We start from the raw sequence: 72089 nt of genomic DNA, 5'->3' as shown, positions 1-72089 counted from the left end.
ACACTGCCACCTTAATGGCAATCAGGTTAGCAGCAATGACCAGGGGCGGACTGATTGAATGCTGCCCCTGGAGTGCAGCATCCATGACACTATACCACTGCCAGGTGGCAGCAGTCACACTACCGGCCTCCACCCCTCTGCCTGTTGGAGGGTCCCTAAGCTCATGTAAGTCTCAAGACTTCTGCGTGGTTACTGATGTGTATGATATTTATATGAACTGTCAGAAACTACAGCATCTGAATGCGTCCATATAATGATAAACACACTCTTACAGCTGTTGAATTATTATTTGTATACAAAATGCAGAATGCAAATGCGTTATTGTCGATAAATTATGTATATTTGATTCACATGCGCATAACACGTTATTTGTGTTTTTTTGGCTGATACACACATTGAAGACCTTTCCAGTTCTTCACTTCTTTTTTAAAAGGCCTCATATGCTGATTCTTACCAATACTGTTCATAACAACTGTTTACACAATGTGTAAAGTTATTTGTCAATAAATACCTGCTACCCTCAGCAGCACGAATCGTTGTTGCATGGAGCCTACAGTCTCTTTATTGATGCACAGCGGGTCATTTTGTGCACGGCTCACATGGTGACCGTCTAACTCTCCGGACACACCGGATCTAACAGGTAACTGATTGTACTTCATGACTGCTCGACATCAATACTAAATACAGTGTGATCGTTTACATTGAGTCTTTTTTGACTGTCAGCAGGATTATTACAGAGAGTTCTCAGCTCATGGCCAGACTGCCTTTCTCATCGTGTTTACATAAGAGCCGTTATTATGCACGCGCTCCCTATATGACTGTCTGGCTGAATGTCACCGTTTAAAACAACCTTTAAAAAATAAAAATAGGCCTATAGAACGACACGTCATCATACTCAAAGTTATTAATTTTGTTATGTGTTGTCTTAAACGTGAGGATACTTTTAGTCTACATGTTAGTTATTAATATTCACTAAACAGGACTATCGGATCTACATGTTTTTATATTGAGATACAATTTACTAACACAACATGATCTTAGTAGACTTGTTTAGGTCAGCATTTCCACTGCAGGTGAACAACACACTAAATACAATAAGTATTTTGTTACATATATGTTTTTTTGGAACAGAAATATGAGAAAACATGGTAATTTTGTTTGTCCAAATAAGTTTAAAAAAAAAGAATAATGAACTGTAAATATATCAAACTGTCAATGAACGAATTGTCATTCTCAATAATAAGAAGCATCCTTAAAAAAACAAAACAAGCTCGGCCTATGATAGATTATTAAAATGTTAGAAAGCACATCATAACCGAACCGTTGGATCTGCATTATTGCACAAAAAAAATATAATATTTAACAGATTCATTGATATTAAACGAGTGAATTGTCAGTTTCTACTGAAGCAGTGTTGATTGTTATGAGAGCAGCAGAAGGAAGGAGCTCCGGTTTCTTTCCTTCACACCACGAGTGAAGCAGCCTCTCACAGAAGAAGCTCTTTATAAAGCCTGCATGAAATACAGTAATAGATTTCTATGGGTCATGTTTTAGTGGTGCTTTTTGAAGTCCTTCTTCGTTGTAGTTTCACCATAGCAGACCTCTGTCAGTGACATCCATGAATTCTTCATCACTTCTTTCCTTGACCCCATGACTCTTTCCATAGAGCTCAAGGAAAAGTGGTTAGGAATAGACATTAGGAGGTCATTTGCGGACTTTTTGACCTGAGCCAGACTCGGTGTACAATCCTCTTAATCCTTTGACTTAAAGTCCACAAAATGACTTCATCTGTAAGTCCTCTATTATTTACCGTTATATTAACATGTTTATGTTAATATCTCTTTGGTTTGCGTACAGTATTGTTGATGATGCTAGTTTACTGCATAATTTACTGCATCTAGTTAACTCCATATGTATTAGTGTTTAGTGGTTAAAGCATTGGTGTTTGTGTAAATGTTATTTACTGTATTTCATCTTTTATTACTTGCACTTAAATGCTTTTAAGCATTTGTCCACTTTGGTTGAGGTTAGTAATCTTTCATCCACTGATGAGATATTATTTAGTACTTACAAAGGCACGTTAGGAGGTACATTTTGAGCTTTTGGACTGCAGTCCTCGTCTAAATTAGTCTGTGATCTCTAGCCATTCATGATCCAGAGCCATGCAACAGAATTAGAGGAGAACAAGCAGCACCGAGATGACGGCCTCTTCTAAACCACTGCTGACCTCTTGTGGCTCAAACCTGAAGCACACACTTTCTGTTGACTGCTTTTCCCTGTATTCCCCCCCACTGGTTCATGACCCATATTATATACGAACAGCAGAGTGAAATGAAACTTAGACCCTCCTGAAGACTTCTGTTGTTACTGAGTCATTAGAGCGAGTTCACAGTTTAGAGGATCAATAAAGTCTTCAGCAGAGCAGTACTGAAACGTTAGCAAGCCACCCAACATTGTGAAACTAAATAAAACAATATAGTCTGGACAGTATCTTCAAAGTGAATGCAGGACCAAGAGTTATAATTGGAGCACAGGACTGGCGTCAGCGCTATAAGTGACATTCCAGCTGTAGTTGTTGTCATAACAACAGAAGCTGTAGTAACATTTTAATAACTAATAAATGGACTAGTAGTAGCATTTCAAGCATTTAACAACCAGTGTTGATAGACATAAAGAAATCCTCAGTCTCAATGTTATATTTGAACCTTTTATTGGACGGCTAACGTGCACACTTGTGTACGTGTCTAACGTGTTGTGTAATGTGTTTTGATATTTTCCTTGCGCTTATTGTGATGAATTATATTATTTTACTTTGAATTCAAATGATGACTTCATTGTGTTTTTTGGGGCGACACACGGTGCTGGTGAGACAATACAAGTGTTGAATAAAGTGCATCGTGCTCCTCATGCTCATGCATCACATATCTGATGTCTTCGGGGGTTAATTGATGTTTTTTTGAATCTTTGAATTAAATTAACCTCTTTGTCGTCCCCCATATCACTCCCCTCTGACTTTCAATAACCGCTTTTCCTCTCCCTCCTCCTCACCTGTTCCCACTTTCCCTCATCAGACCTGCAGTCACATGACCTCCTCCTCCCAACTGCCTCAGATCCGATCAGCCCGGTTGTACAGCCCGGTTGTACTCTGTTTGATCAAACAAAACTCAGATTAAACCCCCTGAAAATATTGTGCAAAACACCTCTTAACATATGTCTCTAATCATTGATTCCATTGAGCATGAAACTGAGTCCAACAAACAAATGTTAGTGATCCAGTGGTGGGGGGGGTATGAGCACCCCCCAGTGGAGAGCTCTGGACCTCCTCCAGTTAGAATCTAAAAGCAGACAGAGAGCGACACAGCAGGACTGGACTTCTACTGGGCGAGCCTCTCCAAACCGGTGCTGCCAGTGCACCGGTCTGTCCTGACTCTGGACCCTCCAGGCTTTTCAGTTTCCAGCTGAGAGTCAGTCCTACTTTTACAGACGCCAGTGTTCAGACTGGTCTCATGAGCATTCCCTTCTTTATTCCTGAATTAATTTCATTACATTACATTCAGTTTTCCATCCACTGGATGTTATATTTCATATTTAAGGGTTTTTTCCATTAACATTATTAAAGGATAGTTTATGTCTGATTTGTTGTCAAGCAACATCATTATTGTTCTAAGGCTGACTTTTGATCTATGTTCTCTTAGTGATGATAGCTAGGGACGTGCAAAACAGAATCTTGATTTGTGTTTACGCTGATGAGTAGAGAGAATACAATCTGTGTTTTCATAGTTTTCAATGTTAAAAACATCAAAACCATGCTTTTAATAAGTCATTCATCACGTAGGTGCTTTTTTTAAATGACTCAAACAACCTGAGACGCAGCAATGACTCTCTGGTTAAATATAGAAATATGACCTAAATCCCAATCTCTCTTCATCACCAAGTGAAACAAAGATTATTAGCTGACATTGTACAATGTGACAGCATCTTTTCTTTTCTTTCCCTGTACGTTGTTTACCAGTTAATGCTCGGTCTCTCCCTGGCTCCCGTCTGGCTGTCAGGGATTTTCTTCCCCAAGAATAGACGGGCAACACCGGGGAGGAGGAGGAGGAGGAAGAGAGAAACCACCTCAGGGACTCACTCTGCTTTTGTTTTAAATTCTCTATTTGTGGAAAGTGCTGACAGAACGCTCATTTGTTTTGGATCTTTAAATAATCAGAGGTGGCCCCCTTCTCTTTCTCCTCTCCATCCCTCCTCGTCTTCCGGTTTGCCTTCCGAGTCCTTGCTCTTCATCTCCAGCCGCATCGCCTCCACTCTTCTCGTCTTCACCTCCCCTTGTGCCAGCGCTACTTTTCCTCCATCCTCTTCCCTCTGTGACAGCGAGGTTTGGGAGCGTTGCCGTGACCCCCCCCCCCCCCCCTTCTTACTCCCCATCCCTCGCTTTTCATCTCCTCACTTCTGCAAGATGCTGAGGGGCCGCCAACACATGGGAACATTTACTGACTGGTTTTATTTCCTCTTTTCCTCCCCCCCACCCCTCACCCCTCCAATCATCCTTCTTTACTAAAATCTTTCTCCCCCCCCTCACACACACACACACACACACACACACACACACACACACACACACACACACACTCATGTCCCCGTCGTCCCAGACACTTTAACTGACTCCTAATCAACAGGGTGTGTGTGTGTGTTTGCAGCAGACTCCTTTTTACTGCCGTCACAAAAGCCCATGAGTCAGCCGGGTGTGTGTGTGTGTGCTTGTGTGCAGCCTGCGTGGCTGTCTGCATCTGTTTATGTTAGAAGTGGTGTTGTACATGTGCAACGTGGTGCCTTATCGAATTCAATTTTGAAAAAGTGTGCAAGTAAAAAGGAGCGTTGTACACTTTAAAGATTATATGAACAATAAAACTTATTTCTCAGAGTGGCAGGCTTACATATACTATAATGTCTTTTGTGGTCTGTGAGGTATCTTTCTAAAGTCTGAGAAAATAGTCAATGATGAAGTGTTCTAAAACTTGCATTGTGTCCATCAGGGGGCGACTCCTCTGGTTGTATAGAAGTCTATGAGAAAATGACTCTACTTCTCTTTTGATTTATTACCTCAGTAAACATTGTAAACATGAGTTTATGGTCTCAATGTCTAGTTTCAAGTCTTCTTCAATACAGCATGATGTTCATTTAGTAAATTATGGTCCATTTAGAGTCAAGTAGACCATAAAGCAGGGTATGCTTTAGGGCGGAGCTACTGTGATTGACAGGTTGCTACCAGAGTCGTTTACAGCGTCTCTAAGTCACTCCTCCAGATTCCAAATATGGTAACTTCTGTTCATTGGTTGCGGAAAAAAACAACATGGCGACGGCCGTAATCCAAGATGAAACGTCAGTCCACAAACCAATGGAGGACGTCCCCATGACTACGTCCACTTCTTATATACAGTCTATGATTGGGACATAACTGCTTTTTATTTGTTTCTTGTTTTTACTCTCGTCTCTTGTGGTGCAATATCAATTTGCTGGAGCATGACTTTAATCTATACCAGAGAACAATTCTGACACAATAGTCATTACCAGGATGCAAGTGAATGAAAAACAAACCCGAACCAATAAACAAAGGGAAAACAAAGAAGATTTCATAGTGTGTCGGCCTGAGAAAAAATATTCTTATTCTGAGGCCATTCTACTTATGGGCTGCTACCATGCTGCATGCATCAGAGTTGGTGCATGAAGCAATCTTTACAATTTAACCATCAATCTCCGGCTGATCAGGTGCTGTCTGAATCCAAATGGCACCATGGATTTAATGTCACTGTTTTTCAAATGATAGAAATTTCATTTCAGATCCAGTTTCCTTAGGAATAATGTCCATGTTGACGAGTCCGCCCCTTAAGATTTATGTCTGATGCCAACGTTTAGTGCCAATGCCAGAAGTAATGTTGCAGACATGCCGTCCAGCCCGGGAAACGAACCCTGGCCCCTATGCTTGCTGTGAGGCGACGGTGCTACCACACCACCAGATATTTGTTTATGATTTAAATTATTTTTGTGCCTACACCTAACAAAACACTTTGATTCTCATGTTTGAATATAAGTAGAAAAAGTGAATACCACTACTGTATGCCTGTGCCTTAGCCACGCTGCACAAAGCTCCATTGTATCTCTTCTGATACCGCGCACATGAAAAGAAAAACTATGGAGCGGTATAATGAGTTTATTCAACATCTGTGCCCTTTTGGAGTAACATTACTGCAGGTACATGATATATTTCCCCCTGTTACTTATTGTGGGAACATGTTCTAAGCAGCGAAAAGGTCAAATATTTTTATAAATTGTGCTCACAAAGAGCGGCTTCTGTAGCGAATACGCACATGCACGTATTTCCTGTGTGACTTTAAGGGTCTCTGGTATTTGAACAGATGTGGTCAGACTGAGCGTGTCTAGATCCCCCCCACTCCCCCCACTGACCTAAACGTGCACTTCCTGCTCCGAAAGCTAACACCCAGAGAAAACAATTGTAGTTTGTACCCTCTGAACACACGCACACATACACACACACGCACGCACGCACGCACGCACGCACGCACGCACGCACACACACACACACACACACACACACACACACACACACACACACACACACACACACACACACACAGTGCGCTAAGGGTCAGCATGTAAACCGTAAACACACATAAAAACACATGCTCACAGATGCTTCTAGGGATGGACATGCAACACACACACACACACACGCTCACAAAGCAGTTGGTGTGTGCGCGTGTTTTCAAATGAGCTGGGAGCGAGAGTGAAACGTTGTTACATTTAGGAAAATAAAAGCTGAGATGGATGGAGGTCAAAGCGTGTGGAGAGAGACGGAGCAGACAAAGAGCGAAAAATATGAAAACAGCGGTGGAGAAATATGAGAACTACGTAGAAAAGCAGAGGAACAAAGTGAGAGACGTGTGCCAAGAAATCAAGATAAAACACACCAATAAAGAGATAAAGCACGGCAAAATAATTAGAATTAAATAAAGTCAAAATAAACCAGAGAGACAGCAAAACTCAGAGATGAGGAAAACAGTGAGCATGGGAAACAGACCAAGAGGTCGTGGACTGTGAGCTGAATTTGTGCCAGCGAGGCGGAACGGAAAACTAGATAGAGTCCGTTTGGGTAAGTACTACAGGGAAGGAGCAGATTAACAACACACACACACACACACACACACACACACACACACACACACACACATTGAAACAACTTTCATCCATCCATCGTTTTTTTAAATGTGATCTGAATAACTACCCATCAGGCATATATAAATTACTTTGGATTTAAAAACAGTATGACATCTCAAATGCGGTATCCCTGGTGAAGGAAAAACTACACAACAACACAAGCAATAAAATGTGGCGTTATTACGTTGAAGTTCAAGTGAAATTCAAACGTAAATCGGTTCAAATTTAAAATCAATCAGATTCAGGTTATCAATAAATATCCTGGCCACAAACAGCCATCCAGGGGCCATTTCTAGCCAAGAGTTGTCTTTAGCCTTGTAGCATTAGGGATCAACCTTGTGTGTAAAAGCTCTAACAAGGTCGTAAAAAGATTTATATTAGCTATTCTCACGAGCGAGTGTCTTGTCCAAGAAAAATCTTTTCAGACACAAGAGAGTGAAAATATTTCCAGCAGTAGCAGCATGTGGTTTCTTTGGAGTAAAATAAAAACTGGGCAGCAAAGGCCCTTCACAACGAAAGGGAGACCAGTAGCAGTTTTTAGCCACGCTAACGTCCTTGGCTCTTGTTGATGACGGTCAGTTGGTCGGTCCTCTTTGGTCCGGACTGAAATATCTCAACTGCTGGATGGATTGCCGTGAAATTTGGAACAGACAAGAGGTCCCAAGAGAATGAACTGTAATGAAACCATCAGGTTTTACTCAGGTTTTTAAGTGCTAACTAAGATGGTGAAAATGGTAATAACGTTGTACTCTACATGCTTAACATCAGCATGTTAGCATTGACACCATTAGCATGTTGACGTTAGCATGCCGACATTAGCATTTAGGCTGGTGAATTTCATCGTCTTTCATATTGACTAAAATAAATGAAATAATGAAATTATCCAAATTTGTTTCCCCCCAAAACTATTACACATAGTTACTATAGTTTTATTTCAAATCTGTTTACACCACACATATCATACGGCTACTGTAAATACTAACAAATGTGTACAACTCCGCCGCTGAATATGATAATGCATGATAAACTCCTGTTTGAGTAACATTTGCTGAAACATACAGCACCCTGTTGTTTTGAAAATGATACTGACCCAATGTTAAAGACTTGCATCTTCAGAAGTGAATGTGCTTGGGGCCGAGTGCCACAGGGTAAAGAAGCAAACTAACGTAAAGTTGATTTTGGTAGTTTCATATGGCTGTATTATATGGATGCAGGAAAGAAAGATTCTTCCAATTGAAAAATACACTAGTTTGAAAGTCGTGTTGAGTGACATCAGTCTTTCAGTCTTATACTTTAATATGCAGACCTAATGTAGCCCTCCAGATCTGACACTATGAACTCCCCTAGTTGGTTTTCACTAAATGAGCAGCTGTGGGGCTTTTATAGGAAAATGTCACCACTTTTCCAAACCTCCCTTAGAGGCAGGATACCTGGTTGAGTGAGACTGCCTTCCTGGCTGAGAATATGCACAGATCATCCAGACTCTGGCTCCAGTCCAGTTACCGGACGGGCCCCTATGGCCTTCACTGGTTGTTGTTGTGTGTCCCTCTGAGTCAGTATTGAGAGGTTGCTTAAAGAGTGTAGAGAGTAAGTTCTTTATTTCCCCACCAGCTCTCCTCTTGCAGAGACCAGGCCAACAAGCAAAGGACTTTCTTAAACCTAACTAAGTGGTTTTGTTGCCCAAACCTAGGATTTGTTTCGTTGCCTAAGCCTGACTATGCAGTTATTTTCAGCCCAACCATGATGGTTTTCCTAAACCAAAGTGGTATTGTTGCCTCAACCTGACTTGTTTTGAAGCGTAATGACAAAAAATAAGTCATGCCAACAATTTGTGTCCCTGTACATGAAACCAATAGGTTACATTTTGTGGCTATTTTACACACTTTCCCGAGACTGTGTTGGCACACACAAAATCTTAACTGATCTTAAAAACATAGGAGACTACGGACATGACAGATTTAACAGATTTTCAATATTTTAATCACAAGAACGCACGATTGAATCGAGACTCAGCGCCACACACTTTACTGAACGATTTCAGTGTGGTGATTCCAGGGACCTGGGATCACAGAAACTTGAGTGATCAAACATGACTCAAATAAAAAAATATACATAAAAAAAGAAAGAGGAAAACTAAAATGAAATGGTTGCACTTGTGTGTATTATGTTTTGCACAGAAAAAAAAGTTAAAGCAATTAATAAATGGCAGAATCAATATGTCCACTTTCTTGTGTGACCGGGCATTGGTTTTCAGAGCACATGCACATGCATGTAAAAAATTATCCATTAAATAAAAATGAAAATAAAAACGGATCACAAAGCAAAAGGAATAAGATAAAGAACAGTGAATTTGTTAAGAACAGTGAATTAGTTCGTTCATGTATTCACTCAAGTTAAAGTGAGATTGTTCTCTTTGCGTGGAAAGGAGCCAGTTGAGGTGGTTTGGGTAAGGATGCCACCTGGGCGCCTCCCTAGGGAGGTGTTCCAGGTACGACCAGCTGGGAGGAGACCCCGAGGGAGGCCCAGGACCAGGTGGAGGGACTATATCTCCAAACTGGCCTGGGAGCGCCTCGGGATCCCCCAGTCAGAGCTGGCTGATGTGGCTCGGGAAAGGGAAGTTTGGGGTCCCCTGCTGGAGCTGTTGCCCCCGCTACCCGATCTCGGATAAGCGGGTGAAGATGAGATGAGATAAGAGATGTTCTCTTCTGATTCTGAAATGAATTGTGCTGACAAATTGTGTTCCACATCCACTGTAGTAAAAAACACCATAAAACAATGCAGCACAGCACAGTTGACATAGACGGCCATGTTAATGACATTAACAGAGGGAAGAGAAAACCTGATTTACAGACACAATGTGTGTGTGTGTGTGTGTGTGTGTGTGTGTGTGTGTGTGTGTGTGTGTGTGTGTGTGTGTGTGTGTGTGTGTGTGTGTGTGTGTGTACACGAGAGACTGCAAAAGACAGACCATCATGACATCACTGTTTCCACAGGAAATCATGTTCCACAAAACCCTGGTTTTCCACTCTGTAGCCTCCCTCATTCACAACTCTCTCTCTCTCTCTCTGTCCCACACATGATACTGCGTGGTGGCAGCAGTGAACTGAATCAGTGTAATTGTGTCTTCCAGTGTTGTTGTTCCCACCAGCAGAACGGGTGAAGTCATATCGTTTTTACATACGCGGCTGATGATTCAACGGAAAATGGATATAACAGGCCGGGTCTCATTTTCATTGTTTTGGCCACCGTTACGGTGACGATGCTCACCAAAGTGAACGCAGAGATCTTAATTGGAAATTGGAGATAATTCATTGTGCCGTTAGTACAATGAGATCATCACCAGGGCTCTAGACTCACGCCATTGACACCTTTTCACACTCGCTCACTCCACTTGTGTATTTGAAACAGCAATGAAAACAAATGTGTATTTATTTGACTTCTACTCGAATTGTTGTCATTATTGCTCTTTTATTACAATACTCTTCTTCTCCCCCCTCCTCTTTTTGAGATGCATTTTTGCTTTTATATATATATATATATATATATATATATATATATATATTTGTGTACAGTTATTTGTGTATTTGTGTAGATTTGAATGTGTCTCATATTACTACCTAACCTCAATCGACAACCCTCACTCACCCATTAACCAGTTCACACATAAGATTGACACAAATTTGCACGCACACACACACACACACACACACACACACACACACACACACACACACACACACACACACACACACACACACACACACACACAGCTACACAAACAATCACAATCCAAACAAACAAGTGTGCATGCAGAAACTAAAACTGCGCAGTAAACAAGGATTTTCCTCTGTAAATAATTACATTCATAAATCTATGGTAGCCGCAAAGAATTGTTTGGGCTAAACAGACTTCCAGGCCAAACGCTCTTCCCAAATACCGAGCTTTGCTGACCTAAAACAACTTTAACAATCAAACTTGTCACGAAGGGAGCTCTTGAGGAGGACTCGGACGCAGAGTATAAGTACACATGAGGGAAGTGGGGGAACAGGTGGACACAATCAGGAATCATGGAAGACAATCAGACTGGTGACACATGAGGAAGGGTAAGGAACCTGAAACGAGAGGAGAGTTAATTTCCAAAATAAAGCAGGAAGTCACAAAACAAACGTGGAGACAGGACAAAAACCCAGTTTGACATACAGGTGTGACACAAACTAACTTTTTGTGTTGGTTAGGAATGAGATGTTTAGGGACAAATGTTCATAGTGGGCTTTTATGGTGCGCCAATGTTTCAATTGTGTAGCTGGGACTTTTCAAGTGTAAGCAAATATTCAATTCTTAGGTCGACTACAATAACCACTGCAAAAAGTTGCTTTTCTCCATTTTCACTAGACCCTATCTCCTATCATTAAAATATTTTTTTTTCTGTCTACTTAATTAGTAATTTCACTTCAATGTTTCAGTATTTGTGATACATTATCAGTTGTTGTTTCATATGATTGTGATGTGCTGAAAGCTATTGTGTGTATGTGATGTCGATCAGCTGCTCCATCAGGGAGAGTGGAAACAGGTGTGCCTCGTTATGTCCTCTCAGCAGGGAGAGGCTGGCCACTGATAACATGTAGGAAGATAGGTGAGATGGTTTCAGCGGTAAATGGGATTGTTTGGGTGGTCATAGGTAAGTAGGGACGTCAGCAGTAACTCAAACCCCTTATGTTGATGTTTTGTTAGTTATTTGGTGTGATATTCACCCCCTATACTTACCTGAGCGGGTGGTATCTTCCATTTAAGGTCAGGCTGAGGAAAATGGAGTAGAGGGGTGGAAGGACCCTGCAGCGGACATTAGTGTTGCTTTCTTTTTGGCTTCAGCTTAATGTTATTTTTGTTAAATTTCACGGGTTCTATTTTGCCTCTGTTTCAGTATACCTTTTGATATTAAAAGTTCGACCTTTCCCCCCCCCCGTTACTGCTGCTTATCAACCTGCTTTTTCAACATCCCCTTTAAAGTGTTTAACATTATCTGCATTATGTGAATGTTGTAAAATAAAAACAAAAATGGGAAATGAAACTAAATATTAAACACAAAAAATAGTACTTTATTAAGGCAACAAAACCACTTGTTAAATAAAAAACATGTCTGGCTTAAAAAGACTACGAAAGTGAAACCAAACAAATAAGCAACAAAAGTACTTAGTTATGTTTTAGGGAACAAAAGTATTTGTTCACACAAAGAGCAGACTCCTGAATGAAAGCTCAGATTTTTGGTCCATCCACCGCTCTGACCTCCTCCACTACCGGGGTTTCTGACGACTCATTTGAAACTTATTTGCGATGCGTGAAAAACACAAAATGCGTTTTCCTCAACACGTAATTCACACTAGGAGACAGGGCTGCCCTCCACAGGACTATATGGCAGTGCATCATTGGTAATCAGACACTGATAATGTTTGTTTGAGTTCTGCTAAATTCTGCATCTTGTTTCACTGAGAATCTTTTTTAAATTTTGATAAATCAGCAGTTACAAAATTGTGTAAACTGCGTAGTTAAGGCAGACAAGCATTATATGGCATTTCTATCCCAGAATTATGAAAACTGAATTATGTTAAATCATGTTCACAGAATGAGTTATGAAATCGTAAATTATGTTTTAGAAGGAGTAGTTATTGCCCAGCTCTGTTGAAATTGAACAATGTGTTAATTGAGGTTTGTTTTAGGAAACAGTTAATATAAATAATATAAAATGTAAAATAGCTCATCAAACAGACCTTTTACAAATAACTTAGTTCTTCTAATAAAGCAGAACTCTTGGTTTAATCCTCTCTCTCTCTCTCACACACACACACACACACACACACACACACACACACACACACACACACACACACACACACACACACACCTGTGTACAGAAGTAGCAGCCATTGCTCCACAAAAAGCCATAATTGAAAGTGTATCTCCTCATTATCATCTGCTCATGAATTCGCTGACATCAATTATTTTATAAGTGAAACCGTAAACGCTGACTTCAGTGGCCTCCATGTTTACTTCTGTACGACTGCGAGGTGCGTGTGACGTCTTTTCGTCAGTGTTCTTTCACACGCAGGTCTGTTTAGGACTGTGACCAGTTCATACTGGAATCTGATATCGGCCACATTAAATGTAATGTGAACAGCCAAACAAAATCAATATGAAATCTGGACAATGAATCCAAACGAGATGGGTAAGAGAGTGCTAAAATGAATCAGATGACATATAGATTAGATGATGTGAAATATGAAAAAAACTGATTTGTGATAATGATAAGAAACATGAGACGAGATATGAGAAATATAATTTATATGGGATGAGTTTGAGAGATAAAGTAGATGAGATTATAGAATTTCGATATTAGATTAGGTTATATACAAGAAATATGAGAACAATATGAGGTTAGAGACAAGCTCTATGAGATTATAAAATACATGCAATGTTAGATCAGATGATGTATTATGATAATATATCTATATATATATATATATCTATATATGTATCATTTGTGAAATGGCATTAAAATATGAGACAGAATTTACAGAGAAAATTCAAAAGTATTGAAACCTGCTATGACTCGTTTGTGTACATGAATGCTCATTATTAATCTGTAAGTAAAACTCTTCAATTCCACGTGTCTCGACTGTACCTTTTAATTTAAATGGCAGAAAAAATATGGTAGCGCTCCAGAGAGGAAACACTGTATCACTCTGTGTGTTGCTAATAATGCTCATGTTGAATGTAACACAGAGACAAATTGTGTGTGTATTAATGTGTGTGTGTTTTGTGACTTTTGGGGCGTTGCCTTAACATATGGCTGACACAGGAGGGGTCATGTCTGTAACTCTGTGTGACAATCTTTGTAGCATGTTAGGAATGTGTGATAGAGCGCGCGCGCACACACACACACACACACACACACACACACACACACACACACACACACACACACACACACACACACACACAGGAGCTGTTGTGCTTTTACATCAAAGTGGTGACATTTAGCACCCCACTTCAATAAGAGGTCAACCACAGCAGATCACCCACCGCCAAAGCAGTGATGAGAATATCACTCAGTCTTCTGTGTGTGTGTGTGTGTGTGTGTGTGTGAGTGAGAGAGAGAGAGAAAGGGGGGGTTTGAATGACAGAGAGAGAATGAAAGAGAGGAACAGAGAGAGCGTATGTCTCAGTGTTTGAGCATCACGAGGTCATGTGAGCCTGTTAGCCCCGTCTTTCAATGAGTTGTCCTGACACACTTTGAGGCCTCACCTGCTGCCCCGTTCACCCACACACAGACTCAGGCTACATCCACACGAATACATTTTAAGACATCAGTCACAACGCGTCCTTTTCTTGATTTGTAAGGCCCCTATCACGTTACCCATTTCCCGAAGAAAACCAACCAAATTGGCCTTGACTACCAGTGGGGACAATGGGTTCCAGGTGTTGCGGACCCTTTTTCTATGCTAGATGCTGTCGTGCAGTTAAATTCTGCATTTTAAAGGTAGTAGTAGCAGTAGTAGTCAGCGCTCAGCTTCAATCACTGATGTTAAAAACCACAAACAAAGCGAGAAACCTAGGTGTAGTTATGGATTCAGACCTCAACCTGAACAGCCACATCAAGACAATCACAAAATCCGCCTACTATCACCTGAAGAACATATCAAGGATTAGAGGACTTATGTCTCAACAGGATTTCGAAAAACTTGTCCATGCATTTATCTTCAGTAGACTGGACTACTGTAACGGTGTGTTCACAGGTCTCTTTAAAAAGTCAACCAGAAAGCTGCAGCTGATTCAGAACGCTGCAGCTCGAGTCCTCACTAAGACCAAGAAAGTAGATCACATCACTCCAGTTCTGAGGTCTTTGCACTGGCTTCCTGTCCAACAAAGAATTGACTTTAAAATCCTGCTGTTGGTTTCTTTTAAACCCTAGGCCTATTTTTAGGCCTCAGCTTGAAAAAAGAAAACCCATACGAAAGTGAGTGTAGCGTTGCAACTGTAAGGGCTATTTTAAAAAAATGTTTTTTCCTAAAAACATTATCTTTTTGAGATGTGTTGAGTTATGTAAATATCAGTATATATGTTACTGGTTAAGAGAATATTAAGATGGAACACAGCACAACATTGAAAATTCTAAATCTCGCAAGGAAAAAAACTGCAATTTCAGGATAATTTTTTTTAGAAATTATGGAAATCCAAGATTTCAATTAGTCCCAGATCTTATAACTGCATATTAAGGCTCTCTATACACATTTATACATAGATACAGTGAAGCATTCATAAAATGTAGAGCATAAAGTGAACAAAATTGATGCGAATATTCCAATATTTGCATAAAAAAAATTTTTTAAACTAAAAAACACTATATATCACTTGTGTTTATCATATGTCCGTAATCTCCGTCAAGTGGACACGCTTTTTTATGCTGCATGTTTGTAGGTAGCACGTTGCTAACGGACAGTAGCAGCTGTTTTCTCCGGTCTTTTCCAGTCATATTGAGTTATGATTTATGATATTTTGTTATTTGTTTGCTTGGCTGATGGGAGATGTGTTTGTCTCATGTAGAAGTGACCTAGTTCATGTTGTTCCCAGGACGCTGAGGTTTCTCCAGAACTATAACATCATTATATTTGTTCTTCGTGGGATCTCTGCCAGTTACTTTTAACACAAAACTCTCTAAGTTTTTATGTACAAGGTCCCCCAATTGGGAGACCCTCGGGCTTAAAAGCACTGAATGGTTTAGGGCCAAAATACATCTCTGATCTGCTGCTACCCTATGAACCATCCCGACCCCTTAGGTCGTCTGGGACTGGTCTACTTTCTGTTCCCAGAGTCAGAACTAAACATGGAGAAGCAGCGTTCAGTTTTTCTGCTTCACATATCTGGAACAAAGTCCCAGAAAGTTGCAGGTCTGCTGAGACCCTCAGCGCCTTTAAATCCAGACTGAAGACTTTTCTGTTTGCTGCTGCCTTTAATTGAACCACATTCAAGGATATTAATAAATTTCTGCATTTTACTACTATTGTATTTTATTTCTTAAACTGCAACTATTATTCTGTTTTTAGCTTTTTTGTGTTTTAATGACTGTTTTTAATGTTTCAATGAATGTTCTTAATTGTTTTTAAATCTCCTTTTTTTTGCATTATGTTTTGATGCTTTTAATGATTTTATGTGAATCACTTTGAATTGCCTTGTTGTTGAAATGTGCTATACAAATAAATTTGCCTTGCCTAGTAGCATTTTGCCATTGGGGTCCCATGGCTTTACAATGATCTGCCTAAGGAGATAAGTAGACAGTAGTCTTTTTACTGTTTTATTTTATTATTGGTGTTAATATTTTATTTTTAATTAACTGTATTTCTTAATTCTTATCGTATTGATTGGATTTATTGTTTCATCCATTATACTGTTTTATCAGGGTATTCAATTTTACCTTATTTTGTCTTGCTTTTTTTGGGCCTCAATGTGGAGCTTTCTTTTGTTTTAAATGTCACAAGGAAGAAGAGTACGAACAGAAACGGGCTGCAGGCGACAGTAGCACTCCTCCAGCGTGTCATCAAGGTAAACAACTTCCTCGACTGCTCGCGGCTGTTTGCGGCGTCGCTTCATTTCATTTGTATGAGGCCACACCTCGTATTCTCAATAAGTGAAGGTACAGCACAGCAAATGTCAGAGCAATGCAATGCAGCGAAAGAAATTCTGCAACACTAACAGATCGTTCATTGGAAATTAATAATCCAGGATTGGCAAGTCACCCATTATGTTCATCCGCTATGATGTCATGCCTTTTTGGAAATCCACGGTTTATAACTTCAGTTTAGATTGCTTGCACAGTTGTTGTATCAGGTATCTTGTTCTGCATGAGACGTTCTGTTTCAAATAAGTCTTCAGTGGGGAAGTTTTTTTAAACCCCATTTAAAAAGGGGCTACTCTAGCGATTATGGATTATACTTCCAGAAAGTTGGGGGATTTGTGAGGCCGATGAAAAAAACCTCAACAGCACAACATGCGTAATTTTTTTACGCATTTCAAACTTTTTGCGCGTTGCACTGTAAAACGTGACAAATGTTAACCTAATGTAACTTCAGAATACAAAACAAAAACACTATTATTTTATATATATATATATATATATATATATATATACACACACAAAGAAGTGAAAAGCGGGACTGAACTAAAGAGAGCGAACTAAAGAGAGCTGAAATGTGACTTTGTTGAAACAGACAAGGGGTTCTTTTAGCTCTATGGGCAGGGACCATTTCCTCTCCCCCCTCTCCCTCCCTCACTCTCTCCATTTTAGGGTTTTTATATCTTTCCTCTCCTTCCTCCCGTACTTCTCAATGCCATCTGTATCTCCCTCGCTCACTGTGTCTGTGACACATCTCTCCCTCGCCGACTCCCTCGTTTAGGATTCTGGCAAAGGAACTGACAGTGTGTGTGTTTAATCCACAGGTCCTCTCTCTCTCTTTCTCTCTCTCTCTCTTTCTTTCTCTCTTTCTCTCGTTGTGTGTGTGTGTGTGTGTGTGTGTGTGTGTGTGTGTGTGTGTGTGTGTTAGCCAGAGGTCCTGTGGTTGCTGTGACTTCAAAGCTGAAACCAGAGTCTCTCCACAGTCTGCAGCTTCCCTATAAATCAGACGAACCGTACTGCAGGGGAGATGCACATACACATATACACAGCCACAACAGAGAGAGGGGGAGAGACAAATGAGAGTGAAAACAATAAGAAAAGAAGTGAGTAATAAAAACACTGACAGGTAAACATGGAAGATGTGGAGAGGAAGGAGGATTAACTGAATGTGACATTTCAAGATAGGGGTCAAAGTGGACTAGAATAACATAAAGATGAGATTTTGGACGAGACGGTTTTGAAAGAGTTGAGTAACAGCAGAGGAGGGCCAGCCTTTCATTGAATTTGCCATAGAATAAACAGGGTGTTGCCAGCCAAGCCCTAAGTGAATTTATTTTTGTAACTAGATTCTTTCTCCTGTTATATATGTAACTATGCAGTTGAATCCAATTATTTCCTTTGTGTACAGTAACCAAAGACTGAATAGTGATGTCTGGAAAGGGTTTTGTTTCCTTAGATTTTATTTTTTTCTCGTGAAAGGTGATTCATGTCTTTTTCACAGCAGCGCCCTCCATCTCGCTGTAGTTCAGACCTGGAGATACCATCACATGATGTACACCTCATCAAGCATGAAACCCGCGCAGAACGTTCGGCAAACCCCCAAGTAGAAAAAAAAGAACCTCTCCGAAATTGTCTTTTGCCCTTTTGCCCAGCTAGTTCTGGACAGAGGCGCACCACCATCCTAATATAATGAAGGCGTATCATTCAAATGATGGTTAGGTAGTTGGTACAAAGTTGGAGTGAAGTTAGGAATCTGTCTATTAAAGTCTTGCATAGAAGAAAGATGACGCTACCATCATCGGACGGATCACAAACAAAGATGAGACTTCAGAGGAAATCAACAATCTTCCAGAGGGTTGCTCAGAGGGGAAAAAAAACCCTACTGCCTAATGCCAGTAAAACCAAGGAGCTGATGGTTGATTTTAGAAAAAAAAGGAGGGGAAGACACCGGTTTGTCTACATCAATGGAGCTGAGGTGGAACAAGTGAAAGGATCTTGGAATCAGCGTCACAAACAATCTGACATGGTCTTCTCACATCTCCATCCTGGTGAAGAAAGCTCATAAATGGCTGTATTTATTAAGGAAACTTAAGACGGCAAAATTCCAGTGCCACGTTCTTGATAAGGTTTACAGAGGAGCAATAGAAAGCATCCTGACTGGAGACATTACAAACTGGCATGGGTTGTGTACGGCCCAGGACAGGAGGGCTCTACAACGGCTGATTAAAACTGACCAGAACATCATCGGTACCCATTCATTGAGCATCAGTGGTGTTGGTGAGAAGAGGTGCCTGCAAAGAGCTCAACGAATATTTAGAGACAATATTCCACACTTCACATATGATATTCCTTTTTTGGGTTTTTTAGTTATGTTGCAAAATGGGACCACAATCTGCATTTCAATGTGCAACCCTGTTGTGCAATGACAATAAAATAACATCGTAACCGTCTTCATATTGACATTTTTCTACCTTTTTAGTTGGAGTTCACATCTCAGCATCGCATCTCAACTTTTATCTGTTTCTGCCAAACAACTTTTTTAAAACTCAAACACATTGGAAAAAAAATCTTAGTCGAAATTCTCCAGTTGTAAATCCGTTGACACTTAAATAATAAACTTGGTGACCTTTTTCCCCTGAGAGCCCCAAACTAACATGCAGTAGTTCAGTCTTTTTGAAGCAGATTAACGATGGTTGAACTAGACCAGGGGTTGGCAACCCGCGGCTCCGGATCCGCGGCTCCCTGAGGCTACATCCACACTAATTAACAAACAATAATGATCTCCGTCCACGCGGCGTTTCAGCATTGTTTTTGAGACGATCTCCGTCCAGACTACAATGCCTGAAAACAAATATCACGTGACTATTCACGTACACTGGGCACATAGGTGGGGCCGGTGTAAACAGGAAGTAGATTGGTTACTCAAAGCCGCTAACCAACGGCCGCTCAGTAGGTCTGATAACGACTGCTGGACAAGCCGCTCACTAATCACTACAATAACAGCTGTTTCCTCCGCAGACATGCATACTTTAACTGAACAAAAGCTGCTAGTAAAGACAACAAAGTCAGTAATGCCTATAATCAGTTGTCCATGTTAAATTAACCTGGTAGTCGATCTGTAATCAAAACTGTTGTTTGTGAATTTCCGGGTAAGGGTCACATGATAAGGGTGTGACGAATCAGGGAAGGATACGTCGTGACTGCTAAGAACCAATCAAGTAGTGAACGCGGGTGGCTACGTCTACTGTGTCACTGAAAATAAAAAATGTTTTAATATTTTGTCAACTAAAATGTGTGTCACATCCTATTACGTCGCTGTCAAGCGCCTTTCCCTGCAGGTGGCTAATCATGATTTGCAGACCCCCACCCTCGGTAAACTATCAATGGATGAATCCCAAAAAAGAAAAGTCATCAAGGAAAATAGATTGTTTAATTCTGCGTGGACGTATTCATTTGCTTTCACTGCAAACGATGCCGGCTTACTTGTATGCTTGATATGTGCAAAAAATGTAATGTAGAAAGACACTTCCAAAACAAACACACCGCATTTGCTGAAAAGTATCACGCTGGAGATGAGCGAAAAAGAATGATTTCTCAACTGCTGCAGCAAACTCTCCTCTTCATAAGAATTTGATATTGTTATAACAGGTAAAATAGCAATAAAATGTCAAGAATTGTCTTTTTTTCTATTTTCATAAATACAACTAACTATATTTTTTGTATATATAATATAACTATATTTAAAACTTTATAAGCTGTAATATCAAATAACTTTTGCGGCTCCAGACAAAACGTATTTGGTGGAAAATAGGGCAAAATGGCTCTTTGGATAGTAAAGGTTGCCGACCCCTGAACTAGACGTTAGTCAGGAATACGTTTTTCCCAAATAATCTAGTCATTCTGCCCTGCTATCCTGCTTGAGGGCACACAGCAACGGTGTAGCATTTGGTTTTTGAGTCCTATCCAAATTTAGTTCATGCTTGTTTTTGTACAGTTTGTAGATAAGACCTAGGCTTGTTTATTTGTAAGAAATGTATGGCCATGGGCACAGACGGTAGTCATTTGTGTAATTGGTGACCAGATCTTGAGAGTGGGGTAATCATTAAACAGAGGCACAGACTCTCCTTTCATAATAAAATATAAATAATAAAAGCTTCCCATTTATTTTTTTTTACAGAGTTGTCCCTTGGGATCTGGATCATTATTCTTACTCTGTAATAACACATTTGGGAACAGCCCAGCATGTGGCTCTGAAGGAGCCTGTAGCATTTAAGTTGGCTCCTGTAAAAGATATCAGCTTGTCCAACAACCACAAAAGGGATTTTGACAGAAAATGCAGATAAAATACTCTAATAAACATACACGTACACATTCCAGCCAGTTTGGTAAACTTCAGCTATTTAATTAAATTGGCCAAACATTCAGTGCATTTTGAAGAATTTATGTATGGAGTTTGTATTTCTGCCATCTAGGCAGCAAGCTGACAACAACTTGACTGTGGAGATTTGACTCAATAGTCCGTCCGTTATTTAAATTACCGAGCTGACCTGGGATTTGGTTTGGACAACCTTGTCTTGGACATGTGCAGACCAACGGACCTCCAGCTGCTGCCGTGGCTCGAACATGCAGCTTTTTAGAGTCGATTGTCTCTAACGTGGAGTTTTAAGGGCTCATTTTCTTCACACAATGCCTGAGAACCGCCGCAGTCAGCACAGCGTCACAATGGGTGGTAGATCCACATCCTCCCCTCAGCCATTAAAACAAATAGCTCTTTATCCAAGAATGTGTGTGTGTGTGTGTGAGAGCCTATGGAGGAGTGTGTGTCTAAGAGCAGACATGCATGTGTTAACTACTTACCTGATGATACGAGTGCACACATTGATATGTAACTGTAGTCGTGTCAACTGACAACATACTAATACTTAAAATGACTAAGAGCTAACTGACATTGTTACGCCATGTCAGTGGTTAATGTTGGGATGGATGTTGGTCTGTTTACCAGTTTGGTCCAGACTTAGCCCTCTCAGCAGGCGTCCATGGTCAACAATTACTTTTCAATGCTTCACTATTATTTGGGTTTCTGAGGAAGGATCACTACAACAATGGGTTAGATTAAAAACACAATACGCAGAAAGTAACACTCCGTATAGAAAACTAAATCTGGACAAATAGAGCCACATTGAATATCTTTCAGTCACTCACTGTGTTTACATTCCGTTGTCAAACAAATTGGAAGAAAACTTCTAAACTGGAGCTAAAAAAGAAATGCTAAGAGGGTGCATTTCCATCAACTGGTTTGGAGTGAATGTAAGTTTATGGTCTCAATCTCTAGTTTCAAGTCTTCTTCAATACAGCATGATGTTCATTTAGTAAATTATGGTCCATTTAGAGTCAAACCGACTATGAAGCAGAGTATGTTTTAGGGTGGGGCTACTTTGTGATTAATAGGTCGCTACCCAATGTCACTCCTCTGCCGACCAGATATGGGTTGCAAAAAACCCAGCGATGGATGTAATCCAAGATTGCCAACTCAAGGCTTCAAAACATCAGTCCACAAACCAGCAGATGACATCACAATGACTACGTCCACTTCTTATATACAGTCAAGGGTTTACACCCAATGAGACTACTTTTGATTAATATGGGCCAGGTAAAGAGATGGGCTGGTAGATGCAATTTGTGCTGCTTTTGTTGGCATTTGGCTGGGTCTGGAAGTACTGACAAAACAGTATTACCAAACAAGCAATCACTTTATGGTTAAAGTTGTTGTTACCTTGACGTCATCGTCCCTGAGATGGGAATTTGTATTTGGTTGTCTAACTGCACCCTTTTTGGGTTGCGGTAGCCTATTCATCTGACATTTTATCTTCAGTTATTGGATGCAGATATGAAGCTTTGTAGCTTATGATGTGTTTTCTATTGCTTTTGTGTTTTCACACAGGGTTCTGGCAAGGTTGTCACTGGCAGGTTTAAGGTTGTGGTTGGGCTGGACTGTTCTGGGACCTACTTGTTAAGGGTTGGAAAGAGATCATGGCTTGGCTTAAACTTAACCCTTTTTGGCAGAAAGCCCTGAAAGCGGCTAGATCTTCGTGTTAGATATTCGCCATGTCAGAATTTATTCCTTTAAAGTCGAAGCCATAATCCATTTAAAGCATCAACTCTTTTTCCACAAATGCAAAAAACACTTCAAGTGAATGTAAAAACTTTTTTTCTCACAATTTAAATTAATTTTGCTGGTTTATGTACAGCTTCTTTCATGTGAGGCTTCAAAAAGCAAATAAAAAGATGGGAATGGAAATCCAGCTAATGAGACTATATTCTCATGGTATATTACTTCTGTTTATAACGCTACATGTGATACATCCAATACCGTAAATACACTACATTGGGTAGAACTATATTCATACAGAAGCAGGCATGGACAGAAATAAACGCGTTGCAGATGAACCTCGACGACAAAGCGAATACAGCGTTGACTCGGATGTTGACGGACATCTGCAAAATCAAATTGACATGTGCAGATACAATTGCTTGCAAGGAAGAAGCGGACGCAGAGATACAGGAAGCAGAAGGAGACAGCGTGAGATAGAGAGAGGGATGCAAAGCAGGAATGAAGAAAAGTCGGGAAAAAAACGACAAAGACAGAGAGAGGAGAGGAAGAGAAACAGAGGGAGGGAGAGAGTGTGTGAGGGTTACCACAACCATGCCACTGAGTGGTGTGTTTACATGGTACCATACCACTGGGCTTTGAACCGCAGACGTGGCACCGCTCTCTGTGTGTGCATGTGCGTGTGTGTGTGTGTGTGTGTGTGTGTGTGTGTGTGTGTGTGTGTGTGTGTGTGTGTGTGTGTGTGTGTGTGTGTGTGTTCTCAGTTACTGAAACGCCCACCGCATGCATGCCTGTGGGACGAGATTCAATATGTTTCAATATATAAACCTGTGATTTTACGATGCAAACTTAGTTTCAATGAAATCCCCGACTAATTGAGTTTAGCTGACAGGTGAAATGTGAACCAAAATCCCTTGTACACCCGTGCCAATACCCATCGGATTACACAATTATGGATTCCTTTGCTTTTTTTTGTACAGTATTTACTTATAGGTTGTAATTTCTTCTGCCTCAGTAAACGCTAAGCTCACATTCTTACACTCCACGCAGCAGGATAGCTGTGATCGTGTTTCAAAACTGTACATGTCAGAGTTAAGAGTTACATTGTTGAGCTGAAAGGAACTCGAATCTGAGATTATATAATGTTATAACAAACAAATAGACAAAAAATATAATCCTGGACACTGTGATAATTGGTGTTATTGCAGGCTAGTTGCATGTCGTAAAGGGTCTGCATGCATGAGGTTTGAACGTATGAGTGCTCAAAGTCGGATTCACCGAGCTCTCTTAACTGCATAGGCTTCACAAGAAACGCTCTTTTTAACTTGATGAATGCCACCTGTTCATGAGGAGGTGCACATTTGGTGAGAATTCAGCATGATAACTATTGTCCTGCATTGAACTACCTGATCCACCAATTTGTTTGTGTCCAAGGTACTTTCACGAACGGGAGTAAAAAGAAGACATTCCTGTCGTAAATCAGCAGATGAAAACGGAACGGATCAGCAGTGGTCTGTACATGACTCGTAAAACGGCTCTGGTCCACTCATCCTCGGGGAAAATGCTGAAATAAAAGAAAATCTGCTAATGCCACGAATTCTTCTAAATCACTCTTACGTACCACTTAGAAACAAATCTGTTCACTAGAGTTGTTCTTGCATGAATCTGTGTGACGCTGCGTGGCATTCATTTTCCGACACGTCAAATTGTGCAATGCATGGTAAATCATAGTGCCACATTGTCAAAAATTGCAAGTACAGAGCGTATTATTCATGATGCCTTCTAGCACAACTTTTATAGACTGACGACCACATTTCATCCTATATATTTCTGTTATATGTCCTTATTTGAAATGAAAATCTCTTCTCTGCTGCAGGCGTAGTTACTGATTTAAAAAAATGAATTTTCCCAATTTTAAATCATGTGTCTCTATGTTAATAGTTTTTGGGCGACTAGCTAGCAACACTGGTCATATCAAATCTGACTGTTTGTGGATCTAAATAGCCGACAAAGCAATATGGAAAGAGACAGGATGAGACGTGTGCTTGGATATCCGCAAACTTTGTTTTTATTTCCAAATCCAAATAGCTTAGTTCTCATTCATTCAATTGAAACTTTGCCAATTTTATCTGCATGTACCGCAGTGACACAGAGCCACATTTTCCCTTTCATTTCTCCTTTGTCCTCCTGATCTAACAGGTGAGGGAGGCATGTGTGTGTGTGTGTGTGTGTGTGTGTGTGTGTGTGTGTGTGTGTGTGTGTGTGTGTGTGTGTGTGTGTGTGTGGAGCCAACAGTCCTCTAGCTCCGTATCGCACTAAACTCCAAGCCCGCCCATGTTTTAGCAGTCCAATCAAATGTGAAAGATTTGATTGAAATCCCTCCTATAACAGCTCAAATATTACATTTACACATCAGACAATGCTCTAACTTCCATTCCACTGGGACTTTAATGTGTTATTGGGGATTTTTTTTTTAACGTCTCCATAGTTCATCTTTAATCCCTAGATTGTTTTTGGAGTGTAACTGTAAGGAGAGAGAGGAAGGACAAAGGGGAGACAAAGGGACCTTAGTGAAAGGCAGAGGGAGCAAGATCTTGAGGTTAGAGGGGGGTGGAGGGATGCTAACAAGGGACGGGGATTGGAAAGAGAAACATAAGTGTGGTGCAGTAAGAGCCGGGCACCGGGGCAAGAAAAGGTTATGAGAGTGAGAAATTTTGTGAAGAAGAAAAAAAAGAAGCAAAAATTAGCGGGAGACCATATGAAAGTGAGGTTAGTAGGCAGGAAAGGGTGGAGGAGAGAAGAGTAAAACCAGATAGAGAGGGAGACGGGAAGGAAAAGGAGGGTTAGCTGAAGAGTGAGCTGCCAGCGAGCGGGAGAATGAGAAAGAGAGGGAGGAATAAAGGAAGAGAGGAAGGTGCTGGCTTTGGAGGGGATGAAGGGAGAAGGGGGGGGTTCTTCAGCGACTTTTTTTTTTTTTTTTTGAGGAAAGCAGTTGAAAGTAATTGGTTCCTGATGTGAAGCTGAGCTTAGTTCTCCAAATAAAAGGCCTTTCTGTCAGCTGTAATGGCTTTTTCATGCTGCACTGCTCCGGTGGGGGGATACATTAGCATCCTAGCTCAGTCACAACCTGCTTTGAATTACTAGGTACGCAAAAAAAGAAATCTAAATGCACCAACTGAGTTGAGCCCCGATCTGCATCAAAGGTCAGAGACAGGTTTGAAAGAGAAGTTTCTGCAACAGCACTCTAATCTACTGGCGGCTGGATAAGAACCCTATAAACTGTGCAACAGTGTGGCTGACTGCTGAGCATTTTCACTTCTCCTGTTTGGAGTCACAGTAGCATCCAAGCATAAAGCTAACAGACAACCAAGTCTTAACTGACAGCATGTTGTCACATTACTGCACACTTCATCACTAATTAGTGGTGGTTTGTAATTTTTGGGGAAATTAGCTTGCTCGCAGAGAGTTAGGTGCACAGATGGATGACACTCTTAGAAAGGCTAAAGGTAATAAGAGCACTTCCCAAAACTATTCCTAAAAAAAAGGCTGGAAACTGCTGACTTTGTGCTGATGCAAGTTCAAGAAAGAGGAAAAAGATACAGTTTCAAAGTCAACTACGTTACCACGGGACAATCACACACACACACACACACACACACACACACACACACACACACACACACACACACACACACACACACACTGATGCCACACTTGGAGTCTGAGCCACTACAAACACCAGACCTCACTGACCTCACAGACTCAATAACAAACAGCTGTCACATAAGAGCCCTGTGTGTGTGTGTGTGTGTGTGTGTGTGTGTGTGTGTGTGCATTTACGTACTTGCCTGATTGCCTCTTTTTTCTGTGTGAGTGACTGTGTGACTGCGTGTTTGCTTACCTGGTTGCATGACAGCATTAATTTGTGTGTGTGTGTGTGTGTGTGTGTGTGTGCGTGTGGGTGCGTACACGTGATGGATTAGGCACTCAAAGTCTGCGCATGTGTGCGTGGTTTCTTTAAACACAGGGAAAATAATCTGAAAGCTACAAGGTCACGTTTGCTGAAGTTTCCAGGAATGACGGAGTCCGCAGAAGTTAATTTTTGTTGCACGATAAGATAATAAATATGATTTTATTAATATTAGTTTTTCTTTGTAATCTTATAATAAGTGAGGGAAATATTGATCCCCAATGACCCTAACCTTTTTTCCTCTGTCATCGTGCCTTTTGTATTTCCCGTGGCTCGCTACATTGTCAGCCTCTGTGTCTTGCAGCGTCCGTGTTGCCGTCGACCAGCAGCGAAGTTCTCACGACTTGAAGCACTTCAACACCGAGCACGTCATGTACACGACTTCCCACTTTATAACCATGAGCTCCATTGAGTCTCTTTCAATCTCTCAAATCAGAGTTTGTCATTGCTGTAACAGTGGAGAGACGAACCAAGACGGCTTTGACGAAATGTATTTTGGTTCCGTCGCCTTCAAATGAAGTGTGTTTCGGTGATCGGCGAGGTAAAATGATTGACCGGAGACTGGAGGCTTTGAGGACTGCATATGAATTGTATGTTTTGTATGTTAAAAGATTATATAAATTATCCTCACATAGCATCACGCTGTGAAAAGGTTCCGTTGGATTCCGTTGCTGTTGGGTAGTGAAAACCTAGCTGCGTAACTGCCAAACATCTTAATGTAAGCTATTATGTTGAGTGGCTAAGTGAAGGCTATGAGTTACCTTAAGTGCTCTCTAGGAAACAGTGTTCCAGTGTATGTGTCTGGGGGCTTTTATTGTGAAGGCTAAAACGGAAAGAGAGGAAGAGAGAAAAAAAGGTTCTACGCACATGTGTGAAAAAGAAATAAAGTTGTTGTCATCTTGGTGCAGACTACACAGCCCTGTGTTATTTCATTACTATTATAATAGGCGCAACATAAGTCTTGGCTACATCAACATTATATTTGAATCTGATTCAACTCGACATTGCGAAATTCCTTTTTTTTTTTACAATGACAGCCTGGCAATGATGTCAACTTCGTGTCCTTTTAAGCCCCAATGATTGCGGGGGAGGCTGTAAACCAGTACACAAGAGTCCATTACAAAAAGGATACTTCATCGCTAGAAGCCCATTAGCCTGCGTCACCAGCTGAGACAAAGGAGGTCACCATGGCTAATCTGTCATCTCCATCTCATAGGTCTTCCTCGCTCTTGACAACAACTGAGAGAGATGCTGACTGGAACACACGCACGCACGCAATGTGACACAGTCAGTCTTACTGTCATCGCGTGCATCTGGTCCGTGTAATCTGAGACCGTCGGATAGTAACAGTGACAATAAAAAGTCCCTGAGCCAGAGGAGCAACATGAGGAAGAGGAGAGGAAAGCTGGAAGGTCAGAGAGGTTTACTACATTTGGTTAAAAGGGGTTTCAAATATTTTCAATATGCTTTTATTCATCAATAAAAGGGGCAAAGTCTCCTCCTATGGACAGGAAGTCCTCTCTGTCAACACTTGTAAACTATCCATTTTGTTGCTTAGCACCAAAATGAATGAAGAACAATAAAGTACTGCAGAAACTGCGCATTGAGCAATAGGCCGTGGTTCATTTTGATCCGTTACTTTCTTTCTCATCATTGTCGTGTTGCATTCATATGGAGGTTTTGTTTTTCGTATCCAAGCTTATATCTACATCAACAAGATCTCATAATCACCTCTTTTCACGCACCTCGCTAAGAGTTTTGTTTATTTTGTGATGTAATTCGTCTCCCTGCCCCCAGGCTGTTTATGTAGCCTTTTCTCCCCACCCCCCCACCCCCCTTTCTACTTTTTCTTCCATTTCCTCTATCTCACCCGACCTAACCCCTCGGCCCCTTTCACTTTCTGGCTCCATTGCTGAAATTGAGCTGTGCTTTCGAAAAAAAAGCCCCCGTGCTTCCCTCTCCCTTCTCTCTAGCTGTCATACGTCCAAAACCTCTAACGAATTCAAACCTCCAATCGCCTGATCCTCTCTCACAACCGACATGGTGGCAATGGTGTCTGTCGGGCTGATCCTTACCTGCTTTGAAAATGCTGAGAGATCTAAAAGGAGTTTTGCATTGAGAGACAGAGCTGGGGTTGTGGCACTGCAGTCCGTGCTCAAGAAGAGGTCCTTTGTTTGCTTAAATAGACAAATTCAAAGCTTCAAGCCTGCCTTATCTACATGACTAAATGTCACATGGAGATGGAGTTTGCTCCAGGCAAATACTATATTTCTCTCCCAGCGGCTTACAGTGTTGAACAGCTCTGCCAAATTACCGTATCATTCTTTTTAATTTGTCATATTTAATAAAACATGCTAATGCAAGCATGCTAATATGCTCACAATACTAACAGGCTGATGTGAAGCGGGTACAATATTAGTTTAGCATGTTAGCATGATAATGTACTAATTAGCACTAAACACAAAAGTACGTTGGATCAAAATATTAATTTTGCAGGTATTTGGTCAAAACCGCAGAGAAAACACCCAGGCAGGATATTTACTAGTTTTGACTATTTTTAAAACTGTTTCCAAATTGATTTTGAAAAGTTTTACTTTCTTACTATCACACATCCTCATCAAAGAGCAACTAGGCAAATGCCGAGCAAATGGTACATGACTTTACCCTTAACATACTCCTGATTAACATACAAATGTTTAATCAAGGGTTTGCTTTCTATAGCACTATTTATTTTTACTGCATATCATTTGATGGTTAGATGAAGAATTTTTTTTTAAAAAAACAGGAAAAAGTGATCAGAATACAAGCCTACAGATCAGTTTTGCAGTCTCTGGTCTTCCCTTCCCTTCCTACAATTAAGTTGGTTTGTTTACTACAAACACTTCAGTAAATGCTACCAGATGGAGCACAAGCCTGGGGGTGTGACCCATTAAAAACAACACTTGTGGATTGTACTTACTTAAATTATCTGGTGAAGCAAGGTTTTCTGAGTTCGTCACACCAAAAAAATAAATGTGTTATTAATCACCCAGCTAAATTGGAATGATTAAACAATTGGTAGTGTATAAAATTAGGTTTCAAAATCATAAAAAAAGTTCTGCTTAGAAATGCTGGGGGGCGCATCCTCTGCAGGCTCTGAAACCACAGCCAATCATGGCTGAGTGTTGATTCCAAATGTGTATGGTTCTGCCCTACGCTAACTTGAATGGGCATAACAGGAGACAGACAGGGCCGGAGCGCAGGTAAAAACTTTTTTTGGGTCTCCTAGTTTGGCTAATTGGCTCCAGTGTGTCGCCACAATTGGCCTACACAGGACATTATCGACCCAACCCTTGCTCAGTTACAATAAAAGATACGGTCCAAACCTCACCAAGGCCGAAAAAACTGTGACGGGAACCACGTGCAAGGACCTTGCCAATAACCCTCTTTACCCTCCCGCACAGATATTTTGACGGGCAAAAAACAAACACTTTGTGCATCATAGTGACATGAAAAAGGCAACGGGAGACGCACATGGCGTGTGAACATGAGAGGTTCTATCATAAAGGTGATGCAATAACATCTAATATGGTTAGTGGCTGTGCCTGGACACTGGTTGCTTAAAAGTATGTTTTGGTTGAAGTCGCACTATAAATAAGGCAAAATATTAATCTTCAAAGTAGATAAACAGTATATATACAAACTAACAGCCGTCTGTTAGCGGCCATGTAAGCCCGAGTCTCCCCCTTTGTACAGTAGGTGGGATTGTCTTTTGGCCAACTGGTAGATGTTTGCTTTCCATTGTGGGACACCACGGTTTAAATTTGGTCTGTCAGACTCGTGTGAAATAGAGGAGCTTCTATCACAACAAGAGCACAAATGCATCATGGCGGTTGTGCAAGTATTTTGGACAAACTCAAAGCAAACAGATTTCCCCATTGCTGGTTTTCTGTGTGGTTCCTCTCATTCCTGTCCCGTTTTGGAGTCTGCCCGCTTCCACAAGTGAAGAGGAACCACAAGGTTGTATGGGAATCAGCCCCTATGAATATCAGTGTGGGTGGCAGAGAAACCAGATACTGAAGTCTGTCTAATTGGTATAGTTGTTATAGAGATGTGAGTGATTGTTTAGATTCCCCATCATCAGGCACAACATTTGTCATGGTCACTTTACATGTCAGACTTTACATGAGGCCTCTGATGCCAAGGGTCCCTTTAGTGTCTGTATGAGACGCACCAGGCTTTCAACTAACTACAATGTAAAGCCATCTGTGTCATTATTCTTAGTCAGACCAACTGATGTAGCATAAAGAGAGAGAAAGATTGTGTAGGATAGACGGATCAAACAAACACAGGACTTTCACCCAGGTGACCGCTGTATGTGTTGACGAATCATAGCTTAAAGTCTTTCGAGACTCGTCGAGAACAACAACATTATTGGTCGTTTTTAAGTTCACCTTAACCTGACAAGGGGGGTTGCAAAGGGTTGGCTAAACCTCTTAGTGGAGTCAACACGGTGGATGGTTGGGCCCAAAAAGAATGTGACCAGTTTGAATCCTGTGTTCGATTGTTTTGGTCCCGCTCATATTGGTTTATTTTGGAAGGAAATGACGAATGACTTCTTTTGTCATTCAGTTTGAGCAGCTTGGGTTCTTTATAACCTGCATCACGGATGTTGTCGATAGTGTAATGTTCAGGCAAAAAGGGAAAGAAAAATATTTGGATATGCTTGGTGTTCAGTCAGTTTGCCACAAGGCCACATTGGATTAAAATCAACTACTTTTTCCTGCAAATTCTTTTTTTCTCTCAGTAAATTTATCGTTTGGTCTAATAAATGTCAGAAAATAGTCAAATTGCCTGTCACAATATCTTAAAGCCCTCAACACTCAAAAAACCTAAAGATATTCAGTTTTGTATCGCACAAGACAAAGAAAACCAGCAAGTCTTCGAAATTTAAAAGCTGGAAGTGAGGAATGTTTTTTTTTTGTTTTTTTTAACGCGTCTAACCCTTACTGTAAATCCTTGGGCTCGACACCTCCACGTACAATGCCTATAAAAAGTATTCACCCCCCTTGGATGTTTCACCCTTTTGTTGCTATTATACATGAAATCATGGCCAATATAATTTGGCTTTTTTGACAAGAATTTGCAAAAAAACCCTCTTTAATATCAAAGTGAAAACAGATTTTTACAAAATAAAGTCAATTAATTAAAAATATATAAGTTAAAGTAAATGATTGCATAAATATTCAACCCCTTCAGGTCAGTATTTAGTAGATGCACCTTTGGTTGCAGTCACAGCACTGAGTTTCCTGTCTGAGTCCTGTCTCAATCAGGCTGGCACATCTGGACACTGCAATTTATCTCCATTCTTCCTGCAAAACAGCTGAAGCTCTGTCAGGTTGCTTGGGGATCGGGCGTGAACAGTTCTTTTCAAGTCCAGCCCCAAATTCTCGATTGGATTGAGATCTGGGCTTTGACTTGGCCACTCCAGAACATTCACCTTGTTGTCTTTGAACCATTTCTGTGTAGCTTTTGCTGTATGCTTGGGGTCCTTGTCTTGCTGGAAAATGTATCTTCTCCCAAGTTGTAGTTCTCTTGCAGACTGAGTCAGATTATTCTTCTGGATTTGGCGATATTTTTCTGCATTCATGTTCCCTTCTACAAGCCTTCCAGGGCCTGCTGCTGAGAAGCATCCCCAGAGCACGATGCTGCCACCACCATGCTTCACGGTGGAGATGGTGTGTTTGTGGTGATGTGCAGTGTTTAGTGTTCGCCAAAGTCTGATGGCCAAAAAGCTAATTTTTTGTCTCATCAGACCAAATAACCTTCTTCCAATTGACCTTGGAGTCTCCCACATGCCTTTGGGCTATTTTTTTCAACAGTGCCTTTCTCTTTGCCACTCTCCCACACAGCTTCGACTGGTGAAGAACCCGGGCCACAGTTGTTGTATGTACAGTCTCTCCCATCTGAGCCACTGAAGCTTTTAACTCCTTCAGAGTGGTCGTAGGTGTCTTGGTGGCCTCCCTCACCAGTCTTCTTCTTGCCCGGTCACTCAGTTTGTGAGGACGGCCAGCTCTAGGCAGATTTAAACAAGTGCCGTACTCCTTCCATTTCTTAATGATGGATTTAAAAACTTTTGTTGACGAGGGTCCCCCATTTGGACGCAGAAGTCCAAAAATTGTACACTGTACAGTGTACAATTTGACGGCCAAAAAACCCACGAAGAACGAATATAGTCATGTTATAGCTCTGGAGAAACCTCAGCGTCCTGGGAACAACATGAATCAGGTCACTTCTACATGAGACAAACACATCTCCCATACGGTACGTTTCCAAATAACAAAACATCACAAATCATAACTCCATAATTCCATAACTGACCAGAGAAAACAGCTGCTACTGATCGTTAGCTACGTGCTAGCTCCGGAAGAGCAGCGTCAAAAAGCATGTCCACTCGACACAGATTACGGCGATATATTCCATTTCTCTCCCCGGTAAACCATCGCAGAGCTGTTCAGCATCAAACACAAAAAAGTCACACAGCTTTATGGAATATTGTACTCACTTTTGGTCGAGTCTCAGCGAAAAAATTAAATATTTCCGTACTTCCTCGTTTCTGTGTTGCAGCTGCATCCGCTCTGTGAGAATCCTTTGTTTACGGAAGTCGCCGACACTCCTCGCTTTGTTGGGAGGGATGGAAGTCTCAGCAAATTGGATTTCAGATCTGACATCAGATGGGACGTTTTGCATTCCCATTGGCTAATAGTGCTGTCAATCATCTAAATTTCAATTCCCTGCAATTCTATTGGCTTATACGGTTCGAAGGAGGGCTCAATGGCGCAAATCGGAGAAAGGGGGGCTGAGCTGCAGCCCTGAACAGAGACAGAGCTGGATCTGAAATGAACACAGAGACTGGAAAGGGCCTAGAAAGGATCCTGGCCTTCATATGAAGCCCAAACTGCTCTGTTTAGATGTATTGAACATCATTAGTGATATATACAAGTTAAATATATAGTTTGGTACATGATAAAGTTAAAATAACACACATTTTGCAACATGTGTAAAAGTGTAAACATTGGAATCCTCGCCTGGCATCTCTGTACTAGATCCTCTCTATCTTATGAATGCTTCACTTGATCTAAGTAAAAATGTGTATAGAGAACTCCAACATATCGATCTATGATCTGGGAATGCTAGAAGGCTTTGACCTACATAATTTCTAAAAGAAAACACCCTGAAATTGATTTTTTTTCAGGCAAAATGTTCAATTTGTGCTGTGTGTTATCTTGATATTCTCTTAACCAGTAACATATATATACTGTTATTTACACATATCAACACATCTCACAAGTGTTAGGGTTATTTTAATCAAAAAATTATTAAAATAGCCCTTACAGTTGCAACGCTACACTCAGTCTCGTATGGGTATGCTTTTTTCGAGCGGAGGCCTAAAAAAAGGCCTAGGGTTTAAACTCAGTGGGATGTCCAGTAAGTTGGAAATGTTTTTGTAGCCATCTCCTGACTTATACTTTTCAATGATCTTTTCTCTGAGTTGGTGGAGTGTTCTTTTGTCTTCATGTTATAATTGTAGCAGGAATACTGATGAAACAGAGGCTGGACCTCCCAGACACAGATGTTTTTATACTACAATCACTTGACACACATCAACTGCACTCAGGTGATCTCCATTTCACTACTTGTGACACTGCTGGCATCAACTAGCTGGACCTCTGTTGAAATTAGGTCAGTCACTTTAAAGGGGGTGAATATTTATGCAAACACTTATTTTACACTATATATTTTTAATTAATTGATATTAGTTTGTAAAAATCTGTTTTCACCTTGACATGAAAGAAGCTTTTTTTGCAAATTCTTATAAAAAAAAGCCAAATTATATTGACCATGATTTCATGTATAAAAGCAACAAAAGGGGAAAACATCAAAAGGGGGGTGAATACTTTTTATAGGCATTGTATATATGCTCGATCGGGCCTTTTAAGGGCAAATATTGTGTCGTCTCATCCCAGCTTCATAAGATGGCGCCTGTTCATGGGTGTCTGGGTGATGTCTTGAGGACAAAGAGGCAACATTATTGTGCCTCACCAGGAAAATTGGTCATAAATAACATTCAACATAACATATTCAACTAATTGAGACAAATGAGGAAATGTTCTACTGTTGGACATATCGTGGCTTTGACACTTCATTTCATTCCCCAGCCGCGACGGTTGGTTTTTACGACAAACACCTCGCTAAGTGTTCGCAGATGGTGTACAGTTGGCAGAGATAGCTGTCCCTACCGAACACTTTCTCATAACCCGAGAAGGAACACAATATGTCTTTGAGTCCCTCAGTGTCAGGTCGCTCTCTTTTTTTTTCTCACTCTGCTTCACTCCACCCCTCTCTCTCTCTCTCTCTCTCTCTCTCTCTCTCGCTCTCTCTCTCTCTCTCTCTCTCTCTCTCCCTCTTGTCTCTCTCTTAACAAGTTGCTGAAAAAAAAAATGTGTTTCCAATTAGGGGAAAAAGAACAACTCTCGACTGCAAATGCTAAAAGAAATGTCTCGGGGAAAGAGGGCATATACATCACGATATGTCACTTATTTCCTACAAGATGAGTGGGAGGAAATGTGAATGGGTGGACTAAATGCACTTGTAAGTTTCACCTGCCTTCTATGTTGGGAACTTAAAAATCCACCAATTTCAGGAAAGCGTCTGGTGTTTTTTATTATTTGCAGTGAAATGCTGTAACATCTTTTGAAAAAAAAAAATGATATGAGCAAATTCCAATGCCACTCTTCATTTATTATTGTTTGCTGTATGTTAGTGTGCATGTGTGTGAGAGAGTGACGTCACGTGCAGACAAAGGTCCTTTCCTGTGGAGTGTGGCAGTCGGTCAGAGAGAGAGAGAGAGAGAGAGAGAGAGAGAGAGAGAGAGAGAGAGAGAGAGAGAGAGAGAGAGAGAGAGAGAGCTTGGCGGATCCGCCGCGCCAGCGCAGAGAGGCACGGAGACGCAGCAGAGAGCATCAAGGCGACTTCATCTGGGAACAGATCAATACAACAAGTTAGAAAAACAGGGATACGCGGAGGAAAAAAACAACAAAAAAGCTCATCGGAAGAGGTATTTTCTGCACGGACATACAATGAAAGGGTTACCTGGCTGCATTTTGGATTTGGAGTCTTTTATTGCACCGCTGCGACTTTGACACAAGAGTTGCGCAGTCTCTCTCGGAGTTGTCTGTTGGGGAGGAATTTCAGGCAACACTAAATCAAACTTGAGTTGGCCCTCCAGGAACATTGGAAAGGAAGACACAGTAAGTATTTCACCGCATAATCCTCATTGAACGAATCGTTTTTTTTTCTTTTCTCTCTTGCTCACTTGAAGCGCGTCTTCTCATGCACGCACGGACGTGTGGGCATCTTTACATAATCAAAAGTATACCTGCCACGTAGACGCGGCTGGAAAGCGATCGGTTGAGATAAAAAAAGGCTTCGATGACATTAGCAGATGCCTTAAAATGCGCCGTGCGCGCTGTTATATCGACGGGGGAGACACTCGGTTGTGCGCGAGGCTGGAAAGAGGGAATTGGTTGCGCCAGAGCTGGGCTCCTTTATTAAACAATATTTGTGGAAGTGAGTGAGCGGATAAAAAAAAAAGAAATACAAAAAACAAGCGGGCGTAAAGTTTGGACATCTGTTTGGATTTTCCACGCTGATCTGCAGTCAAGAGAATGCGTTAGGAATATTTGTTTTTGTGTTTTCTTCATTGAACGTTCCCCTTCTATGTAACCCCATTCCTAAAAACAAAAAAAAGTTATCCATAAGCCAGCAACAGTTGTCCTCCAACAGGAACTACTTAGGTTGTCAGTGTCAGCACGTGTAGGTGTAGGTAATTGCTCAAACATGATGAAGAGGCCGGCAGGACTGATGGTCCTTCATTTCTTGCGGGCGTTGGCATCTTCCCAAAGTATACGCCTTGATGCTGTCTACCACCGGCAGGAGTCGATGCACCGCGCTGTGCTCTGGCCTCGTAACACAACGGCACTTTCATGAACTGCATGACTTCACTTCTCGCTGAACCTTGTCAAAAGATGGCAAAACGTGATTAAGGGGTTCGGTCCCGCCACTAAAACCACATCAGGTCTTCCGGTTGTCTGACTCTCAGGCAGACAGGCAACGTTAACCCGCCTCACCTGCCACCAGGATGGAGGTGAACAGTGTGTGTGGCTGTGTGCTCATTCTTCTGCAGTGACAGATTATATCAAGACATCATATAGCAGAATATTAATATTTCAACATCTGCCATTAATGATCATTCCTGCCATCTCTGGCCAGGTGCTTCCTGTTGTTCTTGCATGAGTAGAGTCACAGAAACTCATGCAAATAGTTGTATTTATTCATTCACATGAATGGTGCATATAAAGGGATTATCAGCGGAGTGCAGCATTTACAGGAGTGTGAAATGACTGCAGACATTGCTGCAGAGTGCAAGGTGTGAAATGAAATTGAAGCTGTGCATCCTGGATAATGAAGCATATTCAGAGGCCACTGAAGCTTAGACTCTTAACTTTTTTTTTTTTGCCTAACAAGTAATAGTGGGTGAAACCGTCCCAACATCTTGGCCCAAAGCAGAATATCTCAATAACTGCTGGCCAGGCTGCTGTGGAACTCTGTATTTGTGTCCCCAGAGGATGATTGTTTAACTTCTTGTGCGACTCTTTGACGTTTCATTGAGAGCAGGTCAGAATCATGACTCGGCAGCGACGTAGTCGGTTAGAACAAAACAAATGGATGCTCTGCAGTTTGTGTTCATTTGTCACGTTCAGAGGAGGAATTTGAATACTTTTGGTGACTCCTTGACCTTTTTTCCTCCAGTTCCATCAGTTTAGTAGCGAGATAAGAGAAGGTCTCTGTACATGTAGGTCATTACATGAGCTTTCATTTGCTCCCGCTTTTAAGACAAATTATTGTGTTTATGAAAAACAAACACCTACATTACAACACGCATCCAAGAAACAAAGTTTCTAATTCATCAGTTTTTCTTAACTGACTGTAAAAACACTAAAGCAGCCATATGCTCCCTGCATGCTGTCGTTGCCCTTTGATGTAACCCAATTAAGGCTGATCTGAGGCTCAAATGGTTCGCGTTAGTGTGTGTCTGTGAGTGTGTTTATTTGTGTGTTCCCAAGAGATGGTGAGAAGACTGTTTACCTCCCACCCACCGCCACAAACCTCAGGGGGTCTTTGATGGTAAAGTGGAGGGTGAGAGACATTTACACTTCTGTAGATTGATTAGCTTTGAAGCTAGTTTTTAATTATGGAACCCACATTCTCCAAATAATGTTTCACAACAAGTCTCATTTGTTGACTTAATACTCAGCGATACTTTCCTGGTTGAAATATGGGAACTTTTTTTAGCGATGTTACTTTCACCTTACTGTACGAGCCTCTGAGGAATCTCCTGTATGCTGACTTTAAACCAGGCGGTGACACATCCAACAGCTCCAGTGAGGAGGTGAGATAAGGCAACTAGAGCAAAGGGTCGTCAGCATTTCTAGCCTTGGGCTGAAAATAAGACAATTTGGCCTTTCCACTTTGGACATGAGGAATAATTATGACTTGTTATCGCAAAAATTGCTCAGAAATAGGGCTGCAGCACTGGGTGTCCTGACCTATTTGTTTATTGAACCGAGGCCAGTTCTGTTGCTTACGGATCTCAATTTAGTCATTCTTGGTTGAAAAAAAGAAAAGAAGAAAATCTTGTGTGATTTAAAGAGAATGTGGGGTCATCAAACGTTGGATAGGTTTTGAACGTGACAAATAAGTTTCCATCCTCTGAGCAAAATAAGCTAAAAACATCACCTTTTTACCCATATCCTAGTATAATATAAATTAATGTTTACGAGAAGATACAAGATGGAGATGACAGGAAAAGATTTACACAGAAAAACAGTCTGGACCAGCTTTCAGATAGCAAGAAAAATGAAAATAAAAAAAATTCTGTTGTATGAATGCCTTTGCATACAGAGCAATCTGCAAGAGATAATGGCATGGTATGAGAAAGGTTAAGCTCCTGTCCTCCTCCTAAAGACCTCTCAGCGGTTAATCATACTGTGTCACCCTGGATATGACACACCAGCCCTCCAAACATGGGGACGGGATGGTTCTCGGAAGCTCAGTGGTTTCCTTAGTAACCAGGGAGGCAGCGCCGGTATTAGTCCCGGTCGATAGATTTGACAGGATTGCAAAAAACACACTCATCCGAAAGTCGTTCCGCAACTTGTGAGATGCTGAAAAGCTTTTAAAAAAAAAGGGATAAGCTGATGCTTCTGACATCTGACCTTCTCGTTCAAACTAAACTAACCCCCCCCCCCCCCACAAAGACTTATCGTCTCCCCTGAAGATGACTGTTTTATGTTTCCCCGCATGAGCTCTGACATCCGTCAAAAAGAGAGGGTCCTTGAAACATCTGTGTTGTGATTACCAAAGGCACGACCCCCCCCCCCCCCTCATCCACGGACCTACATTCCACCCATTCTTTCTCCCAAACGTCCAGATTGTTTCCACATTCATGCAGGTAACAAGAGTCACAAAAAGGAAATTTCCCTCAAGGTCCTGTGAGCAAGGAAATTATTTGATCCAGATAATAGTTAGAAAGATTTGATGAGCGTCCTTATACGTGTTGTTGTGGAGCTTCTCAGTGCAACCATTGCCTTCTGATCTATTAAGCCCATTGAGCACCATTTTTGTGGGAATTGTGGGAAGGAGGTTGCAGATGTTTCTTCGTCAGTTTCCCCTCCAGCTCGTGTGTGTGACTCTGTGGTCAGACCGCCACTTCATCTTCAACTGCTGATTGCGATCGAGACAGCGATCACACTTGCGGTTGCACCCAAAGCTTTGTTCCTGATCACGCTTTTGGGTCTGCAGCAACATGGGGACTTGTTGGGGAAACACACAATGGTCAGTCCACCAGCTGCATTAAAAAAAAGAACAGTAAAGCTAAAAACCTACTTTGAACTTCCGAGTGTGTCCCACTCATGCTTGACACTTTTTGTTTACATTAATGCAAAATGTTCTGTGGTGTCAAACAGCTCTGGGTGGTCAGTGGTAACTAATGCGTGGCTGTCTTTGTTTTTGTTTTTAATAATTCACATAGATTGGACAGAAGAGGAAGAGATAGCTTCAAACTCATTGGAATGAACTAAAAAGTAGTGGCCTCCACTCCTAAAATTGTTTGAATATCAGATCAGAGCAGACATTGTTGTGGATTAAAAAGTGAAATACATGCATTGATGTGTGTATAGTGCTGAGACGTTCAGTCAAGTACCTAATAAAATATGGCTCTGTGGGTGGGCAGAGTGGCCTTCAAGTACTAGAGACCGTCCTGGCCATCAGAGACTTGCTGCTTCGGCTTATTAAAAATTAAATGTAAATGTCCTTATTCGTTATTCATGTCCTCCTGTGGTTCTCTAACTATTTACCTCCCCTGTCACATGCTGTTGACTATTCCCTTCAAAAATAATCAATCTTGTTGCTTCGTTTCAATAATCCTTAGAGAATGGACCAAAGAGTCAAGTAGCTAGCTAGTAAGGGTGAGCGCTGAAAGATAATCAAAAAGTTGTCTTATCTTTGAATGCCCTGCAGGAAGCTTGTCTCGCAGCCCTGCAGCAACGTGGTCTCGTTCCTACTAAATGTTGCCACTTGGGCAGAAGCAGCTTTTTTCAAACCCATTCTCACTCCCAGCTCTTTGAATACCGACGCACAGAGGCATCTTTCAGTGTCGGTATGCAACGCACCGGGCTTTCGTCTAACTCTGATGTGGACCCACCCGTGTCATTAGTAGAGGCTCAGTGCAACGGACATAGTAATGAGTGCGTGACAGTCTGCTTAAGGAGGGTCAAACAAACACAGGACCTTCACCCATGAGACCGCTGTCCGTGTCCCATGTGAAACAAAAAGTCAACACTGTCTTATTTGTTCAGGTCAGTCACGTGAGTCGTTAGTCATTCGTTGGTTAGGTTTAGGAAAAGACGTTGACGTTAATCAGACCGACTAAGTGGTTTTACTTCCTAAGCGTAATTTCCTATGAAGACGGGAATTAATTTTTTACATAATGTCATGTGACAAAGTGCCATATGACAGCACTAGCACTACCACCCAGCGCTTTTTACGTCCATTATTCTGAGTGTCTAATAATGACCCGGTTTACATTGGAGTTAGTCGAAAGCCCGGTGAGTCTCATCGAGATGCTACGGGGTGCCTTGTGCTCGGTATCAAGACTCCATCGGCCACTGCCCAAGCGTTGTTTTTTTGACACCCTGGCAGTGACGCCAGGCTACCTTCAGGGTATTAAACATATCCAGATGACTCAGGGGAAATGGAGACGAGCACTGGAAAACTATAAAAAGATGATGAGACAAAGTCAAACAGAGACCCCAAGAGAGAAAGGCAGGCAGGCAGGCACATTGTATCTTGACAGCATGCATTGGCAATCCTAGAGACGGAACGACGACTGTCTTACCAAATATGTCCTGCACTCTAAATTGTCACATACTGAGAAGCAGATAAAGACACCAATTTTGCATTCCCATGCAAGCTAGTTGGATATTGGTCAGAGTGTTAGGGTGCTGATATTGGTTAGTTCTAATCAGCTGTTGGTCACGCCACGAACCGGGCGCACTGCGACGCTCAAAATCTCAAGGGCACAAGCCGCAATGATGCAATTTCAGAGGCTCGTGCTGGCGGCCACCGGACCGCGCCAGCTTGTGAAAGACACATGCGGTGGCCCTTACTTCACAGTGTTGAGACATGAATCGCATTAATTAACCTCCTTGGAACTCTTCATCCCTCATGTCTCAATTCTTTGCTGTGTGTGTGTGTGTGTGTGTGTGTGTGTGTGCGTGAGGGCAATGAGGGTTAGTCATGGGAAAAACAAAGAGGAACCAAAAACTGCAAGAATGAGGAAATTATATTTTTACACCCAGCTGTATCTGAAAGATATTTATCAAAACTCTGACAGTAGGTTCTGCAAATAACTTAATCAAAATACTAACACCAGTGCAATCTGCCAGTGCAGACTCGACTGCTCGCAGCTGCTTACGGCATACCTCTATGTAAAAACCCTATTACAGTGCTCTGTGTTTCTCTACTTAAGAGACGGTGACATGTGTTGTAGGACTGACACAGTGAAACAAACAACAGTGAGCCCTGATCATCTGATTAGAGAATAAAACCGGTTTGCTCATGTCATAAAAGCAGTAGACTGCAAAAGAATATTCTCGGATGTGGAAGTAGGGATTTTTGTTTAAATTAAGAACTTTTGGACTTTTTGTTGGACTTTTGAACTTTTGGAACTGAATTGGTGCCGTCTTTCCAGAAAAGGAAGGCCACATATGATTGCATATTAGTTAAATAGCCTTAATTTTTACCCATTCTCGTGAAATCTCAGGAACGCCTTGAGCAATCCTTTTTTCAAATTTGGCACAAACGTTCTAATGGACTCAATGACGAACTGATTTGATTTTGGTGGTCAAAGGTCAAAGGTCAAAAACACATTTTCGGCCACAACTCAAGAATTGATTTGCCAATTATGGGGCAACTTCCCACAAATGTCTGATAGGATAAAACGAGGAAGAGATGAAATTTCTATGAAACATGGCCGTAACCAGCAAGTTGACTGGTTGGCGAAGGCATTCAACCGTTTTCTTTTTTGAAGCACTCTGTAAAACCATTGTTTTCAAAGTATAATAAAGAAAAGCTTGCTCTCTGCCTTCAGTCTGCTCTTCAGTGACACACGTACAGTTGGACTGAGGTCAGGTGGCTGGCTTGGCCGGTCCAGAACATTCCACTGCTTGGCCATAGAAACTCCTTGGTTGTCTTTGTCTGTGTGTTTGAAACAACTCTCCTGCTGCTGCTTTGTTCTATGTTTAAAAGGGCCACAAGTCACTCAATATAGGAATGAAGGCTCAGCACTTAAACCATGTAATCATTGGTTGATTCAAAATGAAATGAAGCCCAAACAATAGGAATATGTCACTTTCCAAATGCCTATACAGATCGCACTGTGTTTCTTCCCTGCCGTGTCATTGTTTTACAGTCTTTGCATGGAAGATTGAAGTAATAATCATTCGATCACTTCAGAGAACTCAGCAATGAATTCGAAGAACGCTGAAATCCCTGCTGACTGCACTGACGCAATCCCATATTGCATCTGAGCTGCGGGTGATGTCATCCGTGGAATCTGTCTCCAATAGTGTGATTTCATAAGATGATGACTGAACACACCCAACAATAAACTACAGAGAAACCTAACACACATGGTAGAGGCTGATTCTCGTGAGGTCGGCATTGCTTAATATCTGGAGATGTTTGGTTAAAACTACAACTGTAAATGCATTAATGTCTCGTACTGTATCTTTCTGTATCAGAGAAAGTGTTTCCCTGTTGGATCCAGGTGGAACTATAGATTGTACTGTGTGTTTGTGTGTTAGAAATGCAGTTCAGAGCACCATAAGCTGTATGTACACCACTTCACACCTAAGCTGAGGGCTTTTCAAGGATTAATGTTATGCTTGTATGTTTCTTTCTTTCCTGTTCCTGCCATTTAGCTGCATCACCAAAACATGTGGAACAGATCTTAGCAGAAAGACCTTAAAACAAAGAAGCTTATTAGACGGACATCTACAAAATGAATGGGTGTGCTATATGCTGCCCCGCAGATAATAACCTATGAGTTGGATTTCGGTTGTCACTAGGCTTTCCCAAGCTATGATCCCTGGAAGAATTTATAGGCAAATTATAAAGGCATTTTTAGATGTTATTTATGATTCTGGCCGTTATCTAGAAATAAAGCATTGCTTTCAGACAAACCTATGTCTAATTTAGTTAACTCCTTCTCCCTGGGGAATACAACTTTTGAGTGCTTCTGTGTGCGGTGTGATGAAATGCTGCTTCCTTAGTATCATCATTTGAAGTGCACAACTTTTTTAATGGTAGCTGTCAAGTTCAAATATGTTTTCTTATTAATTTATTTGCCGTTTCTACTTAAATATTCTCGATGGATTCCTCTAATTATCTTCAAATCACGTTGAGTCAGGTCAAACGTGGCGTAGGCTGTGTCTGAAATGACTCACTGCTCCCTGTATAGTGGACTCTATGGTGAGTTCAGTCTGAATATAAAGTGAGAATTATTATACCCTGTATAGCCGACTGAAAGTATCCCACAATGCATCCTGAAAAGCAGTGGACAATGATGGTCACTAACCAGGCACTACATACCATCATGCATTGCACTTAAGGAAAAATGGCAGACAAACTGGAAAATTATTTATTTAATGTGAGCAGAGCATCACAACATTTACGGTCACAAAGTACTTTGTACTTATTCATTTGGGAAAGTACATTTATTGCAGAGACATTAACAATTGGCACGGCAATTCCATCTTGACCTTTCACAATAAAAGCCCCAGACAGACAGGATATGCAGGGGGAACTCAGATTCACTTTGAGAATTTTGCTGAGAGGCGACTCAATAAAATAGCTTACGATTGTATTAATTTATCTGGCACGTTTTAACTGTGCGAAAATAAACAAAGCAATTAACGACGCAGATTGACCCGAGTAGTGTCTGAAAGTGTTTCTTCATTTTAGAATGAATGATTTCACCCAGAGGTACAAGACACATTCTCTCTCAAATCAAGTCAATTGTGGTCTAGTCGGTCTTGTTTGTGAGTCAATTCGTGTTTTATTCTTGTCAAAAATGGTCTCAGTCAGAACACTAATCTCATTCTATTTCATTCTAGTCCTCGTCATCACATTTAACGACTGAACTTGTGTCAGTTTGGGGCCCCGTGAGCTGAGATGGAAGTGCTTGAGTGGTCGTAGGGGTATCATCCACTGACGAGCCGTGAATCAGCCCGTCATGGCCGCAGTCACACATGACTCAACACCAGCTCTCAATCCGACCCTTGTCCCGAGCCCCGCCGCTCCGCAGCAAATGTTTGAGACTATGTGTGAGCGTGAGGGTATGCGTGGTTTGTGTGCGTTCGCCCACAATATTAAAGAGACAGTTGGAGAATGAAAGCCCGTGTGTGTGTATGTGTTCATAAGGGTTTGTGCGCATTCTGGGTAGTAGAAGTCCTGTTTCTCTGCTTTCTCGGGTGGGAGTGTGGAAACAATGGGAACATTGTGTGGATAGTTGGCAGAGGGGGAGTAGGGGGGATGTTGAGGAGGAGGAGGAGTAGTGAGTTAGAGAAGAGGAGACAGGAGAGGAAAGCTGAGCAAAAGAGAGGTGATAGTGGATGAGTTGGAGGGAGGCAGGGAGGAGAAATAAAGAGTTAAGAGGAAAGAAAGGAAGAAGGAGGAGGAGAGGTGAGGGAAAACGAGGAACATTAGGAGCAGCTAGGAAAGGGAGAGAAAAGAAGCATTGAGAGGTGAGGGCTGAGGTGAAACAGTGAGAGGAGAAAAGGAATGGGAAGGGAGAAAAAAGAGGAAATCGCCAGTGTGAAGATGTTGAAGCAGAGCTTATTTGGAATGGAGGACAAGTGAGGGAGATGGAAGAAGTATGGAAAGTTTTAAGTCCTCTCAGTTTCACTTGTCATTCGTATAATACCCATATTACCACAACAGTATACAGTGTTGATATTTTATCAAATTAGCTTTACAATACTAAAATACAGATACACTAATATTTAACTTTGACCTACTTTATGACATACTTTGACCTGAAGCCTACGATAAACGACACATACTTAATATCTCTGAGAAGTTGCATGCGAGAGACTTACGCTGAGCTAACCGTTTAGTCGGTGCGATCATATCCTTTTAGGAGCTTTGCCATTCAGCCTTTAATAATAATAATAATAATAATAATACTTTTGTTTTATATAGCGCTTTTCTAAGTACCCAAAGACGCTTTACATAGGGGAGAGACAAACAGAACAAACATCCGAAGCAAAACAAGACAAAACAAAGCAAAACAAACAAAACATTTTGGTAAAAAAGAAGAAAACTGGAGAAGCTGTGCGAAATGAGTCATGTAGTGGAGGGTAGGGTGCAGGGGTTAGCAGGTGAAGGCGAGTTTGAAGAGGTGGGTTTTTAGGGCTTGTTTGAATGATGATAGGGAGGGAGCCTCACGGATGTGGATGGGGAGGGCGTTCCAGAGGGGGGGTGCAGCAGCTGAGAAGGCCCTGTCGCCCCAGGTCCGGTGCTTGGTCCTGATGGTCTTCAGAGTGTTTGCACCGGCGGACCTGAGGCAACGGGTTGGGGCGTGAAGGGGGAGGAGGTCTGAAAGGTAGGGAGGGGCCAGGTTGTTTAGGGCTTTGTATGTGGTGAGAAGCATTTTGAAGTAAATTCTGTGTTTGACTGGGAGCCAGTTGAGGTTGCGAAGGACCGGGGGTGATGTGTTCATAGCGGCGGGTGGAGGTGAGCAGTCGGGCGGCAGAGTTCTGAACATATTGGAGTTTATTGAGGATTTTGTTGGGAGAGCCATAGAGGATGCTGTTGCAATAGTCAAGTCTGGAGGTTATGAGGGCATGGATGAGAATTTTGGTGGTGGCAGAGGACAGGGAGGGCCGGAGGTGTGCAATGTTCCTGAGGTGAAAGAAGGCAGTTTTGGTGATGTGGTTGGCATGGGGTAGGAAAGAGAGGGTGGGGTCGAGGATGATACCGAGGTTGCTGACCTGGGTGGAGGGGGTGACAATGGAGCCATCAATGTTGAGAGAGAAGGTCTGGGCTGAGCGGGTGAGGGAGTTAGGGCCGATGATGAGTAGTTCAGATTTATTGCAGTTCAGTTTGAGAAAGTTCTGTTGCATCCATTTAACTGCAGTGTTTTTTTAAAGACTTTATTTATTTATAATTTTTTTTGTGTTAAAAACAGTTATGGTTGTTGTTTGCCGTCCAATGGCAATTCCTGATGTTTTGAGCTGCGGTCCTAACTTGTCGACCAATCAGAGGCTGTGTTCCTTAGTTGTCGACCAATCAGAGGCTGTGGTCCTATCTCTGGCAGCTCTGATCTCAAAAACATTGCAATATGGAATTACATTAGAGATAAAAAAAATGACTTTATGTGGTAATAATGTATAATATTTAATGCGGTCTATTTGAAAAAGGTGGCAGTCAGAGGAATAAATGCTCAGAAATGTTGTGTGTTTTATGTTATTACCTTCTAGGCTTCAGAGAACATCAAAAGACACATTTAGGAAAAGTTGTGGGCTGAAAGGCTTGTAATTTCAAACAGATGCATTTGCATTATAAAAATGTTCTGTCATACCGTCTGGGGGGGTCCTGGTGTTAACCAAATGTATTGGCAAATAAGCTAAACTTCACTTTCAGATCAAACCTCCATCATTCATAACTCATTCAGATCAAAGTCTGGTTTGACAAATGCTGCACTGCTGAACTCTGCAGTTTGATTGATTTATTTCATACGCTAGAAATAGTTTTACATCTTTAAAAATCACCATCATTATGCCCCAGATGTGAACACTGGAATCATTATTCAATATGATAATTTATGCATATCTGTAATAACTCTTAGATGCTACGTGACTTCTTTATGAAAATGAATAATTCAGACAGAGCCAGAAACCACAGAGCCAATAATGCCTTCTCATGAACTGCAGGGATCATTCCTGGGTTATAAAACATTAGCATTTTTTGCCTGAACTTTAACATCCAAATCAGCTTCATATGAGCATATTTTCTAAACTTTCTCTCTGCATAGGAATAATCTGTCAAACATGTAATTCAGCTGTGTTCCCCATAAAGCTTTATTCCTCTCAGGACTGTATTAACAACAGCAACCAGAAGGTTGGATGATGGATTGTTGAGAAACTGGAAGCAGACTTGTGTTTAGTTACTGACTGGACCCAGCCAGTTTATCTCAGTACGTGTTAGACCAACGATAACTCAAACTCAAAGATAAACTCACATGCGGAGTATCCACCACGCTTATTTTACTGACCAATGACGCCAGAGGAGGGTCGCTCACAATGGTGAGAAATCTTAATTCAAGACAAAACGTTGTTGGCCACCTGGCCTTCATCATTGTCACAACTGTACAGTGCAGATGCCTCTTAAAAAGCAAGGACAACTTACTAATCCATGACTTCTCCTCACATATCTAATAAATACCAATTCAATATCTAGAGCAATATCTCAAAAAGCTCTTACAACCTACAAAACTCAAAAGACATTCAGACCCACAGTACAGTCACTATTAAAACATATTTTTAAGTGGCAGTAAGTATAAACTAAATGAAAAGAAAAATAGATACAATTGAAGATGCTTGATAACAATGTTTGCAATAGTGAGAGCAATGGCTAGAGTGATAGGGCACGGGCCACTGTTGATCTTAGATTGAGGTTCAATGGAAAATACAGGAAGTGTTGAATGCTGGATCAACAATGGATATTTTTGCCTCAGGCTGTAAGCATATGTGTGATGCAACAATTCCTCCACATTAGAGCAAATTTTGTTCCAAAAGACAGTTATACACGTATAGGCACTTTCTGATCTGGCGCCACTATCGGCAGGATGACATCGCTTGTCTGTGCCTTCCAAAAACGGTACAAATGTGTTTTATGACGTGACCGTATCTCTGCAGTCAAGATTTGGTTAGATCTAAGCACAAACACTCGGTTAGGGTTTAGGGAGAGATCATAGTTTGGGTTAAAATAGGTACTTTGTTAGAAGTTTGTCATTTGTTTGCAGCACCTAGCAGTTCTTACTTTCAGGTGATTATACATGTAAGAAAACGTACTTAATGTTATGTTTCATTTCTGCCCTGCTGCACACTGTTCCTTCAATATATGTGTGGCCTCCTCAGCACCGCTGTAAGGCCCAAATTTCCATGTGTATCAAAATCTAAAAGACAGACTGCCATGATGTGTAGCCGTTCCATTTCTGTGCCCTGAAATCAAAATGTCAAGTTTGCCCACAAGATGCCTCATATTCAATTCAGAAAATGTCCATAAAATGAACATAAACTTTTTGGTTTCAATGAGACTGCTATCTCATCTTCACGGTTTGCTCATTTCAACGAGCATTGTGAGCACTTAGGGAGCTTAGGGACTTTAAGTTTCATTAAGCTGCAGTTAAAACATGAGAATAATAACCTGTATTACATATTTATGAGTTTGCTCATTTGCAAAGAACAGACAAAGTGTGTTTGTAACAGTAAAAGAGAGACTTAGATAATTAAGTGTGTGTGTGTGTGTGTGTGTGTGTGTGTGTGTGTGTGTGTGTGTGTGTAGATTGGGTGCACGTTATGAATATACAGATGCAGCCCTGATGCTTGAGTTATGACCTCACTTGTGTGGATTGCAGGGTGGTCCTTTCATAGCCTGTTAGACACACACCTACACACACACACACACACACACACACACACACACACACACACACACACACTCACACACACACACTTTCTTTTCTCTCTCCCTCCACACAGCCAGACTTTATCACACATTTCTAACAAGCATGAAGAGAGTGTGTCGACACACACTCAGGCACAGCGAGCATTTTGTTCTCTGTCTTTGACACCCGGGGTTTAACACATTGTACACACACACACTCCCAAACTTTCCTCTCCCGCTCAAACATACATGCACACACACACACAAACACGAAAATGCTTCAACAACTTAGTCATACAAACTCTCTCTTTTATAGTGCACATATACGTACACACCCAGGTGCAGGAACACAGAAATCCAAAATCCCCTCTTTTCATGTCCTCTTTCTTGCTCAATATTTCCCTTTTTCACGACCCACCCACCGTCTGTTGCAAACAAACACACACACACACACACACACACACACACACACACACACACACACACACACACACACACACAATGACAGGATATTTCTCTGCAGGCTCCGAGGGTCTGATGAAAGTGTTGGGAATGTGTACTGAGAGGCCACTGACACTTCTTCCACTTTCTAGTACTGACGGCTGGCCTCAAGCACCTAAACCCCGGAGGCTACTCCCTCCAGACGTCTAACGGCCATAAACCGCAGATGACAAGCAGAATGAATGGGCTTTCATCCGCGGGGGGGGGGTATTGTCGAAGAGACTCCCTCACCGTGCATCTATCCTGTCACTCAACACTTCTTAGTGCTTGGCTTTCACTGGATTAAAAGCGATGATTAAAAGCTCAGAATTACATAATGTATCTAAGGAAATCACAAACTCACCGCAGACACCAAAGGGGAACAACAGACCCGTTAAAAACAGGATAGAGGCTGCTTTCAGCGCACTATCAACAAATTGGTTTCTAGAGCGTTGACCTCGAGCTACTTTCCGACCACGACACGCTTAATGCACATGAAGGCATGCAGTGTGCATAAACATTCATTCTAGATTAAGTGTTATCGGATCATTAAAAGTTTCCTTAAAGGATAAGTTAAAAATTCTACCTTAAAGCAATACTCGTGTGCTGACACAGTTTTTGCTTGCTCCTGTTCATACCTCCCATTAAAAGATCCACCGTCCTCGTTCCATGGACAAATATACTCATATCTGAAGTTAATATGAAGCTTTGTTAATACTTGCACTTAGTAGGGCTTAGTAGGGCGAGCCTCCGCAGACGGCGCTCGAGCTTGGAGCATGAACGACGCTGTTTATACTCGATACCTTTGTGTTGCATTATTCCCCGAAACGCCTGTAAAGAATAAAAAGACGAGTGTAGTGCAAAAAGACACAAACCAACCTCCACACAATGCCGAGGAGGGATTGAAATTATCTATCAACTCATATCTAATGGACTACTTTATTGCTTTTGTACAAAAGAAGTTCAGTATCACATGCATTATAAGGCCGGTTTGAATAGAAGGAATGTTAACAGCAAAGAAAAAACACTTTCAATGTACATATGAGCACTGGGAAACTATCCTCTAAATTAGTCTTAATCCTTTTGAATGGTCCAGAATAAAAAATAAATAATTTTAAAACAAAAGATACAGTAAAACATGGAGTGAAAAAAGGTAGCCCTATTAGAATGATTACTGGCCAGTGTTTATTTCTTTCTGCCTCAGAAACCAACGAGCAGAAAAGAAACAGATACATCCCGCTTGCCTGGAGCGATACGGTATCGTGGCGATTCAATGAATGAAATAACATTTTACAGCCACTCCAAGCAAACATGGCTGCAGACGGAGTCCCTTATCGCCCCGCCGCAGGAAATTGGACATATAAACAGAGCCCAGAAAACCGTTTATTTAATTGATTAGGACTTCCTTTATACTGTTACTGGTGCACGGCCATGCCTAACACACGCCCGCCTCGGCTAAGGGATATAAAGATGTTGTGGCGCTGGCAACATTCTGAGCCGGTCTACTGTATAGTTGATGTACAGTATTGCTTTTGGCTTGGATTATGGTGAAAAGGAATGGACTATATTTAGAATTTACAGCGTAGGGTTCTACAGAACAAAAGCACAGTCAGGAACTGAGTTATGGGTTATTGCTACCGGCAAAACTCACCCATTACCTTATGTATGTCCTGTATATCATGACCGTCAGAACAGCAGGCTGCAGTACCAATGGGATTTAGAGCTGAGCGGTGCAGGAGTTGAAAAATATTTTTGGCCAAACTTCAGCTTTGATAACTTTCAACACTGCCTCATTCCCCAGGAGTTTCCCTTATTTTTTATCTGAATTTTTCGAGAGGTGAAGGTTGTGATTGTGAATCACAACCTGAAAAAACCTGAAAAAAAAACCTGAAAAAAGAATCCCTCATGTTTGCAATTCAGCTTTGGCAGAGCTGAGATGTTCTTTGCTGTGTCACTGCAGAGAGAAAAAGAGGGCTTAGGGGATGTGGTTGGTCTCACAGGAAGGTAAATGAAGAGACATGCGTTTCCACAAAAAACACCGGCCTTTGACGCAGAACTTCTAATACTCGTCCTTTCATTCCTCGTCCCCTAGCCTCCTCTCCGTTCGTCTCCGTCTTACTTCCACACACACACACACACACACACACACACACACACACACACACACACACACACACACATGTTCCTGTGTGCTTATGTGCGTGTGAGTCGACTCTTAAGTGCCGTGTTGCCACTCAATTTTCCTCTGATGCGCTTTTTCTTTCTTTTTTTTTTTTTTAAAGCAGGAACGCTCAACCAGATGGAAAAAAACAATAAATACATGGCAGCTTCATATCACACAGGGGTTTATTCACACAGCAAACATAAACACACAGCTGCACACACACATAACGGGCGAGCACGCAGACACACACATCACACTTGCGACTGCAGACAATAGGAGTTTTGTTTCTAACAATCGTCTTTTGCTCTTATAAAGCTGCTGTTCATATCTTAACGATGGCTGTTTTTCTGTATGTGAAACTCTCATAACACCACACACACACACGACCACTAATCATGTTGAGTGTAAATCCAAGGGGGGTTTTTTCCATGTTTCAGGAAGCAGCTTAAGTCCACATGTTTCCTAAAGCGCTGCTTTGTGATGAGTGTTATGAAAGAGGAATATATGCATTTTTGGAACAACTCATTCTTGACAGAAGCTTAAAAAAATAACGACACGTTCTGTTTAGTGTAGACAAATGTTGTTTTGGTGTCCTAAACCCATGAGAATATATAGTTTGAGTATTATTTCTGAAAAACCTTTATCATGCTTTAAATGGTAGCGAAATAACACTTTTTATCATATTATTGCCCTTTGGATGTATAGATTGATGATTCCGAAAAAAATCAAAATGCAAATTATTGAGCGGGAGTGACCTTTGCAATTCAGATGCACAAATGTTGCCACATCAAAAGTAATTTTGGAATAATAAAATACATAGGCCCAGACTCACACTCCAACACACACACAGTGCCGTTGCTCACTTCAATCTATCTTTTGTGATCTTCAAACAAGCAGAAAGAAATCTAGGAATCTAGCCTTTCCGTAGTGTTTTTAATCTGTGGGTATTGTCCTGAGATGGTGAGCAGTGTTACAGAACAGTGCATGTGAAAAATAAACCTTGCTTTTTCAAAATAAAATCATCAGTGCCTCTACATACCAACAGATACACACATACATTGTTCCTAACATATCTAATTTATTTTCTCCCTTCAGAAAGCACCACTGCCGCCATGGACAATGAACAGTGCTACTACAACGAGACCATCGCCTTCTTCTACAACCGCAGTGGCAAGTACCTTGCCACCGACTGGAACACCGTCAGCAGGCTGGTGATGGGCCTGGGCATCACTGTGTGCATCTTCATCATGCTCGCCAACCTCCTGGTGATGATCGCCATCTATGTCAACAGGAGATTCCACTTCCCCATCTACTACCTGATGGCCAACCTGGCGGCTGCTGACTTCTTCGCCGGACTGGCCTACTTCTACTTGATGTTCAACACGGGGCCGAACACCAGGCGCCTGACCGTGTCCACGTGGCTGCTGCGCCAGGGCTTGATCGACACCAGCCTGACGGCGTCCGTGGCCAACCTGCTCGCCATCGCCATTGAGCGCCACATCACCGTGTTCCGCATGCAGCTGCACACGCGCATGAGCAACCGCCGCGTGGTGGTGGTGATCGTCATAATCTGGACCATGTCCATAGTCATGGGAGCCATCCCCAGCGTGGGCTGGAACTGCATCTGTAGTCTCGAGCACTGCTCCAACATGGCGCCGCTTTACAGCAACTCCTACCTGGTCTTCTGGGCGGTGTTTAACCTTGTGACGTTCGTTGTCATGGTGACGCTCTACGCCCACATCTTTGTCTATGTGCGCCAGAGGACCATGAGGATGTCGCGGCACAGCTCCGGGCCACGGCGCAACCGAGATACCATGATGTCTCTGCTGAAAACCGTGGTGATTGTGTTGGGTAAGGAAGAGATATAATCTGTCTGTCCATCCATTTATCTCCATTTATCTAGTTATCTGCTTCATTTATACTGTATCAATCTCTATCTAGCAAGCTACATCTGTGTATCTCTAGTACTATATCTCTGTAGCAATGAATGCAACATTTGAAGTCATCAGCTACACAGTAGCAGAACAATGAATCTGTTGATAGCCCTATCTGTTAGGCTGCATCATTCAGCACAAACACAAGTGTCTGCCTTGCACGACTGTATACACCATCTCAGCCAACCCGGTCCCCTTACAAATGGCGTTCATGCGCTGTGATTGCAGTTTTATGAAAAGCGGTTGTTTTACATGTAATTTTGCTGAGGCCAAAGGCGACCGTGAGCATCTGTTGCTGAGTAGCTTGATACAGTCCATCTCAGGTGCAAGAGGTGAAACATTGCTGTCATAGCACATTGACAGATATGGTTTGTTGACTTTGACAGTGTACAATACACGGTTTTGCTCCGTTTTTTCACCGTAAGCAAAATCACTTTCTTTGTTTTATGATGAAAGTGAAAGTGGAGATGGAACAGATGCTCACTTCTGCAAATTGGTTGGGGAAATACTTACAAACATTTAGGAAAGATTTAGAGTAATATGAGAAAGGAGCCTCCAGATCGTCTTCATGACATCCCCATACAAGCCTTTAAATGTCTTGGCTTTACCCCAGACAACACAACAGTTCACTGAACATGTCCAATGTATACAGCACAGTTAAACTTGATGCAACGACTGACAATGACTACATCCTGTTTTCTTTTTAGGTCACTAAAAGTCTGGGCATTTTAGTTTTATCTCAGTCAAAGAAAATGTAACCATTTTAGTATAGTTTCAGTCAATGAAAACTGTTGGCGTTTTCATCTTTGTTAATCATCAGATTATATTGAACATTTCACTCAATGTAGAAAATATCAGCGCCAAAATGTGCCAAAATATCACCTTCTTTCTATCCCCTTAGCACTATTGTTGACATAGATAAGTTTAATTTAAGTAAGTTAGTTTAATAGTAGACAGTACTCCGAGTCCTGCTGTCGGTAGCCAACTACAGCTCCGGAGGGCTGACCTTCACTTAGCAGTTAACTTGATTTTGGTAACGTTTTATTTTTCAAACTACAATTTTTTTTGTCAACAAAATTGCGTATTGCTACAGTCACAGTTTGTGTTTAATGATGTTGGTGTCGTCTGGTCATCGTCTTGTGTTAGTCATGGAAAATAAGATAGTTGCGTCGACAAAATCTACGATTAAATATGTCAACAAACACTAATTGAGAAGGTTTGTCATTAAATGGGACAGATGCAACGCTGTAATAAATGGGGTATATCGGGAAAGATTTTTTTGCACAAACATTTCTCTATCTGGAGTGCTTACCACCACACAAACTGTGGAATAAGACAATCCATTCTATTTTTTATGGGCATCCGATCAGGAAACGTGATTCAACAAGCCATTCACATTTTGTTCACCTTCCTATGTCACATATTAGAATATATTGCCCCCTATCTGAATATCTTCACCCACGACACCCAGACAGAGGGTGAATGCGGATATATTAAGACAGACAGTAGTAGACAAATCAAGTGGGTTTTTTGAATGTTTGAATCAGAAACCCAAAATACAAGTATGCACCTGAAGAGATATTATGAGGGCATTTTCACGAGCCTGCCAGTGCATGCCAGCAATTGTGAAATATTCACAGCTAATCCACCCGTCTATAGCTGATAAAACATTATCAGTTAGTTGTGGGGCAATATAAGGGTGCACTGGGAAACAAATAAAATAAAATACTTCTGAAAATAAGAAGCAAATTGTAATAATCTGGAATTGTCCTTCAATGTAATACTGTATGGTCCAGTTGTGTGGTGGTTGCAAACACATCCATGCAGTGACAATGCTCTCTTCTGATGCAGCAGCAGCGCCTGTTTTACTTTCGAGCTAAGCTGTGCGTACAGTCTGACAGTTTTATGTCGACCCATTCAGTCGAGGAACTTATCCAACTTTGCAAGTCTCCAGGCCTCTTCAGTGGTGTGTAATGAATAGAGGCATTGCTGTTTTTTGTTGTTGGTTTTTTTACGTTATAGCACAGTAGCACACTAACTCAGTCATTGAAGAGTGAATTGTGGGAAAGAGACTTCTTACTGCCTGGAAGCCACGATGTGTTGGTCCCAGACAAAACAAACCAAAGGATTCTGTGTGATTTGTCTCTTATGCGCTGTGCTATCTCATCCTGTTGCCTCTGTTGTCTTTACTCCGCACTTAATTCAAAGCAGTGGACAGCTGCAGTCTGCAGTATGTTTAAAATTGAAGGACATACATTTTCTGCTGCGTGGAGATGCTTTGTTTGTTTCTGCTTGTTTAACCTGCCTTGCAGTTTCTGTGTCTCTGTTTCTTCTGCAGACATTTCCATGCCTTCCAATGGCTATAAGGTATAAGGTGCATAAAGTAAATTACAGTAATTAGGATGTTAGTGGATTACTTTCATCGGTTTGACAGCCATCCTGTCATTGCAGCTGCTCCTATATAGTCAGTTTTTTATTTACCATGACAGAGAAAAGTCTGAGTCCATTAACACTTAATAATACCCCCCCCCCCCCCCCCCCCCCCCCCAACAAAAAAAACTATAAATAGATAACATGTTCAAGGTAATCTGGAAACAGCAGTGGATTCCTTTGAAATTAAACTAAATATGTCACGCTCTCTTTCTGGAGTTGCTGAATATGAGGTTCTACCAGTAAAGGACCGGCCTGGGGTCAAGATGTGATTGTCGAAGCTTGAGGTGGATCTGGAATCAGCAGGATGCAACATACTGAAGGAGAAGTGAAATCACATACTCTGGTTATAGCCGACTGCTGCGATTAAAGGAAAGTTCAAGTATGCTTGACTGATACCTCTTTTTTACCTTCCCTAAAACATACCAGTAGGACTGTGAACAAACAAAAACTTTTTTCCTGTAAAGTATTGTGGCTCTATAACCCAACTCATAACACACTGACGCGCAGTCAGGACGCTTGGCGTCACTTTCTTACCCAGTACATAAATATGTGGTTAACGTTGTGAATTCACACATAAAGCACTTAGGTTCACGCAACAAAATCACTTAGTTAGGTTTAGGAAATAACATCATGGTTGGGCTAGGTACGTAAACAAACAACGCATAATAGGTAGGGAAAACACGTAATTTCAAAATAACTCAACAGCATTTATGGATACAAACAGTGGTCTCCTGTGTGAAAGTCCTGTGTTTGTTTGACAACCCCCCCATACCATATGTTTTTTTTGACGGTCTTTGTACTACGCCATTTTCTCTGACTGTCTGATAATGATACGGGTGGGTTTCCATTGTAGTAAAAGCTGCAGAAAGCCCAGTGAGCATCTGTTTAGGCTTAGGCTGCACTGCAAAGGCAAGTTTAAGTAATCGTCTGCCTCTGGTATGAACAGTTTTCCTTCAGTTCGATAGTTCAATAAATCTCAGCATTATTAATTTGAATCCTTACTGTTTTGAATTCCCGGAAAAAATAAAATCCTTCTTATTACCGATGCCAAACCCTCACTGGGAAAGTAAGTCTTTTGAGCAAGGGTGTGATGTGTTTTGGTTCAGTCTGAAATCCACTGCTGTTTCTGAGTGAGGTCATTTTTGAGCACAGATAGAAGGGTGCATTTGAACAAAAAAACATCCCTCTTTGCCTCTTTGTGTCTTACACTGTCCAACGTTAATAAAAAAAAGGTAACTTTGTCTCCAGCGGGGTTAAAGTTGCCTGTGAGTACTGGGTTCAGCCTTTGTTGCTTGATGAGGAAGTAAAACCCCACAGAAATTCCCCGTCCAGCATCTCCCAGCTTCCCAGCTGCCGACCACATGATGATAAGTGCTCCCCTGCTGCCTGCTGTCCTCTGTCCACTTGTCCCTTTCAGGATGCTGCAAAACCAGCCATGGGTGATTTCTTTTCCTGGAAAGACAGGATGAGGAAAGTTGGTTACACGCACTTGCGCACATTCATAAGCGCAGCACAAGTATGTATACACAGAGACTCTCTCACACTCACATAAACCCCATAGGCTCGATAAAGAACAGTGGGACACAAGGATGGCTCCATTCACATAAAGTTGGATGTACTCGCTTCGTCAAATGATGGGAAAACTAAACCAGAATCTGGCTTGTTGACAAAGACAATAGAGATAGGGACAGACACACACACACACACACACACACACACACACACACACACACAGAAATAGAATATATACACACATGTACAAACAGAAAGTGAAGGTGTGTTTTCAAGAGAACTGCACAGGGTACCTTTAAAGGATTTTTCTTTTTCAGAAAGAGAATTCAGCTACAAAATCACATTGTAGATAGAACGTTTTCGTCATGTAACGTAACTTACACACACAAAAGCCACACAAAGGTGAGATTCATGCTTTTAAATGTTTCAGTTTTATGATGGAAAAGGCTATGAGGATATTTAGTTGATACGTTTTAAATTGGCCAGGCCAATATATCGGCAGACATCAGCTTTATTGCAGATGTACTATACCTTTAATTTAAACAATAACCAAATCTTGTCAAATAATACTGATCTGGTCACAGACAGTCTTGCTGGTCCATTCAGCTACTGGCACTTCTCTGCTTGAAAAAAATAAAATGTTTGAATGACACCCACAGAAATTCTCCACATCACTCATCAATGAGTCGACTGCATTGTCGAATCAACCGTGACCCTTGTTCCCTATGTGTATGTGTCAGGTGCTGGCTCATACAGTCAGTCTGTGAATGATTTGATTATGTCAAAGCCCATGGTGTTGTACGCACCCACATCGTCAGACAGCGCGGAGCGCCAAGACATACCATCGTCCCAACACATGCACACAGATGCCATATCGCTGACTGAAACCCACAATGTATAACCAATCAATGTTATAGAGCACACAGATTTTTCATGGCTAGATTTCAAAATTGACACCCACACACATTTCATTCTCTCTGCAACTGCAGAGCTGACGGTGACCCCTCCGATCCGCCGTCAGTGCGGAAAACGTGACTGGCTCGCGATATCACCTGTTTTCTGTGCGTTTGTGTGAAGCACTTAACGCAAGAATGCAACAGAGCTTTTCTAGTCGCTCACAACGGCAGCATCTGTCTGCATGAGTCCTGTTCCTGCAGAGCCAGTTGTTAATTTCTAGCAAGCTCCACTCAAACATCTACAGTGTCCTCAAACGACTACCACACATCAAGCTTGCTTGGATTTGTAGGTGGATTTGGATCAACTCTGCCTGTTAACATAATAAATAAAAAAGTGACACCATTAACCAATAGCAGCTATGGGAAGGAATTTGTTTTGGTGCAAAATAGAGTCGATTGGAAAATAAGAAAACATCTGCGTTCATAGACTGAAGCCACAATTTAGTATTAGCTAAGCTAAAATGCTAAGACGGTTACTGGTATCATTTTTAAAATTCAAGTACTAAAGGTGCCGCTTTAAATCAGATGCTATTTTAAAAAATTGGACTCAGAATTTGGTGGCTGTATCTAGTCACTGCTGCTGACCAACAGCTCTGCAGATATCTCCCAGCCTGTTTGTGCCAGTCGAGCAGAAAAACCCTCATTATTGCCGTTTCAAAGACCCCACTGTACTTCCAGTCAAAAGCGCACTTCTCGACCCATTAGATCACCATGACACCATCACCAGACTCCCATCTCTAGTGTCCACCACAAGCCTCTTTATCAATAATTGTAAACACTCAGCTGCTGAATAGGAACATCTATCTAATCCCCAGTGTGTGTGTGTGTGTGTGTGTGTGTGTGTGTGTGTGTGTGTGTGTGTGTGTGTGTGTGTGTGTGTGTGGAAGTTGGTGATGTGGGAAAGAGGGGAAAAAGAAATCCCTTCGCGGACAAATGGAAAGCCACCGGGCCATTTCAGGATAATGGCTTTGATCTTTTTCTTTTTTTATATTGGTCGGGGTGGGGAAATATGATAGAGGGATGAACAGAAATGGATGGGTGTAGAGAGGAAGACAGGTTGGAGAAAGAAAGGGGTGAAGTGCTTAAGAAAGGAGAGATAAGGTAATGAGAGAAAGAGAGAGTGTGGGGGAGGAGAGGAGTGGGACAGGAAACTATCAAGAGAAAGCGAGATTAATGGGAAGAAAGGCGATGAAACACAAAGGAGAATGAGAGCAGTAATTCAATATTGGAGGTTTATCCATATTTATGGGCCCGAGAGAGCTGAACATTAGCGGAAACTTAAGCCGACGTGAAGACATGTGAGAAATACTGTGATAGGAAGGCGTGACTATCCCAGATAGCAGAATTTGAAGCCGCACGAATGCATCAGCACAATGTAGAGGAGCTCAGAGGTGTGAGACACTTAAAGGGCTGTACACGAGGTTGTGCAATTATATCTTTCTCTTGATATACTGAAATATTGACATCACTGCTGACAATTTTATCTTTAATTCTAAAAGTTATCATGGTTTTACTTAATTTAAGGTACATTTTTAGCAATGCTGTGTTGCATGGATGCCAATGACATCGTCGCATGAGTCAAGCTGGTCTCAACTTTTTTTTTGATGCTCCAACGACGCGATGAAGCGTCAACCAGTCATATGTTTTCATTTCTCCCTCTTCCATTATCCAGTTCTGACAAAACGACTTGCAAGACTAGCACCTCCCCCTTTGATCACCTATGATGTACGTTGCTCAAATTGTCAAAGTTAGCAAGCTACGATTGGAGGAGGTTCCAGAACGTTTAGTCTCCCCAACAAGTCCTAAATTGAGATGACGAAATGTGTGTTTGCCCATGTGTGTTGGGGTTCAAATGACTTCTTTGTTAAAGTTAGGGAAACATTGTGGTACAGGTTTAGATATGACTACTTGGTTATGATAGTAGATACATGGTCAAATTAAGGGAACCACTGCTGTCATTCTTTAAACATAACCAATGTATGTCAGCTGTCGACAGTGTTCTGTGGAAACCACCCCACCGATACCCAACCCCCACCTCACCCCCAAACTCACTCATAGAAGTGAGAACATCTTTTAGATCTCCCAAAAAGGGAATCTTAAAGCAAATGTAGTTGGGTTAATGTCACTTTGATAAAGCTGGATGACACAATGTCCATTACCTCTCTGGTTTCTGTTAACCAAAAACGTGTAATTTGTCGTTAAAGGACAAAACATGCAAAAGCACCAGCATGATCCTTTAAGCCATTTGACCTTGTGTTTATGGAATTCTGTAGCGCATTACATGTGACTGAGGACAGCCGGACAAGCTGCTGCAGAGAGTAACACTGGTGAGCAACGTCATAAACCTCTTAATGATGCTTTACTCCCCGCAAGAAACACGACACGTTGGCCGTTAGAGCCTAGCCTCTCGTAACAAACACCAAGCTAGATGCGGAAAGAGATCCACATCTCCTAATCTTCAGGAGGAGGTGTTGTGCAGGGACAGGAAAATACCAATATCATTGCTCGAAAAAAAAAAAACCTTCGTAATTTACTTAGCATTACAATCACTGAGTGCTTTCTCAACGCCGTCATAACGTTTTCAGGTCATGTTTGAGAGCTCCTCCGTCCGTCTTTGAGCCATGTGTAGTTATGTAAGTGAGTGTTCGCGTGTGTGTGTTTCTCCACATATGAGTGATCTGTGTCTTTTGCATATGTGTGTGTGTGTGTGTGTGTGTGTGTGTGTGTGTGTGTGTGTTTGTAGGAGTGTGGAGTTCATTGCTGTAATCTGGTCTCCATTATTTCCTTATTTTTGTTCCCATAGCCCTCTGTTCTCTCTCTTATGGAAGCCTATTTCTGCCACAAAAAAAGCAATAAAAAAAAAAGCATGACAGCTAGGGATGATAATAAAAAAAGTATTCCTGGTAAAAAAGAAAGAAGAAAAAAACAAGTCAAAGTTTTGACTGTTAAAAATCAGGAGGTCGAAATAAGAAAATAAAGACATGGCTTTCAACAAGGGCTGAAGATGATCCTTCAAATGTCACATATGGGACAAGAACAAATTTAATCTTAATTTTTCTTCTTATTTTGTTAGCAGCCATTGATTTCTGGGATGTTCTGAGTGGTTAAGACCGTCCATCTCAAGGAAACATAAGTTTTAAATTTCAAAAACGTAAAAAAATATATATTTTAGAGTAATTATAATGATTGGATTATTAAAGAAATACCATTGATCACATATAAAGACTATAAAACATGATATTGATTGCGTTCAGCTTCTGTATGGAGTGTTTACTCGGCTTCATTTTATTTCACTGTACAGCAACTGCTAAAGTTCTTCTTCTCACAAGCTTTTTTTTTTTCAATTCTTAGGCATGTGTCCGAGTAATTGCACGCGGCATAAGGGCTGCCCTTATATGGTGTTTAGGGGGCGTTGCCTATTCTAATAGTAAGCAAACGGCCACATGTGTGATCAAGTGGGATTCATCATTCACACCTGGGGAAGAGCCCATACGAACTTTTGGTGCGTCTGGAGTTGACTTCTCTTATTTTGTCTCTAATTAAGAAATTGAAGAGGATGTTGCTGCATGAGGCCCAATACGTCACATCAAACACTGTTGCGACGGTAACACCCATACACGCCTTGGGAAGTGTCAAAGCAGTTTTCCATACATTTCCAAATTTTTCCAGGCCCGCATCGGAGCCGTGTTTATTTACTCTCCTCCACTGACTTTCCATTTTCTCTCTTTCCCTCCATGTGGCATTTTCAAGTACTGAATCACTTGAGCAAAAATATGTTTGTTCCTACTGTCACAAAAACTACCCTCTGTGGGGGTGACCCTGCCCTATGTGCTAAACCGTGCACGTTTGTTGTTTGGGCATAAGTAAAAGGGGCAGTTTTTGAGATGAAGGGTGTAACACAAGCAACCATATACCCCTGGATCCAGAGAGGAAATTAAAGGATTTGAGGGGTGAAACCTCTCCAGTCATAGCTTCACACAAAGACTGTTTTCTTTCTCACTCTAGGGGGGGGACAAATATCCTGTAAATATATATGTTTCGCTCTCCATTTACAACTCATGTTAAAGAAGCAGCAGGTTTTATGGAACTAGAGGAATTATTTTGTAATGTTTTTTGCCTCACTCCAACAACAATATAGGTTGTGGTTAGGGTCGATTTCATAAGCAGGCTGTGTGTTTCCATCGGCACTAACTCAAAATGAGACAGTGATGCTAAAAGCCGGAAAGTGGTCGAGTAATAAACAATCATCCTGCTTGTCAGAAGTATTTGTCTTGTTTTTTTTAACTTGAAGTTCTGTGCTGTTTTTATTTTTTATTTTCTGTGCTGAATCCCGTTCAGAGAAAGATGTTTCACTTCCTGACAACTCAGATAGTTTCTCTGCCGAATTTATCAAACTCTGGAGAGTCTGCCTGCATAGCTGAGAAGTGAGGTCAATCCTTCGCTGCAGCTGCCGCCTGCAAAACACTAACAGATAACAGGCCTGTCTGTCAATATCGTCCCCCCCCACTGTCTCTGCTCGCCCTATTTCTCATCAAGACTTTTTGCCTTACTGCTTCAAGAGTGTAATGCCCTACAGTTGTCCTATAGTTGTGACAAATAGCATCTGTCGACTGGATTCACAATACTTGAACTCCACATTCATGAGTGATGAGTCAGTGACCCCAACCCCCCCCCCCCAGTCTTATCAGAGGAATGATGATGCATTGTGCTCACCCAAATGAGGTGAGGAGGTTGTAGATATGGTGATGGCATACTGGAGATCTGGTTGCAACAATGAGGTCGAGGTCAGAGATTTATGTTTCTGTAGATGTTTTAGATTAAGGGAGGGATAAATCTCTGCTAGCTATAGCATGTTGAATCAATGGCATATTTCCCACTTTCCCCATGAAACATTTTCCAGTTGTTTACTAATGTATCTATCAACAAAAAAAAAAAAAATAGAATAATGGGAAGTGTTGAGATAGATAAGAGTGCGTCAATTTAAAGGTAATTAAATAAATTGATGATTTATTCAATACCACCATGCATTTGAGTACTATTATGACTTAGAAATCAATCTGGCTTTTAGTGTTATTTTTTTGCTTTTGAGGCTCCATAACCGGTAACCTAATGTACCCGCAAAAACAAAGTAATTGAAAACACTGTACAACAAAAGTACTATGTAATAAAAAGTGTCATTAAAAAGTTTTAGATGTGGTTATGAAGTGACATGGGTGGTTTTCTTCTCTAGACTGATGGTGCGGTTCTTAAGTGATGGTGATGTGGTTGTAGAGTGTGTTTTTTTGTTTTCTTAGTTTCAACACAGACCAAAACCATCAACACTAGCTCCCAGGCAGAGTGGCTTCAGCTACTATACTGTAAATGTTAAGGTCCCATCAGTGGTTGTGTTGTAGGATGCACTTTCAAAATCTTCTGCTTCTTTACTTTTTTGTGGTTCAGTAGAGGGAGAGGAAAGACAAGGAGTTGCCTGGTTCACACCCAGAATGTGACATTACCATAATATATATAAGGTGGAGGTGGCTGGATGCCTCCTGTGTGCGGCGTGACACGGTATAAATTTCAAGGTGACACTGAAAAGACATGCCATTTTGATCAAGTCATCATTACTCCAGTTTAAGTCCCAGTGAATCATTGTCTCTCATTGTGAGTCAGACCAAAGCCAGTCATCAGTGATGCATGATTTACAACTATTAACTCATTTAAGAGTTTTTCAAATTCAAACTGCAAGAATCCAGCAAGTCGAGCACTTACTGCAAAGTCCAAACCCTGAAAATACAAATCCAAAAAATCCATATACTGGTGAAATGCAGTGCTGTATGTTCTCTTGGTAAAAGAAAGTCAGGCCAACATCACATTTTTGTGGCATTAGATGCACATTCAGCACAAGTGTTTTGTCGGGCTCATTAAAAGGCAGAGGAAACCAGGAATTAGTATAGTTCAGAACATGTGCTTGATCACTCGTTAATAATAGTGACTCATGACCAAAACAAAGCAAAAAAACTGTGTTTTTGTGCTACTTTAATTTGTGTGCCTCTCAAATTCTGTTATTAGCTTCAAATACAGATATATTGCACTTTTTCCTTTTCAGGATGCATACACATGTGATGTGAGTAATTGCCTTTGAGATTCATAATGGATTATACACATGTAGGCCCTAGAAAATCCTGTTGCAAAATACGAATCATCAGTGAAATCTGTGTCTTGGTGTAACTGGATAAAACCATGGGCCCAGAACAGCCTACTAATAAATTACATGAAAAATGTACAAAACTTTTTCTCCAGTCAAACCATGCCATATGAGGCCATGCCATTGGGGTCAAGGATCAACAACTAGAATGGGAATAGACTTCATATAAGACTTTTTGAAGCCTTAAATTTGGCATTTTGGCCGTTGCCGTCTTGGTTTATGGCCGTCGCCATTTAGGGTATTTGGTCCTTGCCATCTTCCTTTTTTGCAACCAAAAATGACATCAGAGAGTGGAGCAAAGTACAACCGAACACTGACTACTGGATGAGACATTTTTAGGTGACCATAAAGGTTTCAGTTAACTTTCATGAAGTGAAAACACACAGTGAAAGGGTTAAAGTTCTAAAATGAAAATGTAGCCCTAAAGCAAAAAAGGTATATTTTACTCTAAATGGACCATCATTTACTAAATGAACATCATGCTATATTGAAGAAAAAACTATAGATTAAGACCATAAACTCATGTTTACAATATTTACTGAGGGAATGAATCAAGAGAGAAGTAGGGCCATTTTCAAATCGACTTCTATACAATCAGAGGAGTTGCCCCCTGATGGCCGTTAGTAAGAATGCAGGTTTAAGACACTTCAGCATTGACTTCACTTTTCAGAACTAGAGATTGCAGCCTGTTTTCCCATTTAAAGTAACAATAAGTCTTTTATATATATATTCCTGAACAGTTTTCCTCAGCACCAATTCCAACCTCTGCTTTGTGTTTCCTCAGGTGCGTTCATCGTCTGCTGGACCCCCGGCCTGGTCATCCTCCTCCTCGACGTCTTCTGCGCCAACTGCAACGTCCTCACCTATGAGAAGTTCTTCCTGCTCCTTGCCGAGTTCAACTCGGCCATGAACCCCATCATCTACTCGTACCGCGACAAGGAGATGAGCGCCACCTTCAGGCAGATCCTGTGCTGCCAGCGGCAGGAGAATGTCAACGGGACGGTGGCGGAGGGGTCTGACCGGTCCGCGTCGTCCACCAACCACACGGTTTTGAGTGGCGGAGCGCACCACCACCACCACCACCACAACAACGAACACTCGGTGGTATAAAAAGGAAGGGCTGGATCTGTGTTGGAGATACTGACTGAGAGAAGGTGAACGGGAAGGTTTGAGAGGGACTGCGAACATGATTCAATCTAAAGACAGTAAGGTGATGACTCGGAGAATGAAGATTAGATAGATGACTTGATGACGACCTGGATGAGATCGCAGCGAAGAAGAGGATGACGTCTACGAGGACTCTGATAGGCTGTTAGTATTTCTGCTTAGTTGTTTATTAATTGTTTTGAATGTGTTGTCATGGACAACGCTGGTATGAACTATTTAAAAGTAATCTGTGAAATGAAGGTAATGCCAGTACTCCAGTGTTCTTTAACTTTGTATCCTGTAATTTCAGACTTCTTCCCCTCGATCCCCATTCTGAAGAAAGATCTTGTTACATCATACAGACCTTTTACATTCAGCATCACACTACCATTGGGGTGTTACTCCACATCCATTGGAGGACTCTTTTCGAACACTATTCTTTCTTTTTCTGTTTGGGAGGAAAGACTTAAAATTTTAAGACACACAAAAGACAGATTTTTTCCTTTCCAAAATGCAGGCGTCAAAGTGAACCATTTATGGAACATCCTGCTGATGCTCATAAGATAAATGAATATATCAGTACTGACATGTTTGACATGTTTAGCGACTTACCAAAAATGACCATTATGGATTTTTTAAGTGACCAGAGCCGTTATTTATTTCTGCAGCAGATTCCTCAATCATCTTTCAATGACAAGTGACCTTGCGACCAAAACTCATCATTCCACTGATCCTCATCTCCCACTGATAAGGCTTTAGTGAATCCAGTTTCTTCCTTTCGTCCAACTTAAATACACAAGGCGTCCGGGATCTGTTGTTTGTTCCCTCTAAGGAATTAGAGACAAGTTGTTCCAGGGATCTCAGTAAAAAGGAGGAGGGTGTTTGCGGTTTTAGAACAGGCTCTGTGCCATGGTGTTATGTGGAGACACGGTGAAAGTCATCTCTGCCGAGTGTTTGCAGACTTTGGGTCATGACATAAAATGTGCTGAGTTGTCTGCCTCTCGTGGTTTTACGAAGCGTCTCCACCAGGCTGACTGAGGAAAAAGTGAATGTGAAAGTTACAGTTTGGTGTTTACTCATTGTGAGAGGTGGCAAGATGGGCCGTCACGTCTTTTTATAGCATGGACATGAAGATAAAATTGATGCCTGCCTTATTTGTACTTGACAAACTCAACTTTGCCACAAATGAGACAGAAGTAACAGTTTTGACTGCAAACACTGACCCGCGAGTGTCACGACAGTACATACAGTTATATATGACAGTTATATTTCAGTCTGGACCAAAGAGGTCGACTGACCCACAGACCAATTGCATAGCTTGGCCAATACAAATCCACTGGTTAATCATTCAGTTGTATTCCAATATTTCTCTCCATAGTTTGAAGGAAATCCTTTGGTCCTGCCTACTAAATGTAACTCATGAGTGCCATTTCAGCTGAGCCGCTAATAAATATTAGCTGAAAACACCAATGTGCATCTTTTATGGCAGTATTCATGAAACATTACCATCTGTGAATTTCCTCATTTTCATGAAGTTCGCGCTTGCAGTACCACAGTACCCTGCTTTACAAAACACTCAAAGGAAAGTGCGTAAATATAGTTCCTGTTACCAGAAACTGAATGTCATGTACACACTTTTTTGTTTTTTGTTGCTGCGACAGTGTTATTGGTGATATGAAGTAATACAGATGTCCATCCAAAATAATATATGATGTTTTTTTATGTCACTATATAAGAAGGTTGAAGTTATGATTTGTTTTTTGTGAACCAGTCCTTATTTGGAAATGCTGCAGATACCAATAATCCAAACCTTTTTCTGCATCTCTGCCTCTGTCTCCTCGCTGTCCCTCCTCATGGCGTCTTAAACAGAGGGACATGCCATGCGTTTAAAGCTCCCATTGATTTAAAGGTGCAGTGTGTAGGATTTAGTGCTACCTAGCGGTGAGGCTGCAGACTGCAACTGACTGAAACTTCTCCCCTTGTGCCAAGCGTGTAGGGGAAATTCAGTGGCCCGGCACAAAAACGTGAACGCGTAAAAATGATTCTATCTAGAGCCAGTGATTGGTTTGTCCACTCTGGGCTACTGTAGAAACACGGCAGCCTAAAAAGGGCCATGATACACTTCTGTAGATCCTCCAAACGCTACACGCTGTAACTGTAAGGTGGCACATATTACAGATTGGACTCTGTACTTGTCTCATGCGTATCTGGGTGACAGGCATAAAGGCATACATATATATTATTTTTAAAGGGGCACTGACAACAATGACGTCTCACAGTTTACTCTTAAGATAATATTCTTGTTGAATGATGATATCTTATTGCCTCAAGTGCACTCCTCCACTGTCTGCTATTAACTTGAGATTCAGCTGAAGTCAGCCAGCCTAGTGATGCTGTGATGTACGTTGTTAAAAATCACCAGCTGAACGTTTTTTTTGTGGTGACTCGAATCAAAACACATTCTCGCCAAAATACATAGACAAAGCTCCAAACAAGCGAACAGCCAGATGTTTTCCAGGAAGCAAGATGTTTGTCAGGGATTTAAGCTGCTGCTGAAATTAAGTCAGCTGGTATTTTTGTGCCTGTCAGAGTTGGTCAAAATGTCGCCCTGTCTATTAGGCAACTGAAGTTCTTTTATCCAGAATTATGATTATATTGTTCACTGTTGTTGGCCTTTTTAATCTACAAGCTGTGCCTTTCCACTTTAAAAAAAAAAGAAACAAACTCAAAAATTCTCAGGCAACAATCTTAGATATTTTCTTCTTAGACAATTCTACTTAATTCCTTTATTTTTGCCTTTGAGATGGTGCATCCTTTACTTCTTTTAACGTCACAACAGGCCTCAATAGACTAACCACAACAGCAGCAGGTGCAGTGCCACTCATTGTATCTTTGACCAAACTTTGTCAGTCTTCGGCTCTGGGCCCAACCCTCCATATTTGACATTAACTGTAACAATTTTTCTAACAAAGTAATGCTTCAGGTTATATCGCAAACCAACTAAACTGTCTGTCTTCGTATGCCTCTGTTTACCAGTGTGTCTTTATTTTGTACACTGTTGTAAGTATATGTGTACAGTATGTATGTATATAAAATATATTATTCAAAGTTAATCACCAAAGGGAAAGCGTTTTTGTGTTTGTAAATTTAAGTGTGTTATAATCTGTCCAAACGTACTGTAGGATTTTGTTTATGGTTATTATGTCATGAGCTCTTTTGTGTTGTGAGCCTAATTAATGCATTTCCTGTCGACTATTACGGTTATTAACTTGTTTGTGACCCAGAACTAGATATCTATGTGTGCAGTGCCTTCCAGTCCTCCTGAAAGAGAAACTTAAAACCAGGCTGAGAAGCAGTGTTTCACCACCCTCTCTGGTTTAAAGTGTGCCTCGTTGCACCTGTAACCACACCCATCAGTGATGTCACAGTGTCCTAGAGTACGCTTGTACATCACCGCAGCAAGGTGGGAAGTTGAACCAGTGGCGGTCAGTGAATACGAGCTCTTCCGCTGGTTTCAACCTACTCTTTAATTCCGTGTGTTGCTGAAAACGTCCTTTTACAATTACCTTAAAGTAAACAAAGATTAATGTCAGTGTTACTTTTACAGAAAGTTTGATGCATGTTTTTACTTTTATTTTCACAGCCTCAAAAAGTTATATTAAATGAGTTCGAACTCATGAATACAGATGGTTTTGTTTTCAGTGTGCTATGATAAAAAAAATATATCCATGTGGAGACACTGATTGAAAATTTAAAGTGATCAATTTGAATTTTTTTGTCTTTTCATTAGGCGGCATATGACTATTGTCAAAACACTTTCACCCATTGATTTCCATGTAAGTCCACAGGCTATTATGCATGTCAGGGTAGGACAATGTCCTTTTCCCAGCTTCAACATGCGGGACCTTTCCTGAAAAACTGTTTTATCACATTAGCTCCCCAGATTAGCACATCCCTGCCATCATATCCTGACTACTTCTGTCTGAATGTCCAATATTTGCTATGGGCGGTGTGTGTTGCACTCGATAAATGTTGTCATTTTCATACCAAAAACTGTTCACCCCAAAGTGTATTCATAGAATGACGATATGTACGAGCAACCGGCGAGGTCTTCCTAACCGTCTAAAAGTCTGTTCTTCCAAAGTGACACGTTGCTTTTAAATGTTTTTTTGTTGCCAAGCCTCAGATTTAACAAACCGTGTACCAGTAGTAGAAAGTAGAAAGTAAGTGTGACACAGACGTAAACAAGATTTCCATACTATCTATACTGCACGGGCCAATATCAATGAATGTCCACCCAGAGTGTTGATATCCCAGCAACAATAAAAACATGAGAAAAGTCTGAATTATTGTGTTGTGTTGTTTTAAGGCCTTTCTGAAATAAATATTTACAAAAACAGAGTTTCAGAAATCCCTACGACTGTGCCACTCATGTCATTGACATTATAAGAATGTTTTTTAAAGATCGTACTTTATCTTGCACGTTTAGCCTTGCTATCGTTGCTACTCTTTGTTATCCACAGGTGTTTTTGTTTCTATGACATCCAAAAAGTCAGTAAACGGGGAACAGACAGACAGACTGATAATGTATGCTTGGTGGCAAGCGGTTTCTTTTTGGGCTAGACCTAATAATCCATAGACCTCAAGGCTGTTCACACATTTTAGACAGCCCTGACTGTTAGCAGACGTCCGTGTGTGACCATGTGTTAATGTTGTAAGGGGGACACATTCGTTCCCAGTGTGGTTCGCGTGGTTGCTCGCTTGAAACGGTTTGCCAGAGAACATCAGTGCTTTGTCTGGCGGAATGAAGGCCCAGAAACCCACAGAGACAAGATGTCGTATCTCAAAAAAACAAAAATTTGATTAAGAGTTGATAATGTTTTTAATCCGTTAGGTGGCACGCTATTGCATGAAAATCACCTGACAAAATTCTGGAGAGGAACACGGTAGGGTTTCTCATTCCGATTGGAGTTTTTGAGATCACTTTTAGTGGTTAGGTTAGCATGGAGGGCAAATAGGAAAGTGTGTACATTTGCAGTTATAATCAAGTGAGAAACTAGATGCTAATTTTCTAACTGTAGCCCAAACAGTTTAAAGCTGCACTGGTAGAATTATTTATAAATATCTATAAATAAGCAGCTGTTTGTCATGGCAACTTTATTGTCCCGCTGCCCCCAAATGGACACTTAAAAAAAAATTTAAACTTGAATTGATTATGAAAGGTTGTAGAGCTAGTTTGTGTATTCATGAGCATCTTCTCCGCAAAACCTATTTTGTCTAGGTTGTCATTTGTGAATGGTTGTCAATCTCAAGAGGGCGGGTCTTACCCGATAAGAGCCTGTCGGAGGGCGTGCTGCGAGGAGCGCAACTCTTTTTGTTGAAACCATGACGGACAGGGGATGATCACCCGCACCCTTGAAGGATTTTGGTTTATTTTCTGTCCGTGTTTATTCGTTGACTCTAAATGAAGTGAAATCTAGGCGCGCTCCATTGGGTTTCATCTGAGGACTGCATCCTACTTTTTAGCACACATGATGGTCTGGTAGAAGATGACCATCCATAATGCTTAGTGCTAATCAAATCCCCTAGAGCTCATCATTTTACCATTACTACCTTGTGCCGTGACATTTTGTTATGTGGAAGCATCTTCTGCCCACTCACACATTTAAATCAATCAGTCATTCATTAAGCAACCAAGTTTTATTTATTAAGCATCTTTCAAGTAAATCAAATGTGATTCAAAATGCTTTGATTGATAATATACAAACAAAACGGAAAGAAGATGAGGAGACTAATGCACATCAAATTAAGTTGAGAAAAATAAATAAATAATGGACTTACATGTGGACTTACATAAAGCAGACGCTGTACATGCAGGACTGCACTGTGTGGTATGTGTGTATGTTGAACACTACTCTTAAGAGTGGACAGCCACTAATGTTGCGTGTGACACAAATGAACCAGCAGTC

General features: G+C 41.3%; 1 protein-coding gene across 1 annotated transcript; it reads left to right on the top strand.

Annotated features, from left to right (window-relative positions):
* Positions 1–35947: 35947 nt before the first annotated feature.
* On the top strand, positions 35948–70466 carry lpar1 (lysophosphatidic acid receptor 1). Its single transcript, XM_068706013.1, has 3 exons — positions 35948–36266; positions 53048–53803; positions 65759–70466. Exons 2-3 carry the CDS (start codon positions 53065–53067, stop codon positions 66082–66084), a joined length of 1065 nt encoding a protein of 354 aa, XP_068562114.1. The 5' UTR covers positions 35948–36266; positions 53048–53064; the 3' UTR covers positions 66085–70466.
* Positions 70467–72089: the final 1623 nt, after the last annotated feature.

Source organism: Cebidichthys violaceus, unplaced genomic scaffold, assembly GCF_023349555.1.
Source record: "Cebidichthys violaceus isolate CVI_PGR_0920_01 unplaced genomic scaffold, fCebVio1.0.p SCAF_12, whole genome shotgun sequence".
Lineage (NCBI taxonomy): Eukaryota > Metazoa > Chordata > Actinopteri > Perciformes > Stichaeidae > Cebidichthys > Cebidichthys violaceus.
This window is presented reverse-complemented; position numbering and strand designations above follow the sequence as displayed.

What these genes read in the sequence shown, in the direction of transcription:
- lpar1 (XM_068706013.1), top strand. Translation starts at nt 53,065, where the DNA reads ATGGACAATGAACAGTGCTACTACAACGAGACCATCGCCTTCTTCTAC. An exon ending in AACCGTGGTGATTGTGTTGG is followed by an intron (nt 53,804 to 65,758) that starts GTAAGGAAGAGA and finishes GTGTTTCCTCAG; the next exon opens with GTGCGTTCATCGTCTGCTGG.